The sequence below is a fragment of the Brienomyrus brachyistius genome, chromosome 21, assembly GCF_023856365.1.
Source record: "Brienomyrus brachyistius isolate T26 chromosome 21, BBRACH_0.4, whole genome shotgun sequence".
NCBI lineage: Eukaryota > Metazoa > Chordata > Actinopteri > Osteoglossiformes > Mormyridae > Brienomyrus > Brienomyrus brachyistius.
In genome coordinates, this window is record NC_064553.1 from 11,368,119 (window position 1) to 11,440,207 (window position 72,089).

The 72,089-nt window shown below is 43.3% G+C and overlaps 3 protein-coding genes across 4 annotated transcripts in view; all 3 read right to left on the reverse strand.

Moving 5' to 3' along the window:
- Positions 1-2,475, reverse strand: part of LOC125716597 (intestinal-type alkaline phosphatase-like) — an 8,347-nt gene extending 5,872 nt beyond the window's left edge. The window contains exons 1-5 of the mRNA XM_048989066.1: positions 2,389-2,475; positions 1,824-1,940; positions 1,347-1,462; positions 760-934; positions 265-437 (exon numbers count right to left, since the gene is read on the reverse strand). Coding sequence (XP_048845023.1) covers positions 265-437; positions 760-934; positions 1,347-1,462; positions 1,824-1,940; positions 2,389-2,467 — 660 coding nt within the window. The 5' untranslated portion in view covers positions 2,468-2,475. The remainder of the gene's footprint in view (positions 1-264; positions 438-759; positions 935-1,346; positions 1,463-1,823; positions 1,941-2,388) is intronic.
- A 2,168-nt stretch (positions 2,476-4,643) lies between these two features.
- dis3l2 (DIS3 like 3'-5' exoribonuclease 2) lies at positions 4,644-51,338 on the reverse strand. 2 transcript variants are annotated; one of them, XM_048988845.1, is made up of 21 exons: positions 51,274-51,338; positions 48,568-49,275; positions 48,302-48,444; positions 47,848-47,901; positions 44,890-44,991; positions 38,793-38,997; positions 36,022-36,083; positions 35,610-35,839; positions 34,031-34,204; positions 29,017-29,096; positions 25,537-25,649; positions 24,590-24,697; positions 22,856-23,089; positions 18,587-18,666; positions 11,491-11,674; positions 11,061-11,147; positions 9,472-9,619; positions 8,920-9,050; positions 8,543-8,647; positions 8,079-8,183; positions 4,644-6,797 (listed from the first exon to the last, which is right to left on the reverse strand). In XM_048988845.1, the coding sequence occupies exons 2-21, from the start codon at positions 49,256-49,258 to the stop codon at positions 6,696-6,698; spliced, it is 3,138 nt and encodes a 1,045-aa protein (XP_048844802.1). In that variant the 5' UTR covers positions 49,259-49,275; positions 51,274-51,338; the 3' UTR covers positions 4,644-6,695. The 2 variants fall into 2 exon arrangements, with proteins under 2 accessions (XP_048844802.1, XP_048844801.1); XM_048988844.1 differs by lacking the exon at positions 51,274-51,338 and adding an exon at positions 51,045-51,267.
- A 13,794-nt stretch (positions 51,339-65,132) lies between these two features.
- On the reverse strand, positions 65,133-68,148 carry LOC125717155 (UDP-GlcNAc:betaGal beta-1,3-N-acetylglucosaminyltransferase 7-like). Its single transcript, XM_048990131.1, has 2 exons — positions 68,063-68,148; positions 65,133-67,407 (listed from the first exon to the last, which is right to left on the reverse strand). The coding sequence occupies exon 2, from the start codon at positions 67,386-67,388 to the stop codon at positions 66,183-66,185; it is 1,206 nt and encodes a 401-aa protein (XP_048846088.1). The 5' UTR covers positions 67,389-67,407; positions 68,063-68,148; the 3' UTR covers positions 65,133-66,182.
- Positions 68,149-72,089: the final 3,941 nt, after the last annotated feature.

Consider the following 72,089-nt stretch of genomic DNA (forward strand, 5'->3'; position numbering starts at 1 on the left):
CATCAAGACGTATGGAAAAGCAATATCCATAGTTATCCGATGATGTGGGAATTGAAGATCCCAGGTTCAAATCCAGCGTAGCATTATGCAAAATAATAGGTGCAGAATGAAGATGGATGGATATGTGCTTTAATCAACATCCAGATGTGTAAACAGGAAAGACATGTTACTTTAAATAGGTACCACTTGTTAACAGCAGATGTGTACTTGTAAGGTGTCAGCATTGAGCATCTGATACTCAAGTTATGGACCCGCTGGTCTTACGTTGATGTCGGTGTTGTTGACCAGCTGGAAGGCAATATCACGGCAGCCCTGCTTTGCCGCATCCACCGGCAGTTCGGCGTCACTATACCAGTTCCTGTCGGCCGAGTGCGAATAGGCAGCGCCAGGTGAGGCATGCTGCACTCGTGCTGTAGTCACGATGCCCACGGACATCCCTGCAACATGGGACAGCCGCATTTTCACTGCGTCTTTACAGCAAGATCACCTATCCAGTAATGCGACACCAAACTTGCATCACTGCGAACGGCACCAATTTTCCAATCTGGTCCTTGGGGGCCCACCAGACAATCAACAGTTTTTCTGGGAGCTGGGAGGAAGCGAAAATGTGGACTGTCTGGTAGGGAGTTTAGAGGGAGCAAAAACATGGACCGGCTGTGGGTCCCTGAGGCCCGGATTGGGAAACGCTGCCTTACATGCATCACTACACTTGCTGCTTACAACACTTTGCAGTATTCCTGCGATGTTACTAAGGCCCACCTGCCCTCCTGGCCCTGTGGAGCACAGATTCGACCTCGTTGCTGAAGGTGGTATTGCACTGGCCACGCCGGGCTGCTGCATTCAGGCCCAGCGTGCCGTAGTTGGCCTTGACGCCAGTCAAGTAGGCTGTGGCAGTGCCCGCACTGTCAGGCATCTGCTTATCTACGTTGTAAGTCTTGGGAGAAGGTGATAAGGTTAATCTAACACAGAGTGATTGCTTCCTCAGACCTCATTTCAGCTAGCAAAACAAGATCAGCTTTAATTCAACAGAACGGCCTGGATTTCAGACAAAGCATTCAATAAATGACGTTTAGCACTGCATATCATGGAATCTTCCTACATCTGATGGATGAACGATGCGTCTTACTTCAAGTTGAAGAAAACATGCCCAAAGAGACACTTAATTCCCATTGAGCTTAAACGTTTAATACAAATTCCGCATGTGCGTTTGTTTCAGTGTGGCAAATAATTTACTAATATACTGTCACATATACTTGAGAAGCTGTGGTGGAGCTCAACAACAAACAGTACAAACTTTTCCAGGAGAGACTGACTACTGAAACATAGATGCACAAGACCGATGGTACCTTTGAAAGGGCCAGGAACGGAAATGTGTCCATAGTCAGTGTGGTTTCCTCTCCTGTCTTGCCCGCCATCTGCCCCTTGAGGATCCGCGTCGCTGTCACAGTGGGGATGCCCATCCCTAGGTGAAGGGCACCCACAAAGCATCCAAGCTCAAAGACCACCATCAGAAGGCAATTTTTTTTAGCTGCAGCACGTAATTACCCTTAATGGCAGATACGAATCACAGAATAAGATCCAAAGCCTTCAGGGTTACAATGGTTTTGAAGGGAGAGAGGAACATTCTGAACCCTTGTTCAACTTATGCTTGAGCGGTAATTTGTCCGATAATTACAGGTAAGACTGATTTCTTGAACCAGGTTACATGAAGGCGACATGCAACCATGAGCAGTCAAGGTGATAGAAAATGTAGAGGATGGATGGATAAAGCACCAGACCCTAACCATAATGAATATATCAATGTTCTTCACTCAAGAACTCACCATCACCCAGAAACAGGATAAGGTTCTTGGCTTGGCCCACAATAGGCTGCAGATTCAGTGCCTGCGTGAGGGACTGGTTTCCCTTCTCATTCCAAAAACGAGGGTTCTCTTCTTCAACTGAGGGAGCACCAGGGCACGGATGGATCAGCAGATAAACAGGCTTACTTGTAGGTTTACTTGTTTTGTGGTCACATTCAGGTTAAATGTTTTCCAATGGGTGAATTCAACCATCATTAGGATACATCCACACGCCATTTTCCATGCATTTTAGAGATATTTTCTGATATTCATAAATGAATGAGACTAGGAAATGATTTTCATATACATATAAAAACATATTTATTTAAAACATTTAAATAAAAAAGGAGTAATACAGACTATTTGCAGAGGGACAAACTTAACTAAGGGTGAACATTTTCGGCAAACTCAAGACAACGTTTAATGCCTAGCGCGTAACAGATATGAACGATCCAAAATGTTTCAATTCCCCTTTGAACGTATGAACATCGAGGTGTTAGATCCATGCTTCCACTCCCCACAGGTCCAGCTGATCCCCGGCACTTACCAGGGATGACGGCCCTGGACTGACCCACCGCCATGCAGAGCAGGACCCCGGCAATCAGGGTAATACGGCATGGAGCCATGTTATGTGTCGTACGTTGTGTCGTTAAGAGCCAGACTGATGTTATACTGCATATTTATAACCACGTCACTGACCAAAGTGCAAAGGGCGTAGCGGAGTGGTGAGATATTTTTATGGGTATTTTATGTATATATGTTGTGAACAACACTGTGGAGTTACTAGGGATTTTGATACGGTCGCTAAATGCAAATTAGCACAACAAAATCCGATGGCGGATCCTAGCATTATCGGCAACTGGCGGCATCTTCCAAGGGGCTCCACCTCAGTAAATCAAACACCTCTCCACCCAACTTATGAGTGGGGGGGCTGCTGGTGGTGAAGCCTACCTGGAGGAGCACATGGGCTTTAACGGCAACTGGCCAAATCACAGGAGGATGTTCTAGGCTTTCGCTCAAAGATCACGTTTGTTGACGTCTTGTATGAAATGCACACGAATACTGCGGTGTAAGAACCCCCTCAGTGCACCACTCTGCTGCTCCAGCCCTACAAAACAATTGCTTTACCGAAGTACCTACCTGGGCAGATGTTTTGCCTGGTATTTTAAGAATAAACATGCAGGCTTATTTAAATACACTGTAAAGCCCATAGATCTGTTGCTCTTGATGACCATCTGACAACCAGTAGGGACAACGCTTGGGCATGAGGGTCAACATTGAACATGTGGTCCATGATGGCACCCGGCCAGCAATAGGCTGGGTGGTGGTGCTGCTGTTAGGGGTGATTCATGGCTCAGTAGGCTAGGATTCCATTCATGTGGGTCTGAAGGTTGCTGGTTTGAATCCTGGGGCTGGCAGATTGATGCTGCTGTTAGCCGTGACGCCCCCTAATTTCTCTTGCCTGTATGTGTGTCTGCATTTAGAACTAGATGGCATGGGGGGAGTCGGAGAGGAATCCCCATGGGGATCAATGAAGTATCACTAATCCATTCCAAAAAATAGGAATCCTGCCTCCCACAAGAGGGGCGTAGCCTGTGAGGCATTACGACCACGGGAGCGAGCATCTTAGCGCACATCCTGCCTCGCAAATCGGCACCCTCTGACAAGTATGAATCCACAAGAAAGGTCAATTAATTGGATGAAGCAATTATATTAACAGACAGGAACATTTTGTTCCATGCTTCTAATACTTCCCAGAAGGAAAAAATAAACATCTAAACTTTTACTACACTTACTTTAGTGCCAAAGGCATGTTTGCTTCATTAATATACAATGAGCCTAATGCATATTCCAGGATACACATCTTATCGGCCTTGATAACGCCGAACGTGTTCCTTATGGGGGTTTAAGAACCAAGTCCTTGGCTGGGGCGAAGTTCAGGAAGAACATAAAACTCACATCTATACCCACCCACCTCTATATCTTGGTTGACAGAAAGTCAGAGCTGACGCTACTGCACTGTACCAGTAAGCCCAGCCAGATTACTGAAAAAGGATTCACATGAAGAGCTGCTTATACTATGCAGGCCGGGTGGGAGAAGCAAACGAGGCTATCCTCACTATAAGGGTCCCCCAACCGTCAAACAGTACCTAATCAATCCCATTATCTAATCTGCACTGGCCACATGCGGCGGCTCTAACTTGGGAGGCTCTCAGAAACCTGATAGAGCTACATATATAGCGTGCGTGTGTGTGTGTGTGTGTGTGTGTGTGTGTGTGTGTACACGATTTGATTCAACACAATGCAGTTCAACATATGATGCTTTGTAGACGAATATGATGCTATGTGATTCAATTCAGCATATATAAAATCAAACTGTTTCTTTGGTTCTTAAGTAGACAGCAAATTTTTAATACAAAAAGTGCCATTTTTACAGTACTTTACATATGTGTCTCTAGTACAGCAACTCTGTATGAATCCGGTGCATGCTTTTTATTTTTTTAAACTGGGGCAATCGCATCGTGAAAACTTAGCATCACTCACACACGCACACACTCACACACTCACACACACACTCACACACACACTCACACACTCACGTCAACGATCACCAAAGCAGCGTCGCCTCGTCTCAAGCACTGAGCATGAAAACTCAAATAGCGAATAATCTAAATTTCCCTTTGGCTCGTCCATGTGCATCCAGACACACGCTCACTCAAACAAACAAGAACACGAAACAGTATCAACAAACAGACCACGGCACACAGAGTCAGCAGCCAAAAAATCAGAGACAATGCCAGATTGCGAGCGGGTTGGTGTATTTTATTATCCCAAGGGCCAGCTGGATGAACAATACACGTCGCTCTCATGGACACAGGGGAAAATGACATCACAGTATGATAATTACTATAACACAACAGAGGCGGCTATGCAGGAGTTAGCACATGTTGTTAAATGGAAGCAGCATCACTATGAATGACCCCTGATGTAGAAGATACACGGTTAACTGCACAAACTACACGCTTCAGATTACAGTCCAGCTCTTTTCACAGCTGGTTAGATAGAGACAGGCATCTGTGTGTTAAATCTTTGTGACTAAAAGTTAAATTAAAGTTTAGCACATTTGTGTTTTCCTCCTTCACATACCCTGTAAAAACATCAGGTATAAACGTCTTGCGTTGATCTTAAGCACAAAGATCAACGCAATAATTAAAAGAGACACCTAAACGGGAAAAGCACAGCTGGATTTGAGTGACGAGGCTGACAGGTGGACAGACGCTCGAAGACGTCAAGGTCAGCCGACTCCCAACTTTACACGATCATTCAAATTTGACCAGAAAACACTCAAGTGAAGGCAGATGTGATGCACTTTTAAAGGCTTGAAAATGAAACGGCATCAGAGGGGAAAAGGACACAAACGACGACAGTCACACATCCCGAGGCACCGAGCGCGCTCCTTCCAGCACATGGCTTTGTTCTCGTAAAGACAGCTGGAGCTTAAATATGTGGCAATGTGACCGTGGCAGAGGCACACGAGACGTCATTCCTAGCTGGCAAACTGCCCATAAAGTGCAGCTGATGCATGCAGCCGGTTATGCTCACGACAGCAGGGCAGATGAAAGTTTTCAAAGTGGGGTGGGGTGGAGTGGGGTGCGTCTGTAGAAATTTCCAGAAACCCCAAATCCCAAGCCGAATGGACATCTTCATGTTAACGCTCACTAAACCCCCCCAAAAAACTCAGGCCCACTGCAAACCAGGAGAAGGGCAGAATGGAGAAAAGCTCTGCCTGGGATAAAAACCGTACACGTTTCAACAAAGAAGGCCCACATCTCCAAAGGGACTGGTAAAAGGCCACCATTACCTTGGTGCGCATCACTGCTTAAGGAGCAGAAGCACATGTGCTGCAGGTCGGGCTGGGGGCTCCAGCAATAGATGCCCAAAAGGACCACAAGTCCCCAAGTACCAAAAAGCACAAGTTAGCATCCCGTCGGCATTTCAGGTTCTAAAAGGGGATTAGCACACCCAAAACTAACACTTTAAAAACGTCAACACTTTGGCAAACAAAACATTAAAAAGTCACTCAACTCTTTGTAAATTTGTGTTCCTATCGATCGGCATGGGTTTGCAGGGCACAATTTCAAAATTAAAGTCCTCCAGCAAACAGGAGTTTCGGTTTCCCAGACACACTGATCCCTAGTGCTAAATCAGCCGTGAACTGCTATTTACCTGTTACCATTCAAGCCCAAACTTAGGGCCCCGCTACTTGCATGCTAGCTGTAAGCATCTCCTAACAATCACGTCGTCAACCTGTGGGAAGCACATCAGTGCTTCTGTGCTGTGTGTTCGTGTGCAGAGAGCCATAATGCACCCGTTCAGCACAGCAGACTAAAAATAATAATAGATCCTGCGTTTTCCAGTTCATTGTCTGCTAGCTACTACTAAACACACATGGAATTAAATGGCTTAACAAAAGAACATCTCCAGTTTCTGAACACACATCTCCTGCTAATATTAAAGCTTAAATCTTACACTAGGACAATCTCCTCAGCCCAGAAAACTGGGCACAGATACACAGGTATGTAACACTGACCTTGGGGGTCTGAAGACACAATACAAACAGCAGCACACTGTATCCCCTTGGCCCTTCAAAGAAAACTTCAGCCAAATCCATTTGTCATAATTATCATTAATGCCAAGTTACAATGCTGGTCGCTTATAATTAGTTTACAATAATAATAATAATAATAAAAAAACAGTACTTCAATTAAAAAGCCTGTTGGCATATTTTAAAAGGCAAGAAACACGTGCACTTCAGTTTAAGCATTTAACTTGTGGCACCAGTAGGGGGCCGTCTCATGGCCCGGTGGGGAAGGGACGCTTCAGTGTGGCACTGTACTTCATGGGGGCTGCATCCGCTTGTAGCTGGACCTCCACCAGGGTGAAGATGCTGATCTCCTGAGAGGCAATAAAGCACACGAGAGAGGTCAAGGGTCATATAAGTCGGGTACGTGAGGAACAGGGGTTTTACAGTCAACTTTTCTGAATTAGAAAATTAATTTATGCCCGGTGGAACAGGAAAGGTCAACTTTAGTTACATAGTACAGGCAAGGTAGAAGGTATTCAGGTTTGCAGCCATTTAAGGTTAAGTAACAAGATTTTTAGAAATTCCATTTTCAGCATCGACGTGTAGACAGGGAACACTGAGCTTTTGGCTTATGACGACAGATTGTGTCAACTGTGTTTTACAGAGGGTGCACTGTTTGTTGTTTTTAGCTTAGCAGAACTCGTAAGGCTTCTGATTGGCCAGCATGGCTTTACAGTTATATCGCCCCCTATTGGTTTGGCATGCTCTTGACAGTGTGTTTTAGCATTTTCATGTGGACGGAAAAATATATTTTTTTAATAACAGAGGAGGAAACACACCGTTTTTAAAAGTTCCTGTGTACGTGTGGACAAGGCCTAAGATTATCCAGTCGGCTACCCACAGTGATTTCCATGACTGCTAATCCAGCATAGGGTTGCAGGAAGCCTGAAGCCTATGCAAGGCAGCACAGAGCAGGCAGGGGAACACAAGGTCATACTGCTGCCTTTTTTTGGATTGAGGGAGGAAGCCAGAATACCAGGAGGAGCAGCACCAGCTCCACACACTATGCCAGAGATGGGAATCAAACCCACAGCCATGAGGTCATGCGAGGACACACTCTGCCACCACATCACTATAGTCATAACGGGTCTGTGATCAGGCCTTCGTGCTTTTCTTCTACGGTGACATCCGCCTGAAGTGGTCTTTAAGCCGACCTGCATTTGGAGTCCTGAGATTATCTTTATGGCACCCATGTAAGGGACCATTGCCCTTTACTAGGGAGGGAACAATCAACATAATCAACAAAAACTGCAGTTTCAGATAGCAAAGCCATCTGACTTCCAGGTCTTGGTCTTGCTGCTTTTGGAGCAAAGAAATGTTTGTATGTATACAGAAGCCATGATTTAAGGCCATAAACGGTGATCTAAAGACAGTGTGTACTTTGACAGGACACACCCCCACCCCATTAAGCGATTACACACCACACAATGAGGTTGTTAGTCAGATATGACTTTTTACTATGCGTACGAAATGACCAGCCTGGTCTGTCTGGGGAAACTCAGAGTACAGCATGGCGGTCTGCACAGTCCCTGGGTGTTACGGTGCAGCCTCATCTCCCTCATCACAGTCCGGCCTGGATATACGAATCTTACCTGCTCCACGGGTCCCCGCACGGTCTCGTCTGCTGCCCAAACCAGGGTCAGCTCCGGCTTCTTCCCAGCCTTGCGGAAGCGGAAGTCTTTCAGACCCTGCAGCGCCTGTGGGAGATGATGGTGTAGTCAAGAATGTGGCTTTTCGCTTCGCCGAGAGACGAGATGAAACGAGACAGCCTGTACTAAAAATCAGAGCTGCTGCGTACGGAGGAACAGTTTGAGAAGCAAGCAACCTAGTACTACGGCGAGAGGCTATGGGAATCAGAGGGCACTCAAACCGCAAAGTGTCGAGCAGCAGACGCAGGTGAATTGATCGCGTCGGGGATGGGTTACCTTGTCAATCGACTACTTATCAGCGACGTGTCTGCAAAGAATCCGAAAGGAAGCCAGCAGGACGCCCTGCAGCTCCTTGAAATTCTGCAGAGGGCGGCGGAGCGGGGACCAGGAAAAACCCCCCCACTCACTTTGCAGTAGATACGCTTCTGCACGCCGTACTTCAGCACCAGCACGTCAAAGGACTGGTCGAGAACCCCCATCACCATGGCCTCCGACTCCAACGGGCCACACTCCTACGGGAGAACATAGCTGTTGGTCCGCAGCGGCCGGCGGAGCTCGTAAAAGGAGGCGGGGGTGGGGCCATAATTCGTTAATTACCATGCCACGTTTTCTCAATAAAGCCTGACATAATGAATTAAATAAATTCACAGTTTGTTGTATAATTAAGGAATAAAAGGAAGGAGGTGGCTGGGCGAAGGCACGCGATCACAGAGCTGTGTTCCGCCTCTAGGCCAGCTCAGGCTCAGGTGAGGTCGGGCCGCCCTGCCCCAGGAGAGGTGCTCACCTTGACAAAGGCGGCGAAGAATAACTCAGAGCTGAGCTCCTGCACGCGCTTAGAGGCCGTCTTCTTGTCGTTGCAGTGGGACGATTGTCTCTGGACGTCCTCAGCTTCCAGGCTGGGGTGAGGGCTGCACCCTGGGGAGGGCACACAAGACCTTCAGTTGTAATAAAAACTCCTCTATTCATACAACTCTGTCCCCACCCCAAAGTACTTTAACTGGAATACAAAAAGGCAAAAATTCATCAGTATGCTTATTTTTAATGTTCAATTTTATCATACATACATGTTTGTGTGTGTGTGTGTGTGTGATATCCAGGCGACTGTTAAACAGGCACATTTTTACAATTTTACTGAAAGACAAGCATTTGCATAGTGCTTGCAATACTGAACTCATTTGGTTCTATGTCATTAACCACTATCCAAACCCGTGCACTGCAGTCATATTCTTCCATAAGCAATCCTTTGTTAGGTTCACCTAAACCCAAAAAGAATGCCACTGCCCTGAGCACCCATGAATCTGCCTCGGGCACGCCTCGAACTCCGCACGCCTCTCACCCAGCGCCGCGCCCAACAGGCGATGCACAATGACGTCAGCGTAGCGACGGATGGGCGAGGTGAAGTGAGTGTAGAAAGGTACATTGAGGGCATAGTGTCGAAACTGGACCTTATCCATCAGGACCCCAGTGCAGAAATATACAGCCATCTGGAAAAAGGGCACAGAATGCCAATGTGAGGTGCTGCCTGATCACTGAAAGCGACCTTTGACCATAGGACGGGCCCCTAATGGAAACTGAATACGTGCAATTGATGCTCAATAGGTATATATTACAAAATTACAATGAAATATTAAATTCTATACGACACTGCATCTAACACTACCACCTAGATAAGAATTCATCATGAAACTAATCGTACATTTTAAATGCATTTTGAACTCCACAAGTTATCTGGAAAGTGAGCTGAGATGTAGAGAGCTAAAAGCTGCAAGCTAGCTGACCGGTTCAGCCCCGGGATTTGGCTTCTTAACGACCTTTCCAGCCTGCTTCAGGCCTTAGACGCGCATTTCCCAGCCTACGTGTGCGGCCATCGCCGGCGTCGAGGGGCAGCCCCGGGATGGCCGGGCAGAACCTGTGTGGGTTCCGGCCCGAGTCGCGACCCATGACATGGGTCTCGGAACTAGCAACCTACTTCATTAAGGCTCGGCTGCAAGACAGATGTTCACAGCGACTCATTAACTACGGAAAGGCCTGGAGGGGGAGAGACTGACCACAAAACCCTCCCACCCTCCAAAACACATGATGATATTACAAAATAAATTAGATTATATCCATATTTAGTGATATTTATTAATGTGACAAAATTCTCTTAAGTAACTTAATTCTCTTAAAATAGTAATGGACGCGCTTGTGGAAATCTCTCAGTGATGAAGGAACATCTCTTCTGCAGAAAAGTCTCCCAATCCAGCCCCCAAAAACCATATTACTGTCTTTAATGAAACCAATAGAGTGAAGAGAACATGCACTTTGCCTGGTAGGTAAGGGGACTGAGCCTAATTCAGTTAATATCCCCAGTCAGGCAGATGCTGAGCGAACGGTGCGTTTTAAACCACCGTTTAGAACCAGGATATTGATTTCACACTCGGGTCACATGCCTCCCTACTGCCCTCAGCAGAGAAAAGGACCTCCCAATGCCACAAAAGAGGAAGGCCACACCTAATGACACACTGCCAGGCATTCCCACACACCTTAATTCTTTCAGTTTTCCCACTGAAAACAGGATAGTTTTAAACGGGAAGAAAAGAGATGGACATCTCTGACATGCAGTCATGAGGACACATGGATACTGGGCAGGCAAGCCAAGAGACAAAACGCAAATGGGACCCAACAGAATACCCAACAAAATAGTCTGTTACTGTAGACTGCTGCTTTAAATATCCAATGAGCATCGACAAAAATCAGCCCCCCATTAAAGACAATAATATGATTTTTGGGGGGCACACAGAATAAAGGAGAAAGTTGATGCATGCAAATGCACATACATAAACCCAACAAAAACAAAAGCACAACAAGCTGTGTGATAGGCGAGATGCTTTGGCCCCTCCCTTTCTGTGAAGCGATGTGCTTTGGGGGCTGACACGTACTCACCTGCATGGGCCTGGAGCACATGTTTGTCAGGACCTCTTTCCTGGCCAGTGAGTACTGATCCGTCCCCAGGGTTTCGTTCAGACTCCTCTGCGGTGACAGTAAATTGGATTAAAACATACAGTACAGGTATGGACAGCTTTATAACACAGGCAATCCAGGATGGAAACACAGCCACTTTGGTTTGTCACTTTCTGGAGGTAATCAACCATCAAGTCAGTGTTTCCCAACCCAGTCCTCAGGAACCACAGATAGTCCACATTTTTGCTCCCTCCCAGCCAGGGAGGGTTGGAAAACGCAGCACAAGTCACTCTACCTATCCATCAGTCTACTCTATGTACACTATCTATCCACCTATCAGACAGCTAAAGGAATTTGCAGCTGGCAGGTACAAACGGCAAGAGCATGACCCACGTGCACTGCGAACACTCACGTGAAGAGCCCCTGCAGAGGAGAAGTGCAGGCTCAGGCCCATCTGGTCGCAGAACTCCATGAGGTCGTCCACCATCTTGGTCTGGGGCGGAGGGTGTCGGCGAAGCAGAGCAAACTTTGGGAAGCTTCGGTAGAGCCGGTGGGCGGTGGCCATGTTGGCCAGAAGCATGAACTCCTCTACAAGCCTACGGGCGGTGGAGGTGGAGGCTGTGAATGCGAGTGTCTCATTGCTCGTGGTCGAGTGGCGATCAGGTTTTTCAACATGCATAGCTAAGTCCAAGAGCTTCCTCATCACCACTGCAGGAATATCTCGACAGCAGAGGCATTCCCCTGAGGGCTCATTAACGAATTCATTAAGACTAGGGGTGTAACAATGCACTGTGGCAGGAAGTCATTTAGGAATGTTAACACAAGAGGGCGCAATAGGCGTAAGCTAAGCTTTGCTTTGAGATTTTATTTTTGCATTTTGCATTGGACTCTGAGACAGAGACAAAAGTACAAGAAATGGCCCAAAAGCAGCTTTTTGGTAAGTATATGTGCCTACAAGGGAATAACTAATTGTGCAGTATTAGCTTTTCAGTCTTACTGGTTGAATATACTGCATCAAGCCATGAGTCTTGAATTGTTTATTGAACCGAATCATGAGTAGACTATCATTACACCCCTAATTAAGACCCAATCACAGTGGTTCTCAAACTTTGGTATGTGTACCATTCATGGTACTCATGAGTGCCCCCAAGTGGTACACAAGACCATTTGTTTATTTGTTAAGTACAGTGATTCAGTGTACTGTGATTTCTTTCACCCAGGTACTTGACTGCTTTGTTTTGATCCAGAGGGGTACTTGATGCAAAAAAAGTTTAGAACCAATGCACTAGTATATTCATTCGGTAGAACAATGCATATCTACATATGTTACATACCTATATAAACGATTCAACATGTATCACGCAACCATACAGCATAAGCTTCAGTCACGAGCCTATATCTGACAAAGTGACAAAGGGTACAGAAAAGGGGAATAGGGCAGCTCACTGTACAGACCACAAGGCGACACTGCATCAGTGTGCCAGTCTAGAGATTTAACAGAACAATTCAATCTCTCCGAGTAAAGTTACCTATTCAATCGCTCTTTAGCTCAAATGGCCAAAGTCCCAAAGTCAAGTAAACAGACGGCCACGGCCAATCGCCTTTCCACAGCTTAAAAGAGTCATGACTGACACCCCCCCCCCCCAACACACATCCCCACCATTGAGGAGATACAACACACCACGAGCTAAAAGTGTACTTGGCTGCATAAGCCTCTAGATAAGAGTCACAGGTGAATTAATGAAGCGCAAACAGGAAACAGGAGGAAGAGCGTCCGCTGTACAGCCAAGCAGGTGGGGAGAAGCGATTCACCGATCTTCCAGCAGGTGGCGGGGCAGCTTGCCGCAGAGTGGCAGCAAGCGGCTCCACAGGCAGCAGCAGGCAGACGCCAAGCCAGTGACATCATCAACGACCGCAAATGCACACAAGCCGCTAATGGGTAACAGCGGATAAAAAGCCCATCAGACTGCTCTAAACTGCACTGGACAAGGGAATCTATGATGGATATATCAGAACGACATAATTCATTATACCCACGTTTAAGTCTGTTAAATAAGCATCCGGCAAGTATTTGTTCCAAAGCTGTGGCCTCCTCACAATGTCCATAAGTTAGAGTATAATGTAACTTATGAAACGGAGATTGTTTTACTTGCCCTGAAACGCCAAATATCAAATGTATGACTTCCGCACTGGAAACGAGAGCACCGGGCTGCATCCTCACGAAACCTAGTTTAGCTGGTGTTTCCCTCTGGGTGGGGCACAAAGACTTGGCTATTTGCACCAGGGAAGCTCAGGCGGGATGACTGGTGGGGGGGTGGGGGGGGGGGGGGTTGGGTACGAACTTAAGTGGATATTCAGTTCCTCTTCGGAGCCACTGATTGAAACCTGGTGTTTCTGCATCAGATGAGAAACGTGAGACAGACCGAGTATGTAACGACAGTACAGGCAGCCCAGCAGTGCCGTCAATAAAAGACGGCAGACAAGAAGAACACGCAGAAATGACATTTCTATTTCGTTACTAGCTTAGGGTAAAACTTTCTGTACCTTCCCTTGTACACAAGCTCTTGGACAGCAGTGACTCCAGGGAGAAACAACTACTGCCCTAATCACTAACATTCACGACAATGTGAGGCGCACAGACACTGACATAAAGACATCACACTTTCATTAAAAATTTTTAATTGGAAGCTTCTGCGAAAACCCTGAGCTTTAACAACGGTCTCTGATCCACTCGAGGTTGAAATTCACAAACGTCTCTTTCGGAGTGAGTTCAGGAACCTTGGGATAGCGCAGGTCTCATTCGTGGGGGAGCAGATGGAACAGTGCTGAAGTATGTGAACGAAGTAAATTTAAGGTTACAGGTTAAAGATCATGAAATGGATATTGGGGAATCACCCTGGGTTAAAGTGCTCTGAAATACTCCAATTAAATAAATCCGACCATGAAAAAAAAAAAAGAATTGAAAAAATAGGTAAATGTAATACGATTTGGACAAAATCATACTGCTTGTGTGATGGACTAATTCAGAACAATAATAATAATGATAATAATAAATTCCAGCCACTTAGCCATTTGATTAAGCATAGATATTACTATAGCACGGATATTACTATAATAGCCTTCAATAAACTGGCTAGCTGTCCACATTAGACTGAGCCACATAGAAACACTGGAAAAAGCAGAGCTATTTCCTCGGCATGATCCTGCTTGGGCAGTGCGCTCATTCTTTCCTGTTTTCCAGTGCACTAGCGGTTGAGTGATGAGGCAGTGCATTCGAGCACGCTGGACCATAAACCCCTAAGACCGCGGGGGTGTCCACATTCCAGTGCTCCAGCCACGGTTCGTTGGGTTAGTGCCAATGCACTGCGACCCCCCCCCCACCACCACCACTCTGAATCCCAGTGTGGAAGACTATGGAAAACCCTTATCCTGTTCACAGTGATGAGAACACCTCGCAGGTTCATCTGTATTAATGCACACTGAATGATATTAAATATTTACCCATAGACCTTTGAAATCAGTCTTGGGTTCCAACTTTAAAATGTGCATTTTAAATATCAGTTTTTCCCCTTTACTTGTTCGACAAAGCTGTGGATGCAACACGTTTTTATTTAATTAGCACTGAAAGGCCTCGAGTGGATTAATGGACGTAGCGGAAAGCATATTAAATGTTCATTTAAACGGCACGTCGTCATCAGACATAGATGTGGCTGTAGTTTTGAGAATTAAAACAAATGCATTTCATCCAATTAAAATGTTAACTTTTATTTTATATGCAGACCTTCGACGGCAGATCTTCAGAGGGACTCCTGATTGACCTCATCTGTTCCTCTTTCATCCCACACAGAGATGACCGTTCACAGAAGGCATGGGACCTTTCATGCAGCGGACACGGCTGAGCGCAGGTCACTCTTCCTTTACAGCAGTGTTTCTCAACCCGGTCCTCATGAACCCCCAGACAGTCCACGTTTTTGCTCCCTCCAAGCTCCAGGTAAATGTGGACGGTCCGGCAGGGAGCTGAGGGGCAGCAAAAACGTGGACTGTCTGGGGGTTCATGAGGACTGGGTTGAGAAACTGCATTAGAGAACAAAGTGATAGAATCCAAAACGTGGGTGAGAGCAATGGGCATCGAGGGAGGGCACACCGCTACGAGGTAAATGACGCGAGAAGTCAGCCCTGTTGGGAACAGCCATGGGCAGGCGGCACGGCGCACATAACAATCACAGCTAATCAGAGCCAGTCTGGTTTCGCTGAGTCAATACTAAACAACTTAATATTTGAAAAACAAGCGAACTAAATTGGAACCCAGTTAAGAAAAGTGACAGGAAAAACACAAACAGATTAAGCACTTCTTTTTATATATACACACTTGAGCATGAAGAGCTTCAGTGCTTCAGCTGCTGGCTGACATAACCCTTCTGTATTGTATGGGAGCTGTCCAGCTGTACGGGGCTCCGTACGGTCTGTTCATTACGGGACATTGTGTATTTATGGTAACAGGGAAGGAGGCGATAGGATGAGTCAGTGGGCAGCGATGACACCTCACACGTCTGCGGCATGGACTCTGCGAGTGTGGTGTTCGTGTGTCGTCGTCCTTCTAGATTTCCACCTGCAGTGTTTCATTTGACATAAACCGCAGCGACCGAGTCCATCCCGCTCCGTTTCTCCTGCTCAGTGGCAACCATTTGTCTAACACAACAAGTGGATTCTGATATAGGAACAGAACAAGAGATGTTCTTGCATACACACACACACATGTACATACACACACCCACAACTATGTCTGTGTGTCTCACAGGAAGGCAAGTATGTACTTTAAGGTTTACATTTATTTATGCAGATGATTTAGTTCAAAGTACAAGGGAGGATCAGAGAGTACAGTCAGCCAGTGACCCTTGAGCAAATAGGGTTAGGAATGCCAACAGTGATGTCATTCTACCAGCCACCGACAACTGTCCAATCACAGGTACAGAGTCCTAAACTGCTGAGCCACATACTAGGACATGCACAAAGAATATGAATACATTTAGTGCCTATCGGCTTGTTGGTGGTGTTGGCAGTGCCCACCCTGCAAATTCACAGGCAGGGGAGGGTGCTTATGCAACACTAATCACTGAGTGACAATCGGAAGGCTCGATCGTTACGAGACAAGCCACCGGCCACGGTGATTACAGTCCACCACTGCACCAACCTCCCTGCCCAGACTACCCGAGGACAACGATCAGAGACTGGCTGGTACTCGGGTGATGTCAGCTTCTCTGAGATCATCGTGAATTTGCCGCTGGCCCCCGACCAGAGGAGAGCGACACCATTTAAGTGGGTTTGCATGTGACCCCGCCTCTTGCACAGCGCTGTCTGTGCAGTCTGATCCAGGTGCCCACACTGCAGCGGTACGTTAGGAAAATGACCTTTTGATTAAAGGTCACACCTGCCGGTTTGATGGTTTTAAATCCTCAAGCATTATCCAGAAACACGGACACCTGCTCTTGGTGCTTTCTAGGACATTTTCATTTCCACCACTAGTCAGCGGCAGGTTGACAGTCACATTACCAAACAGTGCACGGGAGGGCAACTTTATTCTAAAGGTCTAAGAGAACTTGGTCGGCTATTACATTCACGTTATTCAGCAAAAAGGTACACTAATTGCTGTTACCCAGGGTGCAAAAAAGAGCTAACAAATGGGTTAGCGAGTTCACAAGCTCGGGCCTTTCAGAAAGGCACGGCGACACGGAGCTGAGAGAGCAAACACAGCAGCTCTTGCTGAAATAGTGCGTCAGAAGGTGTGAAGCACACCAGTAGCCAGCCCGTGAACTCAGGTGCAGTGCTTACATGGGGACAGACACGGCTGTCTTGGGGGGGCTCAGTATCCCGGGCCGAGACTCAAGTGGAACCGATTGTCACGATTCCGTGCGCAAAAAAATCGTGGCTGGAGGAAAAACTTTAAAATCAGCAAAGAAAACACGTTAAAAACACACGAGTACATATAGCACAGTTAGCAGCGTGTGTTTACACAAGCGGCCACGAGCGCATGAGAGATGAGGACGACTTAAATCATCCTGACCGTACATTGTTTTCCTAGCTTGGTATATGTAGGGGAGATGTTCTGACAAAGCGCTTGCTGTTTACAGAGCAAGTCGCCCAATCTTCGTCCGCACATGCTCAGACCGCCGCCCGCACATGCTCAGGACCGCCGGTAATTAGCAGCGAACTACCAACTCCTGGTCGCCACCTTCAGAGGCTGACTGCGCATCCAGCTGCGTCGGCACAGAACTTGGTCGGCCGCTACATTCACGTTATTCAGCAAAAAGGCCCACACTAATGGTTGGCCGAACAGAGGAATTCGCCTCGCTGATCACCCCGAATGCTTCCACCCTAGGCCTGCGGCAAAACACACCTGGAATAAAAGGCAGCTCTCTGGGACTAACGTGAAGAGACACTCCTGAAACCACAGGGCGACCCCTGTGCCAAAACCATGAATAAGCTGATTTATATAAACACAGTAAGAATAATGGGATTGCTGAATAGATATAGGCATGCACAAAATGCTGACTTAAGCCTCCTATGAAATCTGCACTTTTAAAATCAATCCACAGCAGTACATAAGGGTCAGCTGCTTGAAAGGATATACAGATCTTCTTGCATAAACTAACTTAGACCATCGATGCATAGCAAACTAGTGCAACTTCACTTTGAAAGGCAAAGATTTTTTTTTCTCGTCGTGTCATTTTTCTACATTTTATAAAAATGAAAGAATTGAATCGTCCCCAGTGTCGCCTAGCTACGCAGGAGCAACTACACGTCAGAAAAGCTGGAGAGAAACAAAGACGACAGTAGGGCTGCATCAGAGCCCTCCTTCAGCCAGACGACACATCAACGCTTGCAGATGAACCCGACCTTGGACTAAAGCACACCTTGCACGAGTGCCGAGTGCGCCTGGACTAGCTTCAGGGAGAAGCAGGTGTGGTTCAGGTCACTGCAAACTCAATACGGGAACAGGACTACCAAAATAGCAGGACCGTCGCTGCCAAGTCTAGCAGCCCTGGCTTTCAGGGGTCCGTTCAGAGTGTTCTCCTTAAGCTGTTCGGGTCACGCTGACAGAAAGCACCGTGCAGACTCATTTGCCCAGAAAAGCTGGACGGCGCCCACACAATCATATTTCATTGACTGCCATGGAGGTTTTGAAACGTAAAAAGCTTTTTGCGGGAAAAAAAAGGGCCAGACGGGATGAAGTCGTTCCAATGACTGAACGTGAAGCCGAAAGCTCGCCCCATTAACAAAATTACAGCCGGGTTCAAAATTAGAGTAATTAATTATTTAGAATTCTCAGCTTTTTTTTGTAATTGCTTAAACTGCTTTATATCTTGCGGTTTATCCCACAAGGTCATTCAGAGAGTTAAATAATAAACAAAAAGAAAAACCTGAAAGAGAAATAAATTATTTCGCAGACTGTGGGCTAAAAGCACGGATTGGCCCTCTGTGCGTGAATGTTTTGGCTTTGAGCTACTTACTTGTTGCTGTCCCTGTACTGATAGACGTAGCAGCCTTGGGGCATTCCTGACTCCTTGTCCAGGGTGAATGACAGCTTGGACTGAAAAACAGAAATGGGGGGGCGGGGGAGTTAGAGAGGCAGGACTCAGGAGGTGGTTGGGTGTCCATAAAAGCACAGGGCAGGATGTTGCTGCTTCACCTGTAATTTAAGTATGAATGTAAATATAAGTAAATATACACGAGATACATGTATACGAAGCATGCAGTCAGCATGCAACACACAGGCGCATTCTGAGTCATTAGTAGGTCGGTATCACAATAAATACGTCATAGCATCAGAAAGCAGATGCGGTAAGGGTTACGAATGTCCGACTTGCGTACAACTGCTAGTTAAGAACGGACCATTATATAAAAATGTGAGTTAAATACAATGGAGCATAATAACGAACACATGCACCACTTTGTGATGCTCATGAAAACCTTGCGTGGCTTCAGTGGTTGTATACTATATAATATATATATATACACCATATACCAAGACAAACATTTGACTAACTGACGCTAAATAAGAACCGTATGTACCTGTTCCGACTTCACCACAAATCCGACTTAAAGACTTAGGAACGAATCTCGTTCGTAAGCTGGAGACTGTCTGTACTCCAGATTCTTCTGATGAAACCCTTAATTAGAACATGATTTGGGGAGTTTGGAGAGCCTGTGTTTTTTGACGAAGGAGAACATGGAGACGCGGGGGAGTCGGAATGGGAAGACACTGCGAGGCAAGCCGGCCTTGGATGTGGAGCTCTGCTCAGTCCCACAGTCAGCCTCCCGCCCGGCCACGGAGGAATATGCCGCAGAAGCAAGCCGGTTCCACGCGCTCATCCGAGACGGTTTCTGCTTCATCACGCTTCATCTTCATCTCCGATAACCACAAGGTTTCTATGTAATTTAAAAGCAGCTCCCTGAGTGCATCACATACCAGACTGCGCTTGTAAATAAACCGCGAGGTTCCAAAGCCTTCAGGATGCCTCCACCATGTGCCAGATGGATACCACTTGTCCACAACTGCTCTTAAGTGCCAAGATCCTCAATGAGTTTCTGTATTGCTAGATAACCAGGTAGCTACCTCAAAGAGCTCCTTTTTGTGGTAGTACAACCAAACGTTCTGTGTGGCAGTTGGAAGACGCCAAATCCATATTCATTTCAATAAGACTCTTCTAGAGCTTAACCCAACAATGGCAGTGAATTCCCCACCTGGGCACTTATGTGGCTTTTCTGCCCTAGGCAATACTTAGGGCACGTAGACTGGCAATAACTGTGATGGATACTCAATATGGGAGGTAGCTCTGGGGAAACCGAAGTTCCTTAGTCGTCTGCGGATACAAAAAAATCACATTGACGCCAACACAAGGAGCAACTCAGAACTACAGGAATGGACAGACTGAAGTTACTGCGAAGCCTCCACATACTTTTGTGATCAATAAAAACGTAACAGTTTGGACATTTTCAGGGATGGGCAGACTGATTGAACCTGACCTGAAACAGACATTGACCAACATCTCCTAGATTCTGAGAAGTGGTTAGATTCAACAGACTTGTCTGTATTTGATGGGGCTGGGTCATAACCAGAGTTTGGACCCCTTCAAGGTGTACGGCAGAGCTATAGCACTGAACAAAAGAACCATTTCAATTTAAAAACGACTCCCACATCGTAGATAATGGACGTACGTAACGCAATCTGCTGGAGTAAACGAATCATCTTCATGTGTCACAGAAAGACAGCATATGACCTAATGTATCTTTAAGTACTAAGCAAGACAAGACCTTGTACTGCGCGCCCTTAGGAAAAAATCGAAAATCCAAACCAGGACACTGCTGATGAAACACACAAAAAAATATGGCGTACATATCTGATGACTTTTAAAAAGGCCATGGAGGAAGATGAATGTTTAATTCAGAATAATTGGTAGAAGGTGTGAACGGTACACAGCGGCAGAGAGAGACTGGTGATGGAGCACATGGATTGTGTCTCACTGCGATGGCATGGGGTGATGTTCCAGAGATAAACTAAACGTCTGTCAAGCAAAATAAGCAGAATATGCCTATAAATCAGCGTATGAATCAGGATGGACTTCATTTGTTTTGTTATTTATGTGGAAGGACAAACCTGATGAGTAATGTTGATCAGCAAAGCAACAGAGGATGACGAGACTAAGGCCGTCACTCTCGATTACATTAATAATCAAGTAATCTACCGATTAATTTGACGATAAACAGACACATACACTATTTTCGTTCATCCGTTTTCTGCCTATGTGATCTGGGATGCAGGGGGCAGCAGTCTGAGCAGAGATACCCAGATCTCCATCTCCTCAACCACCCCCTCCAGCCCCACTAGGGAAACACTGAGGCATTCGTTGCCAGCCGATGTAATCTCTCCAGTGTGTCCTGGGTCTGCCCGACTGTGGGACAGATGACTTCCCCGGGCTTCACTTCTCCTGAACATTCCCTAAGCAGCTGGCTAGTCTGCCAACGCCTAGATCTGGCCCTGCCCACATCTGAGGCTTTCGCTCTTTATTTGGACCCTCATCCGCTATGCTTGCTCTTCCTTCCGCCACATTAGCGAGTTATCAAGGAGGTTCATTTTAAACCGATACTTTTCAAAAAAATCAAGTAATCAAGATTTAATTAAGTAACCATGACAGCTCTAGAAGAGACACAGGGCTTTGTGGATCTGCAGAAAAGGGCGGCTAAGCACCAGAGATCAGACCAAGTGGTACAGGCTACATAGTCTAGAAGCAGGGATTAGATGAACCGAGGTACCAACACGCGATGGCAGGACACTCCTTTCCACCTACGCAGGTCAGTGAGCTCATGCTTCATAGTGTAACTCACTGTGACCTCATGCCTGGTTAAAGTAAACTCCATATAGTAAGCTCTCTCGCACCCTGCTGTGAAAATTGCCGAGATCTGGCCAACGTGTGATTGAAAGTGATTCAGCCAAGAGGAAGTGCGGCAGGCGACCTCATTAAACCATGTCTGTAGTGACATGATGACAGTGCCACATTGCCTGGGAAACGGCAACACCCCCTGGGGCACAGTGGGCGACCAATGGTGTTCCTTGCTTACAGACCACTGCCTAGCACTGGCTCATCGAAAGATCCATCCACCAGCTGTGACTGAGGTAGCACGTGCCACTCTACGGCCGTACTCCGCACGTCATGCGGTGAGGCGACGATGATCTCCGTCTTCTGACATCACGGCCGCCTTCCAGCCCCAGTACGACTGTAGTACAAATAATACCCCCCACACACTGCGAGTCAGCACAGCACAGCGTTGACACCGCCCACCGTCTCCCATGTTAATCTACATGCACATTCAATGCAAAACCAACCGCTGAGAGTCACTCTGGTTAGAGAGGAACAGGCACATCAAAGTGCCTGTGAGCAGTCTGTCCTGGAAACGCACACGACACCAAATGGCAACAGGAAGCTCAGGCAACTAGCAGCACATCCAAGGTAAAAATAAGACAAGAAAGTTCACAGAGGACAGACCATACCCCCCTCCTCAGAGCCACTCACTGCAGTGACTCCATGACTTGGCTGTTTGGACCTGGGCCTTTAGATACCGCTTAAATGTCAGGGTGAGACGACTGTCCATTAGAGCTGATGAAACATGAGAAACTTCACTGTTTTCAGTGACTGTGGTCATCACCCTGTTTTTGACTTTGCCATTTTCATATATATTTTTTATAAATCCAGGTTTCCCTTTTTATAAAACGCTGACCTTACACTGCAGCTGCCCATATTGTGTGTGTGTGTGTGTGTGTGTGTCTGTGCCATCCAAGGGGTGCCCAGCCACAAGCCCAGTGCATCCTGGGATGGATACCAGGCTACTCCACCTTGGTTCTGTATTGGATGGCTGGATGGACGGATAGATACTGGTTTGAAGTGACTTGCATAACAGGGTAACTTGCATAACAGACCATAAAAACTAAATGTCTAGGATAGCTGGGGGTACAGAAGTGGTCTACAGACTGCTAACCCTTTCATATTATGTAATGATGTTATTAGTCTACAAAACAGATGACAGTCAATGACGAGAAAGCATGGTAAATCTCAAATATAGTAAATAGGAGCTAAACAGACCCCAGGATCCTTAAAAAACGAAGCTGGACACACTATATCGTACCATTGGAATGATCAGTCCCTAACCATCAGGCCAGCTGCGGGCCATCACAGATACAGCATTTAGGTGTGAGGTGGTAAGCGCACACATGGTTGGCCCACCTGGTCCAGACGCAAGGCGCCATTCTCAAAGCGCTGGGAGCGAAGCTGCCGGGCAATGCGGTGCAGGTCCAGGACGGCCCGGTGGATCTCGGTGACAGGGTGCTCGGGGGAGCAGGGGGGCAGCTGCTCGGGGCTGGGTGGGGCATCGGGCGAGTCAATCATGCTCTGGGCGTGGTCGTAGCTCAGCTTGACGCAGGAACGAATCACGGAACGGCCGAACCACTCACTCAGGATCTGGGGGGGGAGGGGAGGGGAGAGAACAGGCCGTTCTTCACAGGAGCAAACAAACACTAACGGGTGGGTCATGGCGTGGGGGTGTTCGCCAAGCATGACGCGAGACCAAGGCCCATTAATGCAATGATTGCACGCAGTTGCTCCACTGATACTCAGCCAAGGCCTCCTCATTTTTATTTACCTGTTTATACAGCTGGATGTTTGACTGCAGTGATACACTGGATTCAAAGGTACAATGATTGGCTCCTCTGAGAATGTGACCCCTGATTTAACTAATACTAAACCGGCTGCCACAACAAAATTAGTTGTATTGCATCTTACAGTCAGACGCATCTTACAACCAGGATTTTGTTTCAACCAACTAGTTGAGTACTCTGTCACTCCTTATACTTAACTGGTTGGCTGAAACAAAATCCTGGTCTGGATTTGTACTCTCTGGACCTGAAATATCCACCTCTGCTTATAATGCCTAAAAGTCAGCAACATCAGTCGTTATTGACTTAGCAATTTGATGTTTGACTTTATCAATTGGTAGTAATGTGTGTGACGACATGTATTTTATACAAGGAGATACAAGGTCACACCATTCCTGGGTTGTTTCTACAGGTACCTGCTGGAAGCCCAAAAGTGACCACAGGGGCTCTTCTGGTTGAACACATGGAACTGCTTTGAAAGCAGCTCGGCTGAGACAAAGACGACGTCCTGCGATCAATACTGCTGCACTGGGAACTGAACTGGCCATGTGCACAATTGTGCGACATCACTAGCCTGGACACATTCAGGCAGAAAATGTCTCCTCTAATAATTAATAGGAGCCCCACCAATTGCCGTATTAATCCAACTTAAAAAGTAAATACATAAAAAAAAATCATTAAAAAAATCAGGTGAACAGTTCATTATTAAGAAGACATCACTAGGAGTTTCTGGCTCTCGACTCAATCAGTGATGAAGCGAAGATGAGGGCACTGGAAGTCTGTTCTGCCAAGTCAACCCCACAGTACAATGTAGGGAGCTGAAGAGGACCCCCATGTTTATAAGGATCAGGCTGGATGGCATTCAATCAGAGGCCTGTCCAAGAGGGGTAATTAAAAAAGCTACTTTTTTTTGCCAGAAGGAAAGGAGGTATGCTTTTAAGAGTTTATGGTAAATGCTGTTCACTGACATTCTTTTACTTCTGCTGCTGGACACCAGCTCACCAAAGATTAGTTCACATGTTAGTATTTTTCACCCTGTAAGCCTTGTGATATTATGGCATAAGCAGAGTCCAACAAAATCCACGTTTCATCAGCCCCGGAACCAATCCCACTTTCACCACCACGCCCTCCGTCCTCCCATACTAAGTGATCTGATACCCCGGGGCCCCCGTCAAATGGTACCTTCCCCTCTAGAACCGGAGGACACCCTCGTGATATAGTACCTTCCCTTCTGGGACCTGAGGAGACCCCCCATCAAATGCTACCTTCCCTTCTGGGACCTGAGGAGGCCCCCGTCTAATGGTACCTTCCCCTCTGGAGTGATTTTCCAGATGACTGAGAAGGTCAATCGGTCAGTCATGGGGTTCAGGCTGCACAGTTCCTCGCAGAGCAGCCTGGGCAGCATCGGGACCACCTGGGGAGTGTGGGGGGGGGGGGGGGGGGAGAGAACCAGCAGTGATTGCCAGTGATGTCAGGGGCATCCAGCCTGACAGGAAGAGCAGTCACACATTACATTACATTTACAAATCAAATTACTAGGTGGACACATTAACTAAAATGGAGCAAACTGCTAAAAACACAAAGTCAAGGCTATTGACGGGCTGGCTTACCAGGTATAAACACCTGACTGGTTTATTTAATGTGAGGTTTGTGAAAACAGAGGACAACAGCTCAGCATCCAACTGCAGCATGAAAACCTCAATGACTGGCCACGTACCACCTCAAAGCACAGGCACAAGATACAAAGCGATGACTTTGCATCCTCCTGTTTACTAGCCAAAGGACCATGTATAAAAAGCTTAAAACAATAAGCACTGTTCAAGTAAAAAGCATCCAAACCTAATCCATTTAATTCAATTTAATCCATTTATAAAACCATTTCATCCAAAAAGGCAAGAAAAAATCTAATGGATGAATGTAGTCCTTTGAAAATTTCTCACAGATAATAGACTTAATTCATATGCCGGATGCCGGATTTTCACAGCACCAATTATTCACCAGGCAATTAACCTTTCTGCCCATCACAGAAACGAGCAAGTTCACAGATGCTCTTCCAAAAAGAGAACTTCAGCAAACAAAACCGGCACAAGAAGCATTTTATCAGGAACCATGCCTGGGACCCACTTGCTGGCAAATTTCTAGCCGAATGACCCTTAAATACATACAGAAAGGCATCTTTATTTTGTCTGAATGATCTAATCAAGAAAGCACACTGATTAGTTGTGTTAATTAGATTGCAATTAGAAAAAGGACCTTCTGAACCAAGTAGACACTCGTTGCTCTTCTGCTAGCGACGCCGTCCAGCGAGCTTCCCTCCTCCACGAAGTAGCTCACGTCAGCGATGTGAACTCCGACTTCGAAGTTTCCTACGTGAAAATGGAAAGTGAAGACAATGAGGTTCGTATGCGCCACCCGCACCCCCACCCCCAGATGACAGTGAAAACGACTTCTGTTTTTCGTACGCCGCTAATTTTTCCCAGAGCTTCCCCAAGTGAGGGCTGGGGTGGGCACTCGATGCGGGTTTCTGTTCCAGGGAAGGTCTGAAATATTTAGGTCCGATCACCCTGTTAATTGTACACAGGGACCGAATTTGACATTTTGACAACTAACTGTTGTAAATAATTAGCGAGGAAGGAGGAAAAAAAAAATGTTCCTGGACGAGTGTTTGTGTCAACGCGACGATAAACTAACGGAGCTCCTGAGGCGTGTTTCCGATCTGGTCGTCAAATTAGTGAGACGTCATTAGCTCGGCTGAGGAAATCTTAAAAAGGCAAGAAATAATAATTGAACCACCAATAAGTCCCAATTAACTTAATAACCAGCTCACATTATGAAAGTCATGTAAATTAATAAAAAATATTTATTTGCTATGGTGTGTGGCATTACTTCAAACCAGGGCTGACATACTTCAAAATTAAAGTAAATTTTGCTGTAAATCTTCATTTTCTGTTGAGCCAAACAACTTGTTTTTAACAGATTATATTCTTCGGTCTCATTTGCTTGTCCTCTAAGCAGCGCAAACACACCTGGAACAACATGTGCGGACACACTCACAGTGTCACAATGACGCACAGCGTCAATTCCAGTACAGACGCAACTAAGTTCCACCGGACTAGGTCAGGGAAATCCTACTCCTTGTTTTACTGATACGCGCTTATTTTTATTTGGCATTGAATACTGTTTTTTTTAAGCCCCTTATCGAAATAATAATCATTTCACAAGACAATATCAGATCGCGAGACACCCTGAGTTCATGACGCTCAGCAAGACAATTTCTTCAGAATGAATAACAATCTACAGAAACACACAATATATAAAACGTTACAAACATCCATACGTCTTCTAACTGCTTATGCAGCACAAGATCTCAGTGTGCCCAGAACATACCCCGGGGAGCACAGGCTGCAAGGCAGGGATACGCCCCGGATCAATCACTGGTCTTTCACAGGACACACAGAATAAGACGTGGGGCGGCAGAATGAAACGGAAGGAGCCAAAGGAAATCGGGCAATGCAGGGAGGATGCGCAAGCGCCCCAATCACACAGTATGGAGGTGGGAGTAGAACGCACAGCCTTGGTGATGTGAGGTCACAGCGCTACCCACTGCACAATCAGGTTTCATAAATAAAAATACTCAACATTAGAGCTCAAATTAAAACGATACAAGTTGGGCTCAATTGTAGTGGACCTTTCCATCCAATTCCATTACGCATCCGAACGTTGCTACATTATGTGATAGGTGGCCCTCAAGCTGATCCACCAAGCCCACAGACAGGCAAGCTCATCTGTACCTAGGTCTCCTGTGTTAGGATCTCATTAGGACTGTGCGTAAAGCAAGTCGGGGGCAGAGATCATACACTATGCAGATCCCAGGGACACGCGTGGGAATTTCCATGTGACCACCCAACAGCACGACACTTCATGAACAAAGCTGGCTCCAAGAATACAGAATGACTGAGGTCTGGACAAGGCACTCTCCCGAGACACACACAGACAGCAAATTTATGTTAACAACTTAACACTGTACATGCATGCTTAATGCTAAATCTCATGTGTAGGCATGTCTGGAAAACCAGACATCGCCTACGCAGGTAGCACCCACATTCCTGCTTTGGGGTATTTTCTGGTCAGGCCTTCCATCAAAAAGGCAACATGTGACCACGGGTTCTTTCAAACCCTTGGAACATCTTTCAGGAACCAAAACCCTCTTCTGGAATCAGGAACTTTTGTTGTGTTCACACTGCAGGAACTCAGCCCCATTGTGGTTCCTCTGAGGCAGTTCCAGAACCCTTGTTTAGTTCCTACTCCAGACCAGGTACTTCTCATCCGAACACGAACTAATTTCTCATTACAAAATGAGATCGATAACCAATATTATTTACACAACTATCTCCTGTGCCGGTGGTTTATAAGTGGAAAAACATAACATTGCTTTCTTTTATTCAGATCAGTCTGCTTGCTAGATTTAATAAGGATTATAAACATGTTGTGGGTTGTATAAATACAGTGGTTATATAAATGTAAATGTACTTCCCTAGACTAATCTTTTGTTAAAAATATGAGACTATTGCTAAATGTACACCAGTTACCAAGCTTTGCTTAATGGTTTGCCATTGGAATTCTGTTTATTAATTATACCTGTTTCCTGTTCAGTCTATTTCCTATCCATAATATCAAGGTTAAAACAGGGCTGGTGGCATTGCAGATTACTGTTAGAATCTTTCACGCATTCAATGTTGAGCGAAATGCTATCGAGTTGGCATTTTGAGTGTTTTGAGAGTTTTTGAAGTTGGTGTATTAAACTTTGGTAGGTGTGTGCTACTTCCTGAGGGATTTTTTCTGGGATCACCCAGGTAGTCTTTACTTTCTCCACAAGTGCCAAATTCCATCAGGTGTGTGTGTATTGTAAACAGGGACTGGGAGCATCAATAACCCAGGTCCTTCACAGGTATAAAAACATGGTGGTGTTACAGGAAAGAGGTGAGAGGACTGGAAGGGAATGTTAAGGCAGGCAAACAAGATGCTTCACATTTTCTCCTTAGCAGATTCATGATCAGGGTGAAAGCATGTAAGTCACTTCCAGTGTGGCATGAAAAAAATGGTAATGAAAACTAAAATTAATACTGAACCTAAATAAAAATGAAACAATCTTGAAATGTTCATAAAATAAAAACGTAGACAAACTATTTGTACATTCTTAAAAGAAAATGAAGCTGAAATAAAACTGAAAAACAAAAAGGAAAACTAAATAGAACAAAAATGAATGTTTGTCTCTGCTGAAATGACACTGAGTTCAACAGCAAGAACCTTAAGATGAGCTTCAAAAGAAAACAATTAGTCAGACATGGTAGAAGAAGAGTCAACGGAAAGTTAGTAGCGACACCAACCACTTCTTTTTAGATAATCTCTTCAGCAAATACAGGGAAGAAGGAGGAAAACTGTTTATTGTCTTAAAAGTGAACTATTTTGCTGAATAAATCAATTAAAAATAACGAATCAACCAATTACTCCTTATTAGCTGCGACCATATGCCCCTAATCATATAAATGCTAATTCATTCAGCACAACATGGATAGAATGCATCCTGTGTTTAACTAAACAGTAAATAAAATTAATGTTGCCAACAATAGAGAATTACAAAGCGAATGAAGCCGGCATTTTATTCATAATCCAGAATGCACCGAACATGAGGTTCTGAAGGAAAAAGTAAACAGCTGAGGACAAGTTACACACCATCTGGAAGAGGTTTGCAGGACAAGGCATCGTCCAGGTCCCTGGCAGTGGCTGGGTCGATGGTGAAGATGCACTCCGATCTAAAGGGATAAATTGGCTTTTAGTGTTACTACAGATAGTGGGAATTTACCATGTGACCATTTAAGGAAAATAGGTTTCATCCTTAAGGGTATTAAGAGATTCCAACAATATCCTTAAAACCGCAACAATTACATGATGACTAAGACAAATGCTACAGCAATATTTAAAGCACATTTAAGTGCTTTTAAGAGTCGAAGAGTCCAAAGAAATTGTTATAAGTGTTATAAATATAAAAGGTGTATGACTTATAAAGCCGAGTGCTGTGGGACTGTAATATACTTGTTTTTAATATTTTCGGAATGCAATTTATTTTTTTATTTATTTGGGTGAAGTGTCCGTCTAAACATATTTAAGCAGAACCTCCCATACAATTGGCATGGGTGTCAGTTTTTGAAATAATCAGCTATCAGTATCAGCCTGAAATTTCCTTGTCGGTGCATCACTAATTTTTATAGAACTTTAATGACATTCTGTGGGCACAGTAGGTCTGGTGCTTACTGAAACTTAACATAAAAAGTCACCCTTTAATTCCTACTGAAAAATATGACTTTTGTCGGCTCTTTCTATTGGCACAATAAACAAGTAAGTCTATGGTACTATTCTGTGTGCTTGGACTCGAAAAGCCTCTCTCTGTTTGAGGGGCACAAGGAAGCCGGCTAGTGCACCGTTTAAACTTAACTACAAAACACTGAAACTGAAGCTAAAATTAGAGATGCCATACGCACAAATTCACTGGCAACTCACACTTTATTATCGCTCTTAAAAAACATAGATTACGCACACACGGCTGCCAGACTGTAAATTCCACTTGGTGTGAAATCTCACCTTTAAACATAGACCACTGCACGCTATATAAAAATCCCATTGAGAAATAGGTAAAGCTTTTTTCCATTAAAATTCACTGTGACTGCTGAATGGAACAAACAAAAATGAGGGGGGGGGGGTGGGAAGGTGGATAAGAATCGTTGTTGATATGCAAGAAGAAAGCGTACAAGTTCAAAGAGGATGGCCTACATCAAAAAAATTGAAACAACCACCAGGTGCAAACAGGAATTTGCATCCATCAGAAGGTGAACCCTAAGTGGTACGGGATCTAAAATTTGCACCCAAATCAATATAATATCCAAAATCATAAAACACATACAGGACTTCACTAAAATAAGTCTTGGAGCACTGACACACCCTAGATAAAAGACATTCCATCTTTGACGTCACAAGTAAAGAAATGGATATAAATAATCTTTTCACACCTGGCTAGTTGCTCTGACAACATCGGAGACCATGTGGAAATGTCGTCTGAAGAGCAATCGGATCGGCACTTATCTCTATACTGTGCCTTGCACAAGCTTTCAAAAATTTCTCTTAATTCACTTCGGCTTGCGCGATGTGTTGTAAGAGCAAACCAGGAAAGGGGGTGTCAACATGAAAAGAGGACGTGGGCAGGTATTCAGAAGGTTATCTTTCCTAGGCACAAGGCGGTAAAGACTCTTAAAAGAGCTATGTGATCATCTGATCCTTAGTGATCACTAGAGTGGGTGGATACCCTGTGGCATGACCCTATACTGAACAGGCAGCTGGGAGATGGATGGCTGGACACCTATTCTAAGCTCTTCGTCTCGTCTTGCGCGGCCCCATTCAATACACAATCAGCACACACACAGGGCCTATTTTCTGTCCAGTAGAAGGAAAACAATAGAGGTCTTCCTGCATAACATGGCAATTTATGATAGGGGAGTGAGGGGTGCAACATTTTTGTTTACTAAAGAACGCATGCAGCAGCACGTCACAACCAGCACACAATTGACATTCCCACAAAGGCAAAACTCACCAATTACAGTACTTAAAAAAAACAGCAGTAAACAAGTAACTATGTTCTATGAGATTCAACAGAAAGCCAAATCACTAAAGTGTCTCTGGTAAAACTGACAGCACCACATTTTACGCTTTCTGATAAATTGGCACACGCGTGTGCTAAGAAATGGTTTCTCCAGCGCTGATCCAAATTATAACGGTGTCGCAACGGGAGAGAGGCAAAGGGCAGCTGGATGGCACGGATGTCCTCTGAAAGCAGGCAGGGCTAAAAGTAATCTCCACAGTAATAGGATTTTATTAGCAGTAGCCTGAATGTCATGCCAGTCATTTTTAATTTCTAAAGCATAATTTACACACACTGATTAGCCGAGCAGGTCTATTCCATTAAGGGTGGGGGGGGGTGATGCATTAATTCTCTAGAAGCTATGCAATTATTTCAAAACTGCCATGACCAGAACTCACGTCATCTTGGCAGGAGCATAGCATTATTTTATAAAGATAATAAAACCGAATTTTGACAGCATAACACATATTCCATGACCTAGCTTATTTAGCATAAGTTTGCATAGTCCTGAAGTAGAAGAGTTCATTAACATAACAGAATGGACTGATCTGCAATGGGCCGCAGAACCATGCAGCACATACCTCGCCAAACACGTCGCTTACTCATCGCAACCCTGGATGGAAGAAACAAACAGCCGAACATAAACTGTATTCACAAACGCACTTGTTTTAGCACATTAAATACAAGAGATGTGAAACTGAGCCAATGCCTTCTAACAAACTCCGAAAAGAGCGACAGTTGAGACCGATTTAAGCGTGAATTTCGGCCAAGTTCAGAAGGGGTGCTAAACAATCAAAATGCAACGTAAACCAACAATCAGCCCTTTGCTCTCTGAGGAACCTCATCTTCTGCTATCCCCAGGAAACATTTGCTGTGATTTAAATGCAAATCCAAGTCCAAAACTCATCATCTGTGCAACACCACCAGCCCCTCCAGTTCACTAACAAAAAATGGAACATTATAGATGTAAATAACACAACCACAATACAATAAGCAATGACCAAATTTTTGTCTTAGCCTTTAGCTGACATCACAAGGGCTCATGAAAATTTTTAGAAGCAACCAGCACATTGCCATTTAATGCAAAAATTAGTTCACTTAAGCCAGATAAAAAAATTCAGCGTCTTGCTGTCCATTTTTTCCATGTATACTGCACAATTTTCCAACAAACTTTATTGTTACCCTTAATAGCCCGACTATGTCTTCTATTAAAAACAGATTTTTATCCATGTGTCACTTTCAGTCTCTATATTTGGCAGATACCATAACAGATTTTAACTGAAAGTATACACACTAAGGAAAGTATTCTCTTATGTAAGCAGACTGCACACCAACTACAAATCCCTAATCAATTTAACTTAAAAAGTAACATGCTGCAATGAATCAAATTGTACAGTTCATTAGGCAGGAAGAAAAACTGTTGTATAACTACAGTCAAAATATTTAAAAATTTCACACATCTATTTCTGCATATAGAAGGCTGAATTAAAGTTGCACAATATCACATTGCGAATTAATAAAGAATTCTATGGAGCAGGTGCGATAATAAGCTGGGTTTTAGATTTGTCGGAATTTACAGACGTTTACTTATGTTCACAATTTGGTAAGCAGATTAGTAGTGCACCAAAAATATTAACGACATGTGTATTGTGGAGCCCAAAAGTCAATAATCTGTGTAAATTTGGCGTGTCCTTATGTTTCTTAGATTTGGTTAGCGGAGCGTGCAACATGCTACTGTTTTGGTAAATCATAGAAGCGACAAGCACTTAAGTAGCGGTGAAGAAAGGGACAGCTCAGCAGCTACAACATCGTTTGAAAGAAGATTTATTGCGGATAAACAAGGTAAAAAAAACAGATATTGGTAGTGTGGTGGTACTTTTTGCAGTGTAAAGTCAGACACGTTTTCCGAACATAAGGATATGTTGAATTTATAAAGATTATACGGAAGCTTTTGGGCGTCACAATAAATCTCTCCTTAATAGGTGTACTATGTTATCTGCTTATGAAATTGTGGAAGTAAATGCCCATATGATTCATCCATTATTGGTCCTTATAGGACTGAAAAGCTGGCGTCTGGACACATTTTTACGCCCGTCATCTAAAGCGATATAATCTTATCACATTTCTCGGCACTGATTTGTGTCTGTTGACTGAACTCGTAACACCACCACCAACTGATTTGACACACTTTATTGGTAGAGTACTTATTGTTAAAAACTTATTCAGGTTTAATTTCATCTCCTTTTTTGTTTTATAGATTGCAAATATTTAAAATAATCGTGATGTGATATCGTGCAGCCCTGTACTGAAAATTATCTTAATTGGTTGTTGGCCCAGTTTCAACATCCATCCCATCCATGACATCACCTGCCGTGCAGCTTATGTTAGACTCCAGGCCCAATGGAACTCTACACTTGAAATCTGGTTGTGAAGCATAGATGAATACATGAATGAATGTATGAATGGATGGATAAATGGTGATCATTACACTAAACATGTCAAGAGAACCTTAAACCTTTATAGTCTAAGGCTCTGTTGTAAGCATGCACACATTCTACCCCATCTATTGTGCTGAAATTGAAATAGCAAAGCCTGTGAAAACCACACACACACCTAATTTTACAGCGAATTTCAGCAACATGAACATATCCAACCATCAGCAGAGTCGCCTTGCATTAACGTTGTTGTGAGAACTGTAAACACCTTCCCCCAGGGACCCTCTACAGGGAAGGCAACAGAAAACAGAGTTCCACTTCAAAAATAAACAAAACAAGAAAGGCTCTGTAGTCCCACAGCAGATCAGCTAGACTGATGAGAAGTACAACTTCCAGAGATGTCTCCAGACACACTGGCAGCAATATTTATCTCCAGAGATTTAACAAACTTGGATCAACTGAACTAATCACAATTTCATGTAAATACAAAAGGCAGATGTTTTTAAATAAAAACCCCTGTGCAACGAGACCAGTCAGGAACTAGAGCAGAAAACGTCAGAGGCATCACTGCGTGCTTGTGACCAGCGACCAAAATTAGAGACCCAACTGAAGGCGAGCCCACCTCAAGTCTCTCCTTTTCGTGAACTCATCAGCCGGGATGGTCCACGGCAGGTCCTGAGGGAGACACTGCAGAACATCCTCAGAGAATTCAGTGAAGTCCACGTCGTACTCCGTCAAGATGCCCTCCGTCTCCGGCTCAATCTCTCCAGCCAGGCCCAAACTCTTCACCAGCCGCCTTCGGGGATTAAAGAACCGCAGTAACAACTTTCACCACAAGGCAAACGGAGCTTAATTAACTGCTGTGCAATAAAAAAAAAAAAACCCAAAGCAACGTCGATGTTTGAAGAATCTCGTCGACTAGCGCTGTCGATATGCACATGTTTCAAACGATTGTACGCAAAGATTTTGTGTTCGTCAATGAAGTAGTTCAGGTCAACTACTCTAAACCAAAAGGTACAACAGCAACAACAAAGCTGAAAAATGACAAGACGCCCAGATCCGTTACGTGAAATGCTGATCAGCTCAGATACACCAATATAAACTTGAGTAATTTATTTACTTGATAATAAGTCTCTTTTCCTCTCGATCATTGAATATTATATACATCATTACAAAGACAAACACTCAATGTCCACTGACTGATACCCCATGATGTGGCATCATGCTGCTGGATGCACCCATTTGAAGGGAAAGGTTGTTGCCATACAAGAATACAGCACAGTTTGGGTATATCTCAAAGCTACAGCAAGGGGTCTAAAGTGAAAACACTCCCCACGCCATTACAGCATCAGTACCATGTTGTTTTTGCACTTTCGGCCTTCCTGTCAGGTTTAACGAGCGTGGCCTTTCCCCTCTGACCTCTCATTATGCTTTTTTATGTTTGCATTATAGTGCACCACTTTCTGTGAACTCTAGACACCACATTATGCAAAAAAATACCAGGATGGTGACATCACATCCCTGATTGTGTGGCTGTTCGCAATGATGTACAGATGTACCTAATGTAGTGGCCACTTATTGAGCACCTGCATTTATATATATATATATACACGCACAAGTGCATCATACAAACATCCAAATACTCACGGAAATATTAATGCAGATGCAACACCGAGCGATTCAAAGGCAGAGAAATAAAGCACTGCCCACCGATTCTCTCTAGTTCTGATGAGGTATGAAGAGGCCTTCTGCAATTTGCAAGCTGAATGACAAAGCCAGCAATTTACTTTAATTGCCGAGGTAATTATCACTTTTATGAATTTGCAGAATGGGCATCACGGCCACCACAGGGTGGTGTCCCCCCCCCCCCCCCCCCTCGAGGGCATTATTATAGGGTGTTCTGCTCCAGCGATTACCGGCACCGCACGTGGGGTACTTGGCAACTGTGATGGAATCCAAACTACCCTCTTAATTACCTCTCTGAGTGTAACCGAAGTTTCACAACTGCCTCCACTTCCAGAAGCTAAAACCTCCACACACGTGCATGCTGGACACGTTCCCAGTGAGGATCGGACCTCAACCCTCAACCAGAGAGGTAAATCATTTAAATTGGGCAAACGGCAACATTAAAAGAAGGTTTTCTCTATTGGGCGGGGCAGCTGTCGGGGATTAGTTAGGATGGAGGCCCCGCCTCCTCTCACCCCTCAGCGAAGGCGCTGTCCGCGGGCCAGTCGGTGATGCGGCAGATGAACAGGATGCTGGCGTAGTCGTTAGGCCGCGTGGCAAAATCTGCGGGGCAGTCGGCCAGGGGCACGTTGACCCGCGGCACGCGGTGGTCCACTGGAGAGAACATGGCGAAGCTCTTATCTGGCAGGAATTTCAGGAAGCCAGTGGCGGCCCGGGAGTGCTTCTGCTGGCCGATGTACACCACCTGCGGCGGAAGGGTCGGGCGACACTGCTAAACGAGGAGCACTGTGCAAAGAGGCGAAAGTGCACCGGGAAAGAGCAGCAGGGCAAAGACCGAGGAGATGGCATTCATACTGCACTCACCTCCAGCACTGGCCAGAGACTCACACCAGACAGCAAGACAAAAGCTCACAGAGCACGGCTCACCTTCCCAGTCCTTTGAAGAAACTTGTCAGCTACAGTTTTAACGTCCCCAGGGCTGTGCGAAGCTAAAAATACAACACAAACAGGGATCATTCAAAAGGGTTTGAAAAAAGGAAAGCATTTAAATTTATCTAGGCAAGTTTGTAGAAACAAACAAATGAATCAAAATGATCACTTCATAAGCCTTTCACCCAAGAAGGGGTGTTGATATAATTGACAGTTTTGATATAATGAGACAGTTCCACACAAATGGAACAAAAGGAGAAAATTCTGGAAGTTTTTGTTTGTTTTTTTATTAAGCAAAATAAAAACCACTATTGACCAAGGACTCGGACCTCTCACACAACCTCAGAATACTGACTGCAGTGCTGGGCAGAAAATCACTTTTTTTATGGCATATCGATTTATTTTCAAACCAAAATACAGGAGACAATACAGTTTATACTAGCATACCTTTATTGTGCGCCAAAAGATTTTTAATAGAGACCTACAGTATTCCTTCACGATTGCAAACAATGAGGGAACTTAATACACAGTCAAAAATGAAACCACTGAGCGTCACATGCAGAAGCTGAGAAAGGGGAAAGGCGAGGAAATATCACCCCTCCCCCCCATCCAATCCCACCACCTCCCACATCCCCCAACCTCTATGATTTCTAGAATTAATGGATGGATCAACCGGAAATGTGAATGCCAATCCACATGACACGGAATTCTGTTCTACACCTATTTATTTATTGTACATCCTACTTACATGCCGACTTGCACCATCTTTCCCCATCCAGTAAGTGGTTAACTGTATTTATTTACATCTGTCTTAATGTCCATGTCTTTAAATGGCTGGACCAAATGAGAGGGCTAGCCGAGGAATACAATGCTGTCGTTTCTGACAGCACCAAATCTAGTTTATTTTTTTCTATATTTTGCTTCTGTTTGGAATAAAGAAAATGTCTATGTTGAATAGTTGTACATTTGCAAATGGGGAAAGAGCCCCCCTATTTGCATTTTGTCAATGACTCCAGTGATTCATCTACCCTGCAGACAGGCAACATCCCCTGAACTCCTCTATTTGTCAGGAAGAGGAAAAAAAAATCTAGTTTTATGGATCAAACACCACAGAGAGTTTTCCCCTCCCAGTAACAGGACAATAAAATTCACAGAAAGCAAACGGGACACCGCAAGGCGAAAGAACGAAATCACAGCCGGAATCCCCTGGCTGCACGCCTGCCACACCCATGCGCCACACCTAGACCAGTAGCTGTTTTAAATACAGTCATCTCCCCCCCGCCAGTAAAACTGAAGTCCGGGGAAGCCTGACCTCCGTGCTTTAAATTAAAATGCTCACACCGTAAACTTCCATGGCTGCCTCTTCACACACTTCATCGCAGGCCCCACCCACCAGGAGACCCGCCTTGTAATGGCATTAAATGGGATGGAAGGAGCCGCGTCAGCAGAAACCAGGAGGGACGTGTAACCCTCCTCCATCGCCGCTGAGCTGAGGGGCTGCAGGGCGCGCCGGCGGGTACGACCCGCCAAACACCGCGCTCGTTATTTATTTCTGAGAGAAGGAACTGACATGTTCACCTGACAGCGCAGTTCTGGGGGAGAAAGAGTCCACATCTCCATCTGTTTGGGAGGGTTGATTGGGAAAATATCATTACTCACAGTACGCTGTGGGGATGGGGGGCAGATTAATGAACATCTCAGCCGTCTTGACGGAAACAGGTAAAATCATCCACCTTGGGCCTGAAGCACTACTGTCAGGTATAGGATGGGTTATTAAACACCTTCCATCAACTGGACAAACCCTGTGTTTTTTTTTCCCTTTCCTATTTGTTCGATTACACATAACACTGCCTCGCGAATATAAATAAACGCAACGCGTCGTCAAGTAAACCAATCCAAACAGATTTCGCGACGGCTCAAAGCACAGGGAAAAGCTAGCTATGCAAACATTTGCCACACAATTGCTGCTTTCATCTGTGTTTTTGTTTCCTCTCCCGGGGCTCAATCCCTGCTCTGCATCAGGAGCAACATGACGGGATGCGATACGATGCAGTGCCTGACGCTCGCAGTTAATGAGCCGAGCGCCGCATCCCGGAGAACCTGCACGCAGCAAGTCCCGACACATGAGACAGCTGAAACTGAGATGATGATGATGATGATAATTAGAGGAAGTTTTCATTCCCAAATACCATCATTTCTTTTTTAATCCCAGAAAATGGAAACATTCCCAGTGACTGTCTCATACTAAACGCTACACAAAATCCACCTCATCTATACCAAACTCCTTCACATAAAATTAAACTGGAGGTGAGTCTATGTAGCGGTTTACATGCAGTGCAACTTTCAAGGTTAAAATAGGCACTTGCTATACACAAATTTAAGGAGCCCATAAACCAGAAAACAATTATGCTTCCAGTGCTTATAGCCGGAGAACAATCCTTTCTTTTCCTATGACGCAGTATAACCCTCACTGCAAGTCAGTTACGGCTATGGGTACGGGATTCGTTTCCAGTGTTCAAGGCTGAGGTCAGAGTGATGATCTTAAGCACCAACGACCCTCAAAGGGATGGATCCCTTGACAAAATGGACACACATACCATTCACACCTACAGACAAACATCTACTACAATTCACCTTAGGTATGAGGTAATAGTGCTAACCGTTGAACCATCATGTTGCCCCCCAAGTTACAGAATATTAATGCACTAAAATCCCTTTTCAGCCATAAATGTAATGGTGCCGAAAGCACAGGACGTCAGCTTGCGCACCTGTGGATGACTGGAGATTCATCACCTCAACCTTGGTAGCAAGTGCATCAGCGTTGGGTGCATTGTGCTCGCCTTCGCTGAACTGCGCCTCCACGATGACGTCGGGGCTGGGCTGGGCTCCCCCCGTCGACCTCCGGGTTGAGGTCCCCATGGTCGGGTTCTCCGACTCACCACTCCCCTCCCCGTCTGTGTCAGACTTAATCACCTGAATTGCGGGAGGGGGAAGATGGCATGATATTGATTTTCCAAGACGGCTTAGAGAAGCTCTCAAATGAAACCAAACTGCTGAAAGTTTGCCCAAGATTTCGTCATTTCATAAACCGCTTACTTTCAGGGAAACCTTTTTTCCCTAGGAAATCTACAGGAATTCAACAACTGAGAAGTGGGTGTCACATTTCAGATACTGCATACGTATTTGACGCTTTCCTTAGCTGGCTTTCTACTCAATTTGATGTCAAGGCAAGCAAGTCCATTTAGCAAAACGATTTAATAAACACAAGCTCCTTCTGAAATGCAGTAGCACTGTCAATATCAAGCAGAGAGGGTCAGACAGGCATTATCCAAAAGCACACTGACTTAGAAAAATGTAAAAACTGGCCCTAAAATCTTAAGCATATGATTCCTCTATTCCCAAATGTCACGTTTAAAGTACTTCACAAACTAAAGGATATCTCTTACTATTTTGCCAACCTATGCCATGTCATTTTTCAAAAGAACACACTAAAATTAGTCAAGATTACAACAGTGCAACGTAAAATATTAAATTTCACCCATAATTTTCTCATAGAAGCTTACAAAAAACCCACTATATTTGGTAGCAAAATAGAGTTCAGGAAAAAACAATGTCTTAATGGATTTTAATTGTGAAATCCTGCAATGAACAGCAGAAACCAGTCATGGAAATCAAAGCGAGATCACAACAACTCTTCGGGTCAGAGGGAACTCCAATAGCCACCTCGCAAAAACGTAACAATAACCTAAAGATTTTTTTGTGTATCAAGATAAAACAATGATATAATGCTAACCAGGAGATAATTAAAAATTTTACCTGCTGGGAACCTATGAGAGAAAATTAACAAAATGAACCAGCCAGGGAGGTTCCGAAAGCGAATAAGCTCAAAATCACCCAGATATCTTTCCTTGATCAGAAGACCAGTACATATTAGTGTTAAGTGGCATTCTGACATGGATAATCTTTTCTGACCAACCAGCATACATCACGCTCAAGTATACTCAGGGCTTCCGGAGTTACCTTCTTGCAATTCATTATTGCAACTATTCCAAAAGGTTGACTTTTAGTGTCAATTTTATCTAAAAGTAGAATATTTAATACAGGGGATAAAAAAGGCTGTACACTTTTGAATTGTTTGTTTCATCCCTACAATTAGACTCGGAACCAGAACAAATTCAAGAGGACGTGCTCAACAAAAGCGTCCAGTAATGTTCTTCCAGGAAGACGAGTCAAAAACATACTTGCTCGAATATCCTAACTAAATATCAACAGACATGCATCAAGGTGCAGCCAAAACATACTGACTCACTAAAGGAAATGATAGGTTAAAGGAAGGAAATTTACAAAATAATAAATGATCAGACCCTGGTGGGGATGTCCTCTAATATTCTCCACTTCAACTGCGTATCATGACTGTTCCTGTGCTGTGATGTACTGGCAAGTAATCAACCCAGCCTATCTTCTGTTGACAAGCAAGGCCTTTTGAACAGCACGTCAGCATTATGCCGCAAGCTGCTCCAGAAAGATTATGCATAGCCAGGACTACTCCTACTGCCTGACCCAGAGACCTCACTGCAGGCAGGGCAGAGGTTACGCACAGGGCGGGGGCACGATAGCTGAAACAGGGCTATCCCAGACCAAATCCGGCAATAAAACAATAGCAGGCAGGGCTGGAGGGAAAAATAATCCCTTCTGACTGTGCAAAGCATCACACTGTCGGAAACATTACACATGAATAACTGCGGTAATAGTCCTATTCCAGTTTGTTGGTTTTTTTTCCCCAGTTCTCTAAAACCAAGAAACGTTTACCACAAAGAAAGTATTCCAGTAACTTTGAGCCTAGTCGAGAAAACACACAAGAATAATGAATCCAGAATTTGTTCAATTGGTGAAATATATAAAGAATATAAAAATTATATATAAAGAATAAATATATAAAGAGTCTCATGGTTAGGGGGCTACAATATCAAAGCTATTGAGAGGAGATTACAAAGCTTTCAAAAACAGAAATACAATACAAAACAAAATAAATAAGGCCTTTCAAAATGACAACAATTTTAAGAGGTACCTGACATTCAACAAACATAAGCTGACATTTGGGGAGAATGAAACACAATCTGACAGCAAAAATTAGACCATGGTCTATGAGTGATGGGTTAAATAAGTCAAAGGCGGAGATTTGTTGCAATTTGAATTCTACTGTTTTCTTAAAGAATCATTAAGTTGGCAAATTTGTCCCGATTAACGTTTCACACACAAGCGCTCAGCAGTGAGTATTTTCTTGCAGCCTGAAGTGACAATGCCTCCGGCTGCAGTAAAGGAAGTTGGTCACAGTGGTGTGACAGCCTGCACTGCGTGTACCAGCGGTTCCTGCACTCGGCGGCTGGGAGGCACGCCTGCAGGCCTCCATTGTGTGCCTGTCAGGCCAGGACTACTCCCTGTGGGAAAGAAAGGTCCTGAATCAGGATGACTTCCTCTCGGGTATCTCTGCTGATAGGCTGAGGGAACACTGACTGAGAAAGCCCGGTTTCCACATCCTTGGAGGAGACCGATGATGATAATAATACTATTACCATTATTGCTACTAGTATTACTACTATTATTATTGTTGTTGTTGCTAATAATACTTAATACAATACGGATACAACAAATAATAATAATAATAATAATAAAATCATCAACATTATTATTACCATCCTCATCTTCAGGGTCAGCCCGTTCATAAGCTTGCTTCTTTCCAAGACTATTTCCCAGTTCAACCAGGGCAAAACTCTGCCCAACTCATAGACAGGAAGCCCCTACAGGGCTCATGGATGAAGCTGCCTGCTAAGGTACAGTGTGTCTGCAGGGAATAATGATCCAAGACATGGTGGCACTGCTTTAAGGCCACAAGCCAACATTCTGCTGAACTATTAAGATCAATTGCATTCATTACATATATGATAATGTCACTTGGAGGTGGACAAAGTTCTCAGTGCCCAGTTCTATGTCTGTCTTGTATCTAGTCTGCACACTGAAGCCACATAGCATCGTGAAGTGTTGTGGAGACCCTTCAGTGGCTCATTCCAAATTCAGTAATGTGTTTGCACAGTATTAGGCTCCACTGTAGGTTAGGCCCTGCGTGTCATGTCCTACCATGCGGCGCTGTACCCAACCGGGGCCGAGAACTACAGCAACGCATGGAAAAGCGCTGATAAAAAGCAGACGGGCTTTTACGAGAAAGGGAGCACAGTGGGTCTGGACCACCGCGAAGACGAACGGGGAGCTCAGAGGGAACGCTACACAGGGGAAGGCCTTGGCGTTCCTCAAAGTACACTGGGGCGGGGCTTATTCTCCGCTGTCCAAGCACATGGCCCACCGACCACCAAGGGCTTATTTACCATTACACAAGGACATCATTAGCCTTCCTGTGACGACAGTATGAAGCAGGGGTGAACGTTAGTCAGTGAGAAAAGCTACATAAGCCTCCACAGCAATCCAAAGAAAATTTCCAGGTTTTAAACAAGAAAACAAAAATGAAATATAACGTGCACACAAGGCTAGCTGCTGTGCTGCCACGAGATTCCTCACGGCCCATTTGCCAGATCGCTCCGTGTGACATTTAAGGTGGCCACCCCTATTAATACGCCCCCCCCCCAACCCTAACCCTTACATCACAACCCTCCAGCAGCATCATAGGTCATTACCTGCCATTACATTAATCACCGGTCGTTGGAACACAGGCACTGATTATAAAACCAGGTAGAAGAAAGCTAAGGGACATCATCTAACCCTGTAACCCGACTCAACCTTTACAATCACCACGCAGACAGAGAATCCTGCAGCATGGAATTTCTTTCATGCAGTTACACAATTACAAAAATTTATTTCTCATGTACCAGATTGTCAAAGACAACCTAATCAAAATCAACATACGGCATCATCAAGTGTTAAATGCAAAAATAACATCTTAATAGAACCCCACCCACACACACACGCACACACGCAAGCTTAAATGAAATAAAACTAGGGACATAAAACACACTTTAAAAAATTACAGACCAATTATCAATCCATTAGATGGCACAGAACATTTTGGTGATTAGGTATTTCAGCACTAAACCTGAATTTTGCTATTTCTATTCAAACATCAAAGTAAATCATTGAAATTCAGCCTGTATAAACTACAGCAAATTGTGTTAATACAGAAATTACTCAACCCTATCAAGGTCTTGACTTCGTATCAGCAATTATGGTAAAATTTTTCCCCTACACACAAGCACTATTTATATTCCTTGATTATGGAAGAAATGGCTACAACTCAAAACAAGCCCCTACATCCTGTTGATTAGAAAACATGGCAACAGGGAAATGATAACAGTACAATTACACAATCAGTATGACAGGATATCGGGACATAGTACTGCATATTTTATATCGCCTATCCTTCAATAGGTAGATGGGATGCGACTTAGACTCCACACCCAACAGTCATAACAGTGTGCATGCAGACACTGGCTAGCAGACACTGAATACCAGAACTTTAACACGTGTAAACTTATCTCCACTGAGCCCACCACTTTAGTAAAAATACAAATATTATTTTTTTTCCCCGTAGTTGTACTTTATTATTTTTTAAAAGCATGTCAAGATAATACTTTGTTCCATTAAAAAAAACAAAAAAAAAATCCCTGAGCCCTGATGCTGATAAATGCACATGCAATAAAAATGACTTGCGATCTGAGGGTTGGCAGCAAATTAAAGAACGCTGGTAATTAAGGGAGGCTACAGTAGTTTACATAATGTACTCTTCGTGCGCTTCTATCATCTGCTGGCCTCAGGCCTTCGCTCCTCGTTTGACTCATTAAATAACCATCATTTATGCAGTCAAAGGCTGCATCTCCCCTCAGAAAAAAGCAGATCAACCTTGCGAACAGCAACCCCGTGAAGCTTTTTCGTCCCTCCAAAATACATACACAATCGGCCTGGTGTCTCAAACACAAACGCAGCATGAAACCCGGAGGACAGACAGACTCGGCATTTCCAAGAGACGCTGATGCAAAAGAACAAGTTCACTTAAGTACCAGGTGACGGTGTCAATACCCACTTAGCTGGAGATTCCCGGCCGAGTCAAATTAAAGACCTGGTTGTTGAACTAAAATGTTAGTGCCAAGGTCAAGCTACCACACTGCTAAGCTTTAAAATTTAAATAATAACTGAAATTTGAGATCCCGAATCCTTCAAAAATAATCGGGCATGTTGACGAAACACTATTTATTCAAAGGCTGCTTAAAAAAAAAAGAAAAAGAGAGAGGAGGTTGAATCAGTGAAAGGCGGGTATTGTTTGGGGCTAAGAGGTACCACGACAGCGACGGCTCCACGCCGGGTAGCAGTGACACTGCTGAGACAAGAAGCCACGTGTTGGGAATGACAATCAGCCGTCGGAGCGAAGAAAAATGAGCACGGGGAATACCGCAGCGCTCCGGAAGACAGGCCAGGTAAAGCGCTTGTAGCCAGGCCACACAGGGCATCTCACAGCACATGCTACAACAAGACCGAGGACTGCAGATCAATACAGGAGGAAGGAACAGAAGACTCCGGATGGAGAGTCCTGAGTCAAGCCAGCCCTTCTGAATGGGTACTAGGCTGTCTAAAGAGGAGCTTATGGTGTACGACATGTACTTGTCAATTATAAAGCTATTGGAATGAAGGGTTTTTCAAGTCAAACATTACATTAAGAAACTAAACTGCCTGTAGGACACGCAAACATTAATAGATTAATAGATCATTTCATTGTCCGAGCACCTGTTCTTTGTGCGATGACATCAAAACTGAATTTGATCTAATCTAATTAGTAACACTTTAAGTGTATAAGGGTATCCTTACCTTCCATTGCTCCCGTGGGAGGAGTTTGACAACCACAACGTCCCCATTGAGGGAACGGTTCCGGGCCGCAACCCCATCCAGGAATATGTCACGCGTGCCGTCCTAAAGCAGGGTGATAAGAGGCATGTAATCACACATAGTATCCATCTATCCATCCATTTTCCAAACCGCTTATCCTACTGGGTCACAGGGGGTCCAGAGCCTATCCCGGAAGCAATGGGCACGAGGCAGGGAACAACCCAGGATGGGGGGCCAGCCCATCGCAGGGCACACTCACACACCAGTCACTCACACATGCACACCTACGGGCAATTTAGCAACTCCAATTAGCCTCAGCATGTTTTTGGACTGTGGGGGGAAACCAGAGTACCCGGAGGAAACCCCACGACGACATGGGGAGAACATGCAAACTCCACACACATGTGACCCAGGCGGAGACTCGAACCCGGGACAAAGTATTCATTTGCCAGTAAATAAGGAGCACAAAACTAGCAGAAAGCTTTATGGTCAAACATATTAAAACTTATTTTTAGAAAATCGTTTTTTGTTTAATATTGCTGTGTATGACTCACAAAGGTAGATAAAGGGATAGTAAACCTGGGCTGGAAGACTTTCGTAACATACAACTCCCAAACAGACAAAGGTATGAACACCCCAGTCGCTGCACACCCTCCAGTAAATGTCGCTGGCTCAAGCTCCAGGTGCTTTTTCGCCGTGCCGATGTAATTAAATGCATTACTTCCGTTGCCAAAGCAAGTGCTCCTCAAAGGTGAATTTGAAACAACTGCACATCCGATGACAGGGGATTTCACTTAGTAAAAAAAAAAGTAAAAACATAATGCAAGGAAGAATGAGAGCACAGCTAAAAAAAAATAGCTAAAAACAATCTGATCACTACAGTGCACTTAGGGGATTCTCTTTATGGCAGACAACCTGAGAAGCTTTACCCCAGTCGAAGCTGAACACAGAACCTTTGTTCCCTTGAATTTCCCATGAAGTTTTTAACCCCAAGCACTCAAATATTAATTCATAATATCCCCACAATCTGCTAAAGCTAAAAGCACAAAAGGTAAACGGACACAGATACAAAAAAAAAAGTTTTAAATACAAAAAGCAGTTCATAAATTGTGCCGAAAGCTACTGTAACTTTCGAATGCACGGTAGATGCAAAGCAATTAACTTGAACTGCTCACGCAAGAATTTTTCCGCCTTCCATAACTCCATCATGCTTCCTAACATCCAGAACACAACAGAGAATGTTATTAGCAGCAAACCGACACAGATCAGACATCTAGGCAGACTTTAAAGCGCCAGGCAAATTGATGTACTGTATGCAAATAAATGCTGAAAACAAAAAGATGACTATCTCTCAACAGACCCTGCCAAAGAAATCTACAATCTATCATCAATGCCGGAGGGGGTATTCAAAACAACACACCCAATATTTCATGCGCTGAAGACTGGGAACATCTTAATAATATCTCTAACTGTTTTTCTCAAGCCAAGTTGGAGGTTCAAAATGATGGCGGACTCAAATTCCTAACTTAGGGGTGAGGGAGGACAAGTGAAGCAACGCTTCAAGAAACCGCTGCAGATTTTTAGACATTTCCTGCTACTGTCTACAGCTGCCATGTGCAGTAATGGAGATATACTGCTAAGCCTCATGTCACAGACCAACCTGCAGGCTAAACACACATGGCAAGACACTCTGAGTATATTTCCAAGTGTTTCTTATGCCTAAAACCAGTGCCATGTTACCATTTGGGGAGTTAGCCTTAATACGTTGCATCGACATTTTAAAGAACTGCATTATGGTACTTTTCTTGATGCTAATTTTGGACATGTACAGAGGAGAGATGTTGGGTATGTTGGAAAGGGAGATGCTGAGGATCGAGCTGCCAATCAGGAGGAATAGAGGAAAAGCTAAGAGGTGGTTTATGGATGTGGTGAGAGAGGACATGCTGGTGGTTGGCGTGAAAGAGGAAGATGCAGAGCATGAGAAGGAATGGAAAAGGATGATCCGCTGTGACGACCCCTAACAGAAGAAGAATACATCTTTTCTTGATACTAAGAAAATGCATTTTATATTGCAAACAAGTCTTAAATTCATTCCGGTGACTATGAGTCAAACTGGGTTGTTTATCGAAGATCAGCATCACTTGACATATCTAGCTAACCCAACCTGCACCATGCCACATACGAACTTAAAGGGCAATGCAAGCTGGCTTGAGAATTAGTACCAAGCCAGCAGTCTCCATCTGAACCTAAGCTTACATCAGCTTGACGTCAGAAAGCTTTACAAAAATATATATATATAAAAATTTGAGGCAGATGTTGCAAATTGTGAGGTGCCTGAGGTTTAAACAGACTTCAGTCTCTACTGAAGGTCTTACCTGGTCAATGTGTTATCTGACGAACCTCCTACGTTGAGAGACTGTTTTGGCTAGAGAGTTACTGTTTTGGGCCAGTGTGCCAACGGACAAGTTAGTGTTGTACTCGACTATAATTTGTTTTCCACAAGCGAAAATGCAAAACACTCCTCAGTATTTACTCGGAGATTTCTCCAGACATGTTTATAGGGCAACGTGAGGTTCCAAACACCGATGTTTCTGTAGCACGGTGACTTGGATTTGCGTACAGCCGTTTGATGTGTGCTTACAGGTTAGCCTTCTATACTCAACAAGATCAAAGCGCTAGAACAGAAATAAGAAGCTACTAACATGACAGCTAGTTTGTTGAACAGTTTATTCTGATCTGCCCTCATCAAGACCATCCTTAAACATAACCTGACAGCACTTAGTATTGTGTTCAAAAGGTCTGTAATGTCAGCCTACAACCATGATTCAGTGTTGAACTGAACTGTTCTATTATAGCAGCAGTTTCACTTTTCTACAAGACTCGTCCGTTAAATAGCTAAAGTATTGTTTTGATGGAACAAAAGGGGGGGGGGGGACTCACAGGTGAAGGAATAAATGCCTCATGGTACTTCTTAGGGTTGATTCTTATTGATCCCTGAAAAAGAAAAAAAAGGATAATTTGCTTGAAAACCAAATGAATTTAAAGTGGTTTCACACAAATATCTTCAAGAAAATTAGGTGTAACCATCACGAAACATCCAGGGACACATTTCCATATGAAGTATGAAATGTTCCTAGATCATGGCGCCGACATAAAACTAGATAACAAAACCAGAAACCACCAACTATACCACCTAACTGTACTTCACTTGGCATGCAAACTTACAAAAACTTACAAAAAGTACTGTTTGATGCAAATTACTACCAGATGCAAAGACAAATCAAACACTAGTAGAACTGCCCTCAAAAACACACATATTCTGTAATGTTGGCAATCAGTCATTAACAGAAAATACTTCTGCGGCACTTGGGTGACCTGCATCATGCAGATTTACCTGAATGAGTTCTCCCCTCTTAAGCCCCTTGGACACCTCCTCCACAGACAGGTACACTTCAAACACTTGCTTCTTCTTCCCTCTGCCTCCTTTATTTTTGCTCTTGATCTTGTCTGGGGTCAGTTGGGCTGAATGGACTTGGTCTGAAAACGAAAGCCACATGCGCAGCACCACCTTTTAAATTGTTTGGTGTAATCACAGAAAAATCGGTATGTGAGGCTGTACAAAGACCCTGAGCGGGAATCAGGAACCTGTGGCTGGATTACCCTGAGGCTGCGCTGCCGTCGCTCTGTCAATGTGGCCCTTTGGCGCTGTCGTGACAGGGCTGACGGCACCAGCACTCCTGCCTCCCTCAGTCGCGGCGTCCATCTTGTTTTTTGCTGTGTTTTTCTTCTTGTGCTTCTGCTTATTGTGCTGCTGCCCGCCGGCAAGCCCCACAGGGCCATTTGTTCCCGCATCACCAGCGGGGATCCTGAAAGCCCCTCCCCCACCATGCTGCTGTTTCTTCTGCGGTTTTGGGTGTTTCAGGAGCCCCTCTTCACTAGATTCGACATCGGCATCTTGGCTGGCGTTCGTGTCCCTCCTCTCGCCACGCCTCGGCCGCCGTGCCCCTGATCCCGGCTTTGGCCCTGGTGGCTCAAGGACGGCCGCACCCCCTCGCCCATTCAGCTTGCCCATGTATAGAGACAGGCAACTCTCTGACTCAGTGTCTTTTGCAGGATGCGGAGAGCAGCCATTGGTGCCCGGTGCTCCGATACCTGCCAAACCAGGTCTGTTGTGGTCAGTCTGCAGATGCTGCTCCCGAGCAAACTGCTCCAGATAAGCCCGGAAGGCGCTGCTGTGGTGTTGGCTGAGCAGCCTGGAGTAGGCATCTTTCTGGGGCATACTAGGTACACTGGGCCCATGTCTCATTTCCCAGGAGTGGCTAGACCCCTTCGGCTGCCATCGAGGCTCCATGATTTCTGTTGAGTTTGCTGCAGAAAGGGACAAAGTACAAGTAGTTACAAGTTTATGGTACTTCATTATTATTATGAAGCAATTGCATGCATGGTTTGGTTCAAGTTTAGCTACTGGAGCAGTGGTGGCCTAATGGTTAGCATACTTGTGATTGAAAGGATGGTGGTTCGAATCCCCGACCAGCAAGGTACCCCCCTTCCCCAAGCAATGCTCACCAGACACTAAATTAGCTGCTTGCTGCTATGGGTTAAATGCAAACGACACAGGTTGTTGTTGTGTGCTGTGGCGTGTCAACAATCACTTTCACTTCAAATTCCAGCTAAATGTTTAATTGTACTACATATGGATCCCTCTAAAAAAAAAGAGACCATTATATGTGAAATATATGGCAAGGTGTATATCGCCACCAGCTTATCCAATATCTCATTCCAAAACCAAGAGTGTTCATTTGCAGTTGGTCCATCCATCCATTTTCTAAACCGCTTATCCTACTGGGTCGCGGGGGGTCCAGAGCCTATCCCGGAAGCAATGGGCACGAGGCAGGGAACAACCCAGGATGGGGGGCCAGACCATCGCAGGGCACACTCACACACCATTCACTCACACACCATTCACTCACACATGCACACCTACGGGCAATTTAGCAACTCCAATTAGCCTCAGCATGTTTTTGGACTGTGGGAGGAAACCGGAGTAGCCAGGCGGAGACTCGAACCTGGGTCCCAGAGATGTGACAATCTATCATTGATAGAATCCATCAATCTATCAAAAGTGCTAACCACTGCACCACCATGCCGCCCTCTGGAGTTGGTCCATTATTCTAAAAAAAAAAAAAAAGCCTCCACTCTTCTGGAGAGGCTTTCCATTGGATGTGGGAACATGTCTGGTGGGATTTGATGCCATTCTCTCAGACATCTATGTTGCGCTATCAGGTTTCTTTCTGTGAATTTGTGGTGGCTGCCACTTCGCAACATAACTGGATGTTTTCATCTTCATATTCATTTCACTTGCAGTTGACCAGAGCAGCTCTATCAGGGCAGAAGTGTGCCAAGTTGACTAGTAACTAACTGGAAAGTCACTAACCTCTTCTGTGCAGATGCATGTTCTACTACTGCCCATTGCAGGTTATTACGTGACTATGTGCTTAATCATACACATGTCTCAACAATGACAAGACTTTATTTGCCGATTCCTCTAACCAGGGCGGCCACATATTTTTGGTCATACTGTATGAAAGACAACTATATGACAAAAGTGGCTAATCAAAACAATCTCCAATCTAAAATTTATAAAGAAACGAAAGCTAAGAACATTATAAGGAATCGTATGACATTGTATGAATTAACTTAAGAGTATAATATATTAATAAATTAAGAGAAAGTCAGGGGGGAATCAAACAGCATGACGAATAATGTGTGTTAAGAGTCCGTCAAAAAGACAAAAGCGAAAGACAAATTGTAACGCTGTGGCCGACCTATACACTGCAGTCCAGCTGGCCTGCGACCTCACCACTCAGTGAGCAATTATCCAAGTAAATGCCGAAAAATACACTAATAACACGACTGAGTGCGTGTGGCAGGTACATGACCACTGGGACACAAATCTAATGGCTTACATAGATGTACGTACAGAAGAAAAAAGAAAGTTTAGCTCGACAGGAGGCTGAAAGCAAAGGTTACACAGATGCTTTCTGTTACACAACGGTCATCTTAGTTTATCAATATTTTCTTGATATAACATTAATGAAATCACAAAATATAAGAAAATTTGAAGGAGGCAAACTCACGGGTGACGAGTTCGCAACTGCTTCGCTTCAAGTTACTAAAAAACCCACGTTCAAACTCGTTTTTATTGGATAACTATCGCATAACGTCGTAAATTCGAAGTACATAGATCTCCCAAAGATAAATGTAAAAAAATATGATTACACAATCGTTAGAAAGCGCGGCACATTAGATATCGTTTATTGTTCCGCAAGACAAAAACTGCTAAAGATGTACAAGCTCGTTGATTACCTGCTCTGATGTCTCTAATAATGCTGTTACTGAGTCAAGTTTTCTTTCCGGGTAACAGATCGAAAGGTCGTGGTGCATCCTGGGAAATGAAGTATATCAGGAGAGTCTTGCGCGCTGAATTGTTTCAGTATAATTCATCCATCCATCCATTTTCCAAACCGCTTATCCTACTGGGTCGCGGGGGCCCCGGAGCCTATCCCGGAAGCAATGGGCACAAGGCAGGGAACAACCCAGGATGGGGGGCCAGCCCATCGCAGGGCACACTCACACATCATTCACTCACACATGCACTCCTACGGGCAACACCGGGTCCCAGAGGTGTGAGGCAACAGCGCTAACCACTGCACCACCATGCCGCCCCCAGTATAATTCAAAGCTCCCTAATTTTTTATTTCATATATTCAGTCACAGAGCCACCAAAATTGGCACCATCCCCTGATGCAGGGAATCCTATGAATATAAGAGGACTTGCAAGATTAAGTCCTGCAGGTAGAGGGGCTTATATTTTTCAAGCAACCAATATACAAGCATATTTCTGTCTGCATATATTATTGCCATTATTTGGTGCATCTCCAAATATGATGTTTGCCTCAAAACTGTCTTGTCTCGTTTTGTCTTGCACTGTCTTGTCTTTTGCTACGCTACAATTTGCCCTGTATTGCACTGCTGTCTGTTCTATTGCGCCACATACAGCTGTCCCCTCCTCTGCAGCTGTGGCATGACAATTTCACTATGTTCCTCCAAACACGTGACGATAAAACGTGAAACTTGAAAAGCTGCTGGAAGAAAAACGCTCAAGCCAGCTTATGCTGGTAGTCGGTTTTAGCTGGTTTAAGACGCTGCGACATGCTCTCAGATGGTCTCGTCCCAGCTCTGAGAACATAAGAAATGACAGGACATTCGGCCCATCAAGCTTGTTTGGGATGAATTCAGCTCAATAGCTCAGAGTTGTTAAACTCTTTTCTAGCTCTGATTTAAAGGAACCCAGGGGTTTATCTTGCGTTACACTAACAGGAAGACTATTCTCTAATTACTCTAACTACACGCTGTGTAAAGAAGTGCTTTCTCAAATCCAGTTTACAATGTTCTCCCCCTAATTTCCATCTGTAACCAAGAGTTCTTGTATTTGAACTAATATTGAAGTAACTATTCAGTTGAACAGGATCCTGTTAGAATCTTATAACCTGGATCATGTCCCCCCTTAGTCTCCTTTGCTCGAGGCTGAACAGATTCAGCTCAGCTAACCTCTCCTCACAAGATATTCCTCTAATACCATATGCTTTTTTGTAACCGTACATTAAACCTTTCCTAGGGCAGTAATGTCCTTCTTAAGGTTTGGTGACCAAACCTGCACACAATATTCTAGGTGGGGTCTTACCAAGGAATTATATAATCGTAGAATCACCTCCCTTGACTTAAACTCCACACACCTAGAGATGTAACCCAACATCCTATTGGCCTTTTTAATTGCTTCCCCACACTGGCAAGAGTGGGACATGGAAGCATCAACATACACACCAAGGTCTTTCTCATAATCAGCTACCTTTATTTCAGTGGAACCCATAAAATATCTGTAGTTTACATGTATATTTCTGCTCCCTGCATGAATTACCTTACATTTGTCTACATTAAATTTCATCTGCCAGATATCAACCCAGTCAATTAATTCGAGATCCCTTTGCAGCCTCTGTGTCGCTAGTTCAGTATCTGCTACACCAACCTCCTTGGTGTCATCTGCAAATTTTACCGGTTTACTGTATATATTCTTGCTGCTCTTTGATAGTTTAGCTGAGTGGGGCACCAATTGGTTATACCGGTGTGACCAGGTAAACTGGCTAGAATAACTATCATAAGCTGGTATGACCAGTTAAACCATCAATCCATCAAGTGAAAACATACTTTAAGCTGGTCATCTATCATAAATTTGTCAAGCTGATTTTTTTCAGCAGGCACTCAGACTGCCTGCCATTCTGGTTTGGATTAAATAAGCTATTTAATTAACAGAGGGAAAATGCAGCCAGTGTTTGTTATTGTAAGAACTGAAAACAATTATGGCACTGGAACGGTTTAATTGGTTTATTTCATCTTCATATTCAGTTTGTATAATTTTATGCTGAAAATATCTGTTACTGCAAACCCTTTTGTAACTACATCTTCTGCAGTTACTATATTAATATATAATGTGCAGTACAGTTGGACAGTAGGAAGCAGTGTGGCCTCACATTACCAACGTAGGGGGTATGAAAACCTTTGTGTGTGTGTATTTATGTTTGTGTGCATGTTTTATAAAAGTCGGTGACTGCTATGAAAAACATCCATTCATCCATCCATCCATTTTTCAAACCGAGCCTATCCCAGAAGCAATGGTCATGAGGCAGGGAACGACCCAGGATGGGGGGCCAGCCCATCGCAGGGCACACTCACACACCATTCACTCACACATGCACACCTACGGGCAATTTAGCAAGACTAATTAACCTCAGCATGTTTTTGGACCTTTGTTTGTGGGGGGAAACCGGAGTACCCGGAGGAAACCCCACGACTACCTGGGGAGAACATGCAAACTCCACACACATGTGACCCAGGCGGAGACTCGAACCCGGGACAAAGTATTCATTTGCCAGTAAAATTGCAAAAATAGTTAGTGTTAGCATATTTCCCATACAAGTAAATGAGCGGTCCCCATAAGGATAGGTATACTTGACGTGTGTGTGTGTGTGTGTGTGGGTGGATGGGTGGTGCTTGAATTTCCCCCCATATTTGCATGGCTCTCCTCTGAATTCCACTGATTTCCTGCCACAGTTCAAAAACACAAGGTTCAGGGAAATGGCATCTCTGAGTTTCCCAAAGTGTGCTTGATGCGCCAGTTCAAGGCCATGTAGTTATTCTGATATCATTCATAGGATGGTAGCATTTGCCGATATGAATTGTGCTCCCTCTGATTGCTACTATTGTTCCTACTATTTACTATCCAAATATTGGCGGTAATGTTTATAAACAGTCATAGAATATTTACATATATCATACTTTGGACAATTAACAAAGTAACTGGAGTAACTGGAGTAAAGTACCGCAATCTCTAAAACTTGGAAGCGTTTCCACAAGTTTGGCCACGAATGTAGGTAAGTTACAATGGCAAACTAAATATTATTTACCTGATCTGCATGTCTCTGAAAATGAGTGAAAAATATAAAAGTACAAAACCACCTGCTACCTAGAGTGTTCATGGAAACAATGCATGTTTCATATAAGGCTAACAAGCATTTTTCTTATTTCAGTTATATATGACAAAGCACAATGTTTTTATATGCTCATTACAAGTCAGTGTTGTTCTTGCATGATTATGGGCTCATTCATGCCAAAATAAACACACAAGATGTAAGGCACCCAAGGGAAAAACCTACAGGAAAAATATAAACCTCTTACATGAACTTTGCATTTCACCATCCATGGTAAAATATTACTTTAGGAAATGTATGTTTATTGCTGGTTATTTCTTAATATTTTTTTTATTGCTTTTACTTTATACTTGAAAAGGCATGAATGATATCTCCATGTTCCGTTGGTTTAATTAAACATGAGAAAAGTCATGTTATGTTCCCAGAAGACATCAGTTAATGCATCAAATGAAAAAGAATGTTTCCTTTTTAAAATACTAGTTGTAGAATCACTGTCCACGTTTCATTCAAAGAATTATACACAAAAACTACTGCTGACAAAACATTTATTATGGCATTGTACATCAATGGAATTTAATATGTATTTTACAATTATATTACGAATATAAGACAAACTTGACTTGTGACACATTAAGTTACTATGAATTGTATATTTATTTTGAATGTCATACAAAGAGCTTATATGCATAAGAGTCATATGATATTTAAAAAAATATATTTCCATATGGGCATTATTATTATTATTGTTATTGTTATTATTATTATTGTTGTTAGTAAAACATTAGTAAAACATTAGAATTCAATCTGAATTATCTTGAAGCAATCATGCAATATTATTTGTGTTGCAAATAAACAGACATAATACCTTAGCTTTTGTTCAGGTGTACGGGAAATGTGAGCCTGTTCTATAACACGGGCTTCCAAGGCTGTAGCAAGAAAGAAGATTTTTCGAGTGTCACAGATGTTGAACAACTCTTCCTACTTCATCCCGACATATTTAGAAAATGCAACAGTTTTCCCTAATGACACCGTAAAAAGCATTGTGAGAGTTATGAAGGTCTTACCACAAAATGGTTAATGCGTACATTGTTAGATGTTTCTTAAGCTTTCATGTAGGGGAAAGAGCAGAATAGCGGCAGCTCATTCGCGGCTTGGTGCATCTGTAGTGTCTCACCATCTCAACTGGGCTGAAAGTAAAGCATTATGAATAAAGGTTTTATTGGACTTGTTTTTTTTTCCTCTGCTTTGCAAACAGCAGGTCATAAGTGTTTTACATGTGGCAGCATTCAGTAATCACTCGTCAGGAAGCTGGATCCAGGCTTCAGTAGAAGAAAGAGAAAGACAGACTGATGCGCAGTCGCTGTCCAGTTTAACCCTTCCAGAAGGCTTAGTAGACAGGCAGCGTCGTACTAACGTGGTCATTGGCCCCCCCAGGGTTACTTGAGTTGTCAGAGGACCATGCATTATAGTGTACAGTACATAGGGGGAGCAGGTCTCAACAATAAAATTTGCCTCTAATGATAAGATTAAAGAAAATGTTAGGGGGGGGTCAGTTGTCCGCTCTGGATTAAATTGGGGCACCTTCTGTCCTAGAATGATTCAAAACAGGATGCAGCATTTCATTTTTCAATGTGATCAAATTAAAAGAATAAATAGACTATTTAAAAATGTTTTTACAAGGTTCATGATGTCAAGCATCCATCCATCCTCCAACCACTTATCCTGGAAATGGCCCTGAGGGGGGTGGGGGGCAGGGGTATGCCCTGGAAATGATGGGATATTAACAGCTGCCTGTTTGTTTAAATACTGCAACCTATAAACATCTAACGACTAATTTCTTGACCATTTTATCAGTAGCTAGTTGTTATTCTAGAAGAAAAAAAATTGAAAGGTAAACGTTTCTCTGTTGTCGTCTACTCTTCACATTATGTAGAACACTTTTCTTTAATGTATGGTTGTAAATTCAGAACCATAACCTTTTCTTGTTAATGTACTTTAAGCTATTCTCACTTGAATTTCTTCTCTAATGAATGACGTTGGCTAGCAAAAATTAAACTCTTTTCTTTCATTTTGTGTGGGAACCTGTTGTAGCCTGGTGTCCAATCAGAATAACCCCCTGCATAGAGGATATTAAATTATATCAAATCATGCTGCATTTTTATTAGTTTGAGTTTTATTTTAGTTTCAGACTCAGCATATAAGAAGTGGTGTTATTGCTGGATTTTGTGAGGTATTTGGACATAATTTAGCTTCTCTGATGAAACAGAAAGACATGTTAAATAAAGCAGTAGATATTTCGCCCAGACACAGGTACTGCTGGATTTCAGCTCTCAGTTCTAGGTGTCATGTGGTGCCCAGCTTGGGTGGTTTGGGGGTGGAGTCAAATAAATTTTGGGGAACTTGGAGGAGGACGGCCAGGGTGGTGAAACCCTAAAAAATCTATTACCTGGCTATGTGCCTGCTTAGACGTTCATAGCTGGGGGGCAGCTTCCTGGAAGGAAAGAATGAAAGTACCAGGGACTGGTTATAGGGTGTTCCCCTTCGACATGCTGTCATTCTGACCCAGTCATGCCCTGCCCACTTCTTTCAATTCAGCTTCCCACCAACCAGAACCACCAATACATTCACAATAGGTGATTGCATCACATCTATTCCTCTCTATTATTTCATTTAATCACCATTTGTTAAACCCTTCTTTTCCCTTAGGGAAACGTGTAAAATTTTCCAACCTGGGAATGGTGGGGGGGGGGGGGGGGGGGGGGGGTGAGATGAGAGGGTTGTGGGGTGGGATGCACAGGACAGGGGAGGGGAGCGGATATATTTGGTTCTTGTTAAATTGTTGTGCATTTTGCATGAGAGTCTGTTACCAAAGGGGACACTCAGTAATAAATTAGGAGGTCCCCCTTGGTGAAATTTGCAGTGCGCCCCCACCCTGCTGAACCTGTAAACAGCACCAGCTCAGTGCTTGAATGTCATTACACATGAGTCATTATGCAAGTGAGATTAACACATCCAGATGTCAATGACTCTGCACTCTTCTTTTTTCATCATTACTGTTATACATATGAGCGGTTTTACATTAATCTGATACAATACCTGGTTAGTAAAAAAATTTAATTATATTTCATACAATGTGCTTCAAAGCAGCTGGAACGGCTTCTTGTGAGTCAAACGATGACTGTTACATCCGCTTTTCCATCTCGCTTATTTTTAACGTCTATCAGATCTTCGGATACGTTTCACAATGTAATAGTTAATTCTCTGCCCTTTTTTAAATGCATGTAATTAGCTGTTCATACAGAACTGTCAAGGGCCAATTTATTTTTGCCCTCTATTATCCACGTGAGGGCAGTTGAGAATGGTAACAGTGTAACCTGTATTAATCACTTCTACCAATTAATTTTTAAAGTGGCAATGACAAACTGCATTTCCATTTTTCCTTTTGGTTTTTATTTAACACTATTAGACTGTGTGTGATTCTCTATTTGGAAACATATTGCACGGTTTTTCTCTTTGAAATGTTTACTTCATTTCACAGCAAAAAAAAAAAAAAACAACTTTAGTATAAACGCAAGACCACCCGTTATTCGAAATAGCCATGAATACATTTTTAGGACGTCACATATATATATAGTGTTGCATAATTCCCTATTACTAGTTCACGGGTGTTGGCTTTTTAAATAACCACTTCAATCTACACATCGAAAGCATATGAAATCGATCAAATCGATTTTTTCCCCCTTTTCATACAGTTTTATACAGTAGGTATTCAGGTAAAGCTTCTTTCCTTGTTCTTTCACCAGAATAGATTCACCTGACACTGGAGGCAGAAAATACTGCCACTCCGTGTTGGAAAACGTTTCTTTCGAGAGCATTTCTTTGCATAATACCACAGGATGAAATGGCAATTATTTGACGTCATCTTAACAAACTAATCTTTGTTTAGCTACTGATAGAGCATTCTGATGCACTTGACCGTTACACAAAAAATGCATACTATTGAAAACTGAACTGACAGTCGGTAAATCTGGCCACTTCACAAAAGCTGTCGACTTTGATTGCCAATAGGGTAAGAGACACTAACGTTTAATATTATTTTTATAGTTGTAAGCCTATTTAGTTTAACTAAATTCTTAACCGCTTGAATTATTTTATATCAGCTAACCTGTACACAAATATGTTACTGAAATGTCAGAAACATTATTAAATGCCAAGATATGGAATGGAAGCAATTATTCCAAGCCTCAAATTGGATTTATTGGTAGTTTATTGCTACTAATAATTATTTGCGGTATTTTACGTCACTTGTATTTTTTATCTAATAAAATGTTCGGCTGTTTGCCATTTATATTAATTGCTTTCCATAACTGGCAATTATGTTTCATTAACGCTAATTATGGTGATGGTAAATAAATTCAGATCTCTTTCAACGTTTTATGTTACTAGATTAATTATGGAATGCAACATCGGCGACAGGTACTGTGGGGGTAAACAGTAATAAAATTAAGCTTTTAAGTAGGCTAGTGACGTTCTGACGGGTATTGGGGAACAATGACTGACCAATATAGAAGAAGAAGAAGAAGAAGAAGAAGAAGAAGAAGAAGAAGACAATTGGAATACATTCTTAATTTAGCAATTTTGCTATAATAATAATTAATTCTAGACAAACAAATATACCACTGTGTTTCATTCTGTCGAAATGAAGTCGGGGAGGGCGGGGGGCATAAAATTACGAAGGTATGTGACATCATCGCTGGGGGTTATAAATTCTTTAAATGGCGTATTACAAGGAGAGACAGGCATTAGATTATATTGGGAGTCCGGAGACTTGAAAGTTGCTCAGAACAGTGAGTTTTAGAGGATTTAACTCCACGCGTAGCCGAGACGGCGCTTGAACACAGGATGAACGCATCGCATGCTATAGTATGTGGACTATTGATTACTTTAATTTCTTTTGCAGTTGAGGCAAATCCCTTAACGCCGGCACAGCAAAAGGTAAGGGCACGTTAATAAAGGTTGTGGGTCTATCTAAAAACGCCGTATCCATCTGGCAAGTTATTCGACAGATCCTGATACAGCTCAATGCTGGGATGGAAAAAAATGATTAAGAAGCCATGTAATAAAACAGGCGTGGTTTCTAAATGTAACCACCAAATACCTAAATAACATACTTCTGCTAAGTTTTTTTTCTATAAAATTCCGTAATGCACCTGCAGCAGTTATTAGTACCCGTCTTTTGTCGTCTTTACCAATTTACATTCATGACCAATTTACACACTTAGACAAGCGAAGAAGAGAGCGCACTATTCCGCTGTTCTTTGCACTCAACATTAACCACATTCTTCATTTTTGTGTGTTGACACTTGACTCCTTCGCTTTCCGCACATCTTAATGTCAACTTTTAATTACTCATTCCCGGACTAAATCTGGCATAAGGCTGTTTAATGTAATGCTTTTATAAATGCTGTCATTGCTTAAGCGCCACGGTCCTCTCATGCATGAAACGGGCTACATTAGGATTGGAAGTGAATCAATGGGAGCGTTTCGGTTTGACTATTTTATTATTTTTTTAACGTTACAGTCTCTCAGGAGTTGGCTGGGCGACGAGCTGTCCGAGTTTTTGGCGGCTAGGGAGCAGGAGCAAAATATGGAAAGCATGCAGTCTCGCCTACTGCGGGACCTGCAGCTGAAGCAGCGGGCCAAGGGCGTGTGGTCCCGCATACTGAACGACCAAACGGTGACGCGGAAACACAAAGCCGGGAGCAAAAAGGGCACATCTTCCTCCCGGAATGGCTGTTTTGGACATAAGATGGACCGAATAGGAACTTTAAGCGGCATGGGCTGTTAAAGGCAAGGCAGCCTACCATGCGTTTTGGTAAGTGCATTTCTTTCTTACTCATTGCAAATAATGACACGGTCTCGGAGGGAGTCTGGTAGGTTGTAGAGAGCATGTTTTACTTTTTGTCTGAGTGACAGCTCTAAGAACATGGTGCATACAGGTGACATGGCTTTTTATATGTAGACCATAATAAACACATCTTCTGCTTGTTTCTTGGTTATCCGTACTATTCATGTCCAAGTTGAGACCGAACACTTCACGCTTGTAAATTCACCTGCAGACAAACTAACGATCCACTAGAGTTATCAGAAATGCAAATAGGCTATAATTTGGGTGGACACTTTGGCTTAATACCATTGTCGCATTAATGACAATGGCAATAGAGCCTTTTCGTGGATAAATGTGCTGATAAAACTTCAGAAACGGCACGCAATGTTGCTAGGGGGAGGACAGCTTTGATTTAGCTACTATGAGACACGGCTGCGAGCAGAAGTGAACAGCCCCCATTAAAAAATGTGCCAATGTCATTTATACTGAGAAGAAACATGTCTTACCCTTAAGAAGTTTAGATGACTTGAGCAATTTTATAAATAATGAGAAAAGGAGACTGACATTCATAAATCTCCCGAGTGCCAAGAGAGGGAGACTTCAAGCGGGTGGTAGGTGGGATTATTAAACCATATCAATCACTCAATGGTTTTAGCCGCTTCCCATTGGTAACTTTATGAGGTTCCACTGGGTTACAACAGGATATGACCGACAGTACAACTCCTAGAACCTGGGTATCAAAGCCTCAGTCCCATCACTGCTTAACACAGCTTACCCTCTCCATTGCAGGACGTCTTGTCGGCCGTTGATTGGGAGCAACTTCATTTTGGTCATTTTTCTCACCCAAGACACAGTCGGAATCTCAACAGCACCTTTCGGTACGAAGACGCATCAACAAAAGTATGCAGACAATGGTGCATGGACTAAATTCGCTAGGCACGGCTGTTGAACCTAATGTACTGCATATACATGGTATATTTATGTTTTAAAAATATTATTTATGTTTATAAGAGGTATTTATAATTACTTTTTATTTATGTTATTTTGAAATATATGACATCTCCAGGTCAATTACTATTGTAATGTTTTTTTGTCTTTCAATTTTATTCTTATATATTGCTGTAAATGTTTAAAAAAGTAAAAAAATAATAATAATAATTGAATGTGCACTTCAGTGGCTTCACCGATAGTTTGATCACTATAGACATTCATTTATAATCAAACCCATTCTTTTGTTAATCTTTTATGAGTGTCTGCTCCCCATTGTTACATTGTACAGTTATTGGATATTAGTTAAATATCGATGCAATACTTCGGTATCGATTGTATTAGTAAAAAAACAAAACAAACACATTTAAACACAAACATACCGATTCTGATATAACAGCAAGCTGTACGTATTGCTGCAGTGGACATTTTTTGAAAGTATGAATATATGTTACTTGAATAGTTTTCATTCAGATCTCTTGTATTCATAAAACAGATATATATATATATATATATGGGGCGGCAGTGGTTAGCAATGTTGCCTCACACCTCTGGGACCCGGGTTCGAATCTCCGCCTGGGTCACATGTGTGTGGAGTTTGCATGTTCTCCCCATGTCGTCGTGGGGTTTCCTCCGGGTACTCCGGTTTCCCCCCACAGTCCAAAAACATGCTAAGGCTAATTGGACTTGCTAAATTGCCCATAGGAATGCATGTGAGAGTGCATGGTGTGTGAGTGTGCCCTGCGATGGGCTGGCCCCCCATCCTGGGTTGTTCCCAGCCTCGTGCCCATTGCTTCCGGGATAGGCTCCGGACCCCCCGCGACCCAGTAGGATAAGCGGTTTGGAAAATGGCTGGATGGATGGATATATATATGTATATATATTATTCATTATACCAAAGGGTTTTCATAGGAAAATCTCTCTACAAAATTAGTGGGTAACCTATAGGTCAAAGTAAAGCAAAAGGTTTTGTGTCGCGTCATACTGGCAGTCGCCTGTTTGACTGTGGAAAAGTGCCTCATGCGATTCATTAAAAATGACTTTTGCAAACAATTGCACCATGTTGAGGATCGTGAATGTCAGAATTCAGTCGAGCAGCAGTCACTTAAACGGTGTCCATTTCATCAGGACTTGCTGAACGACAGCCCATGTTTGCAATCAGAAAAAAAATGCTAAAACAGTTAAATAGTTGCAGGTATGGTATACAGTTTAGTATAAGCTTGGTTAATACTCCTTTTTCAATAAATGCCTATCTAGTAGAGTGTCATGATGACTCAGAAGGAAACAGGGGACAGGGGCAAGTGGGCATCCTGGATGGGGGGTAGATCCACCAAAGAGCATCATGCAAGTCTGATATATACAGTCATGTGGCTGCAACTGAATACAAACAGCAAGCAAACAGGTGAAGAGGTTCGGTTACTGAGTGGTTAAGCATTAGAATTCAGGTGGATCACACTATAATCAATACAGAGGTACCAGTTCATTGAACTGGTATGTCTGGATTGTGGGAAGAATCACACATGTCGATAGGGAGAATGTGCAATATTCTCACACACATACACATGCATACAGAGAGCTGGAGGTTAGAATAGAACAAATGGCCCGGGAGGTGTGAGGTCACATTTTATATGCTGCCCACTCATTTAATAGCATAGGGCGATTTTACTCTACTAGATAAGGTGAGCATGTGTCTGAGTCACATTGGTTGACTGGTACCCCTGGATAATCATTTTGTTTTCTGTGGTTTACAATACAAGTTATTTTATGAACATACTGGACCATAATGCTCTGATAAGAAGTTCCACTCGTACTGTTGTTTTCATATAGATAAAAATACTACTGATGTATTCTGGCTATCAGGAAGTTTCCCAGTGGGTCTGTCTAATGAGGGCCAGTTGGCAGTAAAATATACCAAGGGGTGGGGGGGGACTCACCTCATGGTGCGGCTGCTTGACAGCAAATTCTCAGGCTGCTTAGGGATGGAGTGGGATTAAAAATCGGCCCTGGACATTAGGTTCTTCTATGGTAAATTCTGCTGGGGGTGGGAGATCCCGGTAAAATATTGTGCCTACCTACTTGTCTATTGGGCCACCAGGAAAATGCCCAGTCGTGCTTCTGCCTCTGTTATGTGTGAGTGGAGTCTGCAGGATCTGTGTCTTTAAATTGTCCATAGAATGTGGGTGTGTGCATGTATGTGTCCTGCGATGGACTGGCATCCTGTTCATCATGTACCCTAGTCTTGTTCCCTACACTGCTTGGGATCGGCTCCAAGGAAGGTGGATAGAAGACAGATGTAATGGCGTGAAGTAGTAATTAAACATCCCTGAAATAACGCTACGGCGAAGCTAAAAAGGTGCAAATACTGACCTCATGTGGCTGTAAAACGCAACGTTTTAATAATGTACTTATACATTAGCATAAAGCCCTAGTAGGGCTGCATTATAGTACATCGCAATAATATTTCGTGAGTTGTGAATATTTATAAAACAAAAAAATAAGATTAATTGTATCCGAAATAAACAAACGCCATGTGATTATTGCGCATGCGAACATCGCGGTGACGATGCTCACACGATATATCGTGCAGCCCTAATTCCTGGTTAAAGCAGCAAGTCATGGTGAAACCAGTTGTCTAACATTCTTTTATTTTCTCTTCTTTTCTTTTCTATACAGCTTGCTTTCACTTTGCAGTAATCTATGAAACAAGAGTTATAATATATTATCGGATTGTTCCATTTACGCTATACCACATGAGGCCGGTGTATTGGTTCAGTTCGTACATTGCAACTTTACAATGTTAGGAGCCCGAGTTACGTTTTCAGTAGACGCTGGCAGCCAACCACACTGTCCGTCTTGATTATCAAACATCTGAAGCTTCTGGCTTGGGTGGACGAGGAATGGCGAAGATATTTCGTATCCAGAAGAGGGCACTCTTTCCTCCAGAGCAAACAAATACAAATGCCCCAGTGTAAGACGACGCAGAGGCTGTTTGTCTTTGGGTGAGTTGCTGACTCACGGGTCATTAAATACTTTAAGACACTTATCAAAAGAGTTTGGGTATTTGGTGGCCAAAATTCACTCTCAGTTCTCAAATTCTCAGTTTAATTACTGTCTACATAATTACCTGCTGCACGATCGCGTTCCACCTTGAGGAACGCAATACAGACAGGATCCATCATCAATGCTAATAATTATGCTCAGCTCCTCATTGCTGTAGCGAACTACTGTTTTCGAAGGTACCTGGGAACATTCTGGAAAATGTCTATAAAACTCTAGGATGGGTATTAGTCTTCCTTTTACCATGTAGGAAATAGCTTTATGTTGAGGATTAAATGGGCATTTCTTTCTTGGCATGACTTCTGCATTTAATTCGTAGTAATAGAAAAGTCAGATCAGCTGGATCAGTGGTACCATCCATCCATCCATCCATCTTCAGTAACTATATCACACTGAGCCCTGTATGGGAAACACGGGGCACAAAGGAAAGGACTCCCTGGATGTGAACGCCAATCCAGTGGGACCTTTACAATTTATTTCATAATGCCCCCACACCTCCCACATCAGCACTGAAATGAGTATTTGTAGACTATCAAAGGCTTTTCCTCCAAAATGGAATTTGCTATCATATACAATAGAATTAAATACCAACAATGAAAAGTGGAACTTAAAATGAAGCTCCTAATTGATCTAAAAAGTGTTTATTTCATAGCTAATGCTTCCCACTTTGTGATCTGTAATATTTTAAAGTACCATATATTTTCTTTCGTCGAAAGGGAAGGGAACATGCATAAACACTTTTGGCTGAAAATTTATTTCACTTTTGATGGAAAAAATATCTAGTTACATCTGCAATGAAACTAAAAGTTGAATAAGTGCTTTTGAAAATGAAATAACACATGAATTAAAAGAGCAAAATTGTATGAAAGCAATCCAGGAGGAAACAGGGCCAGAAGATGAGATGGTAGGGTTGGCTTTCTGAATGAAAAAAAACTACATAGAGATATGGTTGGATTCATCCAGAAGACAGTTTGACTGATCTTTAGACGGGGAATGCATTTTCCTATGTGGGTCATTTTTTCCCCTTAGACATATCACACCTTCTGAAAAGATCCCAGCTTTATTCTCTGAACAATTCCTTCTTACTCTGTATCCTATCAGAAATCAAATGCCCTATTTCCCAAACACTCCTGTTCGTCCACCCTTGAAATAGGACCCCACAGTTTTCTAACTTGCCTTTTTAGCCGGCAACGTGAAGCAGTCCAACTGTGTTTCTGAATTCTGTAGCATTCCGTAGTAATTCTTCGGACCAGCAGAAAATGTTCTAACGCAAAATGGCCGTTAAAAAAATGACCTCACAAAGCCAGGTGTCTAAGGTACTAAGCATGATTCAGAACTGCATTCCAAACCATTAAAAATACTGGCACATTTCACATTAATATAGGAACTGACTGAACTGAAAGGACAAATGCATTAGGTCACCAATTAATCCAGCAAAATATAAAACATGTAATAACATAAGCACCTCCCCCAGTTAAAAAGAAAAAAATATATAACAAATAATTGCTTTTGTATGAGTCTTCATGTCCGCTCATAAACACAAAAGGTATAAATTCTGGGGTAATACCAATGAGGTAGAGACACTGTATCCAACATCACCGGTAACAAAAAAAGACTAGAACACCGTAACTAAAGATTCCCAAAAACTCAATTTGAATACATAATTAGGATCCAGCCTTAAATAAATCTGTCTTTAAATGAATTAATCAATGTCCAGCAACTTTGACTTAATCAAAGTCTGTCTTCTCTTCTTCACAGTGCTGCTTACCAAGTTCTAGTACATGTTCTGATAGCTGCACTCATATAACCTGAAATTTTTGGGTGCAAACCAGTTTGCCGTTGATCCGTTTCCACATCTTAATGAGGTCTGGGGGCAGCAGCTTATGGACCACGATCATGCTCTTGAAGAAGCACGGCTCTTTGTTCAGCCTGCTCTTCTTGTCCCTCACCAGGCCGAAGGTCTTGAAGGCATGGTGCTTGATAGGCTTGACGCGGAGCCGTGCCAGGCACATGCCCAGGAACACGTCGTCAATGGGGTACAGCTCCACGGCTTTGGAGGCTTCAAAGAGCTTCCTGGCCAAAGATCCATCCATTACAAAACCACCACCACCTGCATATGGAGGATAGTGTGACTTATTATACAGTCCTCTAGGGATGTAGTATTTATTAGTCTTCTTACGAATAGGCCTTGCCATAAACATAACATCTCCTGCAAAGAGGTTCTCAGTGGGGCTTTCTTTAAGGTACTCAATAATATTGGGGATGTTAACAAAGACGTCATCATCTCCCTTGAAAACGTACTGGACGTTCCTGCAGTATTTGGAGAACCACTTCAGGAAGTGAGTTTCCTTTAGGGTGAGGTTATAGAAGCTGTCCAGGAAGTCCCATTGCAATATATCTTTGAAGATGTGATCCTCATACTCCAGCAGTTTCTGATGGTTGACCATCTCCTCCTCGTTGGACGCAGCACCCAAGAGGAACACAGTCTTGACCTTCTTGCCATCGATCTCCTGTTCTTTACCCCACGTCTTCCGGATCAGTTCCCTGCGGTCGTGCTGGGTGATGATGGATTTGATAACGATGAGCAGGTGGATGTCCTCCTCGCATTTCTCAGGGTGGTTAATGATCATTGGAAAAAACCTGCAGTGTCTGTACAGCACATAATGCTGGAATTTGGGTTCCATAGCTTGGAACCACTTGGTGTTAACAACGCTGCGGTTTGGTGAGCATTTGGAGGTGGTGATGTCCCACGCTCTGAGTACTTTCTTCACATTTGTACCAGTGGAGGCCACATCCACGTTCTTCCCATCAGTACCCAACAACTGCTCAATCTTTGATAACAGTCCCCGCTTTGGGGTTAGCTTTCTGGAACCATGTTTCTGTAATTCTCTACCCTTAACTTGAAAAATGTCTTGAAAGTCATCTATGCTGAAGTCAGACATCTGGACGACAGTCAGCATGATGACAGCCAGGAATATCAAAGCAATCCTCAGGGGTAACTTCATTTTCCTCCTGCAGAGCACGCTACAGACAAACAGAGCATGACGCAAAATATATGGAGCTTAATCTGGTTATTGCTGCACAACAAAACTTCATCGTTTAAACAGGAATTTGCTTAATATTACAAAACAATTATGCAGAGTGGTTTCACTGGAAAAGGTAAGGGTAGCATTACGGTATAGAAGAACCAACCACATTTTTTTATGTGAAGACTTCCTGGAAGTAAAATACCGTATCAAAGTAATTGATACAAGAATCCATATAAATTTATGTCTTATCGAAAATGATCAAATGCAGGCATTGTCTGGCAAAAGAAATGCACGGACAAATCTCGCTATAGGATCAAGCGCGCACGGAAACACAAAAGAACGTCAGTTTCTTCAAGGGCTGAGATTAATTTACCCTTCTATGCTTGACGAACTTGGCAATAAGGTCTTAAAATCTTAAATTTGTTCAAGATATTCAGCGTGAAACTATTTTCAGAAAGAAAGAAAAGTCACAGTACAATTTACATGCATTGACCCAGATTTTTTTATTATTCAAATAAAACTACGTTACATATGTAGTATATAAAAGAACAACGATTACTCGCCTGATTGAGACTGATTTTTGTTACTGACACTGTATTTCGTCAAGATCGCACATTGAATAAAATATAGTCTATCACACAGATACTTACATTTCAATTGACACGGGGAACAAGGTTTTATCGATCTGTAGTATTAGCAACGTGTCTGCTGTCTTTACCAGTTATAGGAGTTTAGCTAGAATATACCGGGAGGGCAGCGAGCTCTCGTTCAGATAGCACCTCCCATAGGTGTACTGTATTAATATTTATGATCAACTACATTCTTATTATACAGGATTAGGCCGTCTTTCTTTAATTTAAACACAAATTATTAATAGATCATTTGACCTATTCACACCTCTGTCTCGTGGTCTGCATTGAATTCTAAAAGAATTGAGTTATAAAAGTAGTTATACATGAGTTGGATGCATGTGATTGTCCGCTTACTAAACGAGCGCAGGCTCGTCTCGCTGTCAGATGGACGATTCAAGACGTGAAGCGCTTTTCTAAGCAAGGACATCCGTCCTGTCCAACTGTCTAAGATCCCATTGAACAGCAGTTACTGAGAAAAGCGACTAATCCCCCTTCTTAGCTCTGCTTAGCACTGTGGACTGCTATTCCTGATAGCTTAGTTTTGTATAATAATAACAATAATAATAATGCAGAATAGCCACCCATGATGAACAATGTAACAGGATTGATAGGAATGAATGATTCAGAAAAATCATCTGTCGTGCTCAGCTTGCGATCTCGTGTTCAAAATGTGCTCGTGGAACGAGAAATGCAAGCAAGTATTTGACCGATGTAAAACAAAAAGGTATTGTCGGATTAAATAGCAGAATTTTGAATTAAATGCAAGGTGATCCTTGGTGTTACCTAATACTGCGGGAGTTTGAGAGATGACGCACTTTGACTCACGTTGAACTGGAGTACCTATACAAATAACAGACTGTGAAAATAAAGTTAAAGTTCTGAATTTGTTAGAAACTTGAACAGATGACGTTTCTTCCACGAAATGATCAATTTAAAATGAAGACAATCTTAGGCCTACTGTCTCCCATGTGTGAACCAGCGCTCAGTAATTGCAATTTTCCAAAGTTTTACTGTCCACGAGGTGGCGGTGCATACCAGCTATGCAGCGCGAGTACAGCGTGTATACCGGGAGGGTGCACAAACCCTTCGATGTGAATGACATTGAATAGGAATTAAGAAGTTCCTAGATAGTGATGAGATTTAGACTTATATTTATATGCTAAGTGTTGAGAAAAAGCCTCATGTAGAATGTTTAAAGCAGGTCTTCTGATATTTAAAGTTCATACTTCATGAAGCATTGAGGTCATACATTTCTAAACAGCAACCTTTGAAAGCAGTAAATGAGAGAAATTAAAGAAATGCACTATATATGGAAGGGTTATTAACACGTTCTGGAAAGTTCTGTTGTGGTCGCACATTAAAATTAGGTTCTCACGGAATCCTGCATTGTCAGTGAGGTGCGTGAAGCACAGTCACATGGTGGCTGTACCCTCCTCGGTCAGCCGTGTCTTGATCTCAGAGTAATTTCTGTCCCAATTTCAGGGATAGACTGGGACTCTCTTTCAACTAGCCAGCCCCAATTGGGGGGTGGGAGTGAGGAGTATTTTTTTGTCTGAACAACCCTGAACAATACAGATCTGTATTTAATACAGCTGTCTTGTCTCCAGACCAACAAAAACAAATTGATTTACAATTGAGAAATCAACTGAAAATCCATTCTAGCTTCTGAAAAATAAAATAAAAAATTCCAATGACAAACGGACCTACACTGTTGCCACCTCTGTTACGCACCATGCAATATAAGCTTTCTTTCTTCCTATAGGATCAGCCGTATAAATCTTTCACTTACATAAATAAACAGCAGTTAATGAAAGTAATACTATATATTTAACATCACAAATGTAGGGTTACATTAAATTACTCGGCTTACTGGTAATTACTGCCCATAATAATGAGTAAATCTTTACAATATGTAAAATATTTTTTCCTAGATTTCTCCATATGTTGCAACATGCTCATAAAATGTAAATAACAGTTACATTCTAACAGTTAATTGTAGCAAAGTTCCAAATTCTGAGCGTCACCGATGTTTCAATGCCCCTGCTGCCATCACCCACCCAGTGTGGCTTTATTCAGTATTCAGAATCTATCCATTATTTCGCATTATCCTCTTCCTGAACAGTTTTTTATTCTTGCCCTCTATCTTGTTCCTCATTGTCACGCTGCTGTCCGTCTTTTCAAATGTATTACGATGCCAGACTAGCTGCTAAAGGAGCTAATAGATATTCCACATAATTAACCACAAAGTTGTTGTCTGTATCACTTGGGGTTGGGGGCGCTCATTTACGCCTGAATAACTGAAAATACTTAATTATGATCATGGACCATGGAACCACGGGGGGCCCCAAGTAACTCGTAAAACCATTTAAAATATTTTTGGTCCCCTTGGCGAGCGAAGGCAGATCGCTGTGAGATATCACACGAGAAGCAGCAGTAAACACGACTGGCGTCCTCCGAACCAACATCGTATGCATGTTTTATGCATTTATCAGTTACCATACATTTTGTGCGTCGTCTCCTGGCCTTTGCATGTCATCTGCAGCTTCCGGAAAACTACTCAAAAAAAAAATTCCATTTAATTCGTAACGCCGACGTCCCGATATGTATCGAAAGCATGCTGGGGAAAGTCACGATACAGAAGGTTATGTGGTTTTCTTATTTCTTTTTAAAGAAGCGGTTATTCATGTGGACATGACTGTTACCCCCCCCCCTCCCGCCCCCCACATTGTTTACATGTATTTCATGGTCCATGATTATGACTATTGCTGTGGTTTAGTGCATGTATGCATCTATGCTATCTGCATGTGCGCATCTCTTATCATACCCCATGGTACAGCAAAGCCCCCAGTATTCAGCCTGAAATGTCACCGGTCCACCGGGAATTCTCCCTACGCTCCCGATAACCACTCTGGCATTGTTGTTCCCTAATAACAGTGATACGGTAGGGGCCTCCTGTAATAGCCCAACACAGAGGATAACCCTGCATTCGTTTTCACACAAAGAAATAATCAAACTGCTGTTCTTCCTGGGTTAATTAGCCACAACCAGTTCCTCTCAGGAAAACGTGCAGCAGCGTCTCACACAGCAGAAGTTAGTTCAAGAGCGGCAACGTTTATATTTGTATAACGCCATTATTGCTTGTCTATTGTGTGTCACATGTTTCCCATCCTGTGAATTGATCAACCGTAAATTATAATAGGCATCGCATACCATTTCAGTCATGGAAATTAAAAGTCTACGTCACAATGAACCCGAGGTCCATCCCTGGAAGTACAGGGCGCTGGACCACCATGGACAGAATGCCAATCCGTCATTGTGCACACAGGCACCAGTCAGAGGCACCAGTTCCCCACGTCACATATGTTTGGACTGCAACAGGATAATGAAGTACCTTCACTCTGCCCTGGAGCAGAGGTGGAGATTTCAGGTCCAGAAAGTGCAAATCCAGACCAAGATTTTGTTTCAACCAATCGGTTGAGTACTCTGTGGGTGCGTTCGGCTTGGGCTTAGGTCTGCAGTGGATGTGACGCGGAGCGCCATCTGCTGGCGGCTGCAATGGTGGAGTATAAACTGACTGCAGCCAAGTCGGACAACTTCAACTCCTCGTAGTGCGAGACCTGCCTGCAATAACAGCACTGTCAGAAGGGTGTAGATAATCTATACAAATATCACCTGCATACACATTACTGCTTTTACAATAACCAACTCCTGATCCAAACTGTTAGCAGTGAAGTAAACTATTGTGTATAGTGGCCCTGTGTAAAAAGATAGCTACCAGGAAAAAGGTCAAATACACGTATTTCACGGATTCAAAGTTTTTAATGCCATGTAGAGAGCACAATGCAATTCTTACTTGAATACATTCTTCATAGACTAGCAGTGCAACATTACAGTAACTAACAATAAATAAACAAGTAACTGAGGTGTACTATTACAGCATTTATGTCATTTATTAAAACTTTATTTTACCAGGTAAATTAACTGAAAACCATGCAGTTCTCACTCGTTTTTTGGGAGAAATAGCAGATAACGCATCGGAACTGCC

Coding starts and splice junctions, on each gene's coding strand:
- dis3l2 (XM_048988845.1), bottom strand. CDS start 49,258: ATGGAGCCTCGATGGCAGCCGAAGGGGTCTAGCCACTCCTGGGAAATG. Junction 47,902..48,301: donor AGAGGGGAGAACTCATTCAG/GTAAATCTGCAT, acceptor TTTCTTTTTCAG/GGATCAATAAGAATCAACCC. Junction 34,205..35,609: donor GACAGCGCCTTCGCTGAGGG/GTGAGAGGAGGC, acceptor TAATCCCCGAAG/GCGGCTGGTGAAGAGTTTGG.
- LOC125717155 (XM_048990131.1), bottom strand. CDS start 67,388: ATGAAGTTACCCCTGAGGATTGCTTTGATATTCCTGGCTGTCATCATG.